Here is a 72,089-nt window from a genome sequence, read left to right on the forward strand (position 1 = left end):
TTAGAAGCTTTGCTTGTGGGAAGAGATGTATTATCGTGGCTGCAGATGACAGCACCATCAACTGGGGACTGGCTCCAACCTAAAGTGAATTGCCCAAGTCTTCCACCACAGCCCAAGAAGTGAAAACCCTGGATGGCGTTTACACAGAGGAGGTTGCCATAGGCTACTCACACTCCTTGATCAATGCCAGGGACCAGAACAAGACAGAAAATGAAAAGAAACAAAAAATCCCTGAGTATAATCCCCCACACTCTCCTGATGCTGGGGGCAGCAAGGCTGCCAGTAGTCTCTCCAGGCCCCTCTAGGCAGTTGACATTGGCAATGTGCCCCAGAACGCAAAGAAGGCAAGAAGAGATTTCTCAGTGAAAGGTAGCCTGAAGTTCCTATTCCTTAGTCTTCCCAGGTTCCCTTTTATAGGCAAATTCACAGTCAACTACCTTTTTACTCCAGCATCTTCAAAGCATTTCTTGCCCATTTTCTCTCTTTTCTCCCTTTCCCTAAGGCAAAAGTTCAATTAAAATATTTGCTTCTAGGATTCCTAAAAAACCAAAACGAAGTAAAAGAAAACAACCTCCTTCTCCCAAGAGCACCCTTTTAAAAATCCCTGCTTTCAAGAACGTCATTATAAAAAAAAAAAAAAAGACTCCCTCTTGCAAAAGCATCCTCCTGCTCCAAGTGGAAACAGATTCCAGAGAGGCTCCTTGCAAGTAAATACATCTATACATACAAGATTTGCTTTCATATCGACTGCAGCAATGACATCTTGCAGGGCTAGCTGTTGTGCTAACAGCCTAACAACTGAATTTTGATGGAGTTTCCTAAGTAGTCAGTTTCATCCAGAACAGGTATTATGTCATATGAAGAATGTACTAAGCCTTTTCCAAAGCGTTAAAACCCAGAACTGACTTACGCCAGAATCCATGGCTGCCAATATCCTGAGAGGTTTAAGGGATCTTGAAAGACAGCTGAACTCAAAATCTATGCTCCTCTCCGCCAGCTAAACGATTTCAACCTGTTATTTTTCGGGTGTCACAATCAATATTGGAAGGAAAACCCAAATTCCTGCGAACTAATTCATGTAACTCATCAACAAAGAGACTTTTGAACAATACCCTCAATTGGTGAGAAGCGCAGGGAAGGGGAATGGCTGAGGTTCCCTACTAAAACAGCGCTTGAATCGCACTCACTGTTTGATTCTGGGCCAGAGCCACCCTTCCCGACCTCTCCATCTTCATCTCCACTAATCAGCACTTGGTCTGTCCTCCATTCACGCACCAGCCACCTGTCAGACACACCTGGCCGCCCGCCTCCTCCCCCTCCACCGCAGCCCCAACCTCAGCTCCACTCCTTGCCCAGCCTCCACCTCCATCATGACAACATCGACCCCCTCTCAGGTACAGCATACTTACCACGAGGACACGGAGGCCGCCATCAACGGCCAGATCAACCTGGAGCTCTACGCCTCCTACGTCTATATGTCCATGTCTTATTACTTCGAAGGTGATGATGCAGCGTTGAAGAACTTTGCCAAGTACTTCCTCCACCAGTTCCAGGAGGAGAGGGAGCACGCTGAGAAGCTGATGAAACTCCAGAACAAGTCCAACGACAGCATCTTCCTGCAAGACATCAAGAAACAATCCCCAGAACAATGGGAAAATGGGCTACATGCAATGGAGTGTGTGTGCTCTGCCTTTGGAAAAAAAATGTTAGTCAGTAGTTACTGGAACTACACAAGCTGGCAAATGACAAGAATGCCCCCATTTATGAGATTTTATTGAAACTCACTACCTGAATGAATAGTTAAAGTCCATCACACAACTGGGAGATCATGTTACCAACCTGGGTGAAATGGGGGCCCCCAATTCTGGCCTGACAGAATATCTTTTTGACAACCACACCCTTGGAGACAGTGACTAGGAGAGCTAAGCCACACCTGGCTTCCCCACCTCTGGGAACTGTGGGCATGACTCCTACTGCCTTTCAGTGCATACATATTTTGGTTATGTGATCATAATCTGTACCAAAAAATTACTACAATTTACATCCCAATAAACTGACCTGATCCTGATGAAAAAAAAAAAAACCGAAAAACAAACCAATACTGCCAGTCAATAGTAATTTCGAACGTTTGAAGATCACCACTATGGTGAAGATCCTCTATGAAGACCTGAGGAATCCCATTGCATTTTCCAAAATCCTCGTTATTAGAAAATATTTTCTTTGCATGGACCTGAAAACTCTACAATTTCGTTCCTAAGGTAAGTGGATTTTGTTTCTGGAAGACCCTGGTCATATGCAAGCATGTCTGGGGAAGGGGTGAATACATTTCCACTTGGACCTTAGCTGAGTTTCTCTGGTTCTGGCTGTCCCTTAGGGGAAGAGGGAAGGCAGTGAATGTGACATAGGCCTGCAAAATATTGGTATGGTAAGGCTAGGTCAGAGGCAGGGAGAAGGGGAAGGAAAAGGGAAGAAAGAGGATAAATACCCTCTGAGGATATTGTGAAAATTCAGAGCTCTTCTTTTGGAAATGAAAGCATGGTAGCTATGGTCCAGCAGGTAAGGGTGCTGAGCACAGAGTCAGGAAAACCTGAGTTCAAATCCTACTTGACATTTACTAGCTGGGCTACCCTGGACAAATCACTTCACTTCAGTTTCCTTGTGTGTAAAACAGGGACAATAATTGCACCTACCTCCCAGGGCTCTTATGAACATCAAGTGAGACAACAAGTAGAGTGAGTTTTCAAACCTTTAAGCCCTATGTAAATGGTGAATTATTTTCTGTACATAAAAAGAAATTTCTTAAATTAATTCCTCTTTTCTAATTAGCTTATTTGTCATACTAACATCATTCAGAAATACTTTACCCTTGCTTTCAGTTCATGAAGAATTCTAAATTAAAATCTTTGGGAGCAAACAGAGTGTACTAGGGAAACCAACTGCTTAAAGAAACCCTGCATTGGTTCCTTTAGAAAGGATGAAATTTGTGCTATATGGCTGGTTTGTGAAGTCCTAGTTTCCTTTAGAGTTTACAGGAAAATTTAGGGGGTCTTTGATAAGAAAACGGTGACTGAACAATGAGTCACCTGCTCTCCAGTCATTTGTTGCTGTCAGCAGAGGCTATTACCTGAAGGCCATTCCAACTAACAAGTGATATCAGATGCAGCCAGTTCTGGACTGGTAAAATGAAGGAAGAATGGGGCTATGTTGTGTGGCTTTCATCAGGCTTTAATCCCTGAGCTGCTCCCTTTCTTAACCTGCCTCCTATCTCTAGGGTTCAAAGGCTTGAAGGAAGGTGGAGAAGAAGGAATCAATGGCTTTTTTAATTAGTCTCAGGGTATATTAACAGGGGTCCTGCTGACCAATGTCCTGTACAGGAGAGCTTCTTAATCCAGAGCCCTGAGTTTTCCAGTCTGGATTAATCTGTCTGCTCCATCCAGTTATGTTTTGATATTTTGTGAACAGGTTCACAAATGAGCAGAGACTGTTGGCTACAGGCCAATCGCTTATACTGGGGCTAGAGGGTATGTATCACTTAGTCCTAACTTTGGTAATACCCATTCTCATCCATTCAACTGCACTGGGATATGACTACTCAGGTAAGCATTTTTTTATCCATGTGACTAGGTGGGGAGTTGAGTGTTACTGATGGGGAATGGGGACATCTCAGTACAGACATGGATAAAACAAAGTTCTTGTTTACCTGTGCTAGGCTCCATGTTGTTACTAAAGACTCATGGGGAAGAGAAAGGAGAAAAGAAAAAAGGAAGAGACCGAAACGAAAAAAGGAGGAGGCACAAAAGAAGAAGATAAGGAAAAGAAGGCAAAAGATAAAGAAAAGGAAGGAGAGAGGAGAAAATGCAAAGAGGAGGAAAGGATGCAAAAGTGGAGGAGAAAAGGGAGAAGAAGAAGAGGAATATGGTGAGGAGAGAAAGATGAGGGAGAGGAGGACATGGAGGAGTAAAAGCAGGAAGACAGGAGGAGAAGGAAGAGGAGGACGAGGAGGACAACGACACTATCTCCAGGGGAAGAAGAAGGCATGGCCAGTCACCTCCCAGCAGGGGGAGGGGTTTGTGGCCTTTGAGAGCCCCCTCCTCTCCTGTTGGGACCAGGAGTTTAGCACTCAAGCAAGAGGACTGATTTGGTTTCTGGAGGTTTCCCCACCTGGCTTGGGACAGCCTTCCTTTTGTCCAGGAAGACCTTAGTCATTCCAGTTGGGAGTGGTTGTGACAGTCGCCTCTGCCCTCTCAGTGTATCTGAGGTGCGTCAGACATCAACGTGGGACACCCTTGGTGGTCATCAGATGGGTGAGTTATTGACCCCACCATGAGCTCCCCTAGAGCTGGGGCCTAGGTCTCAGCTAGACTCACAAACAACTTTCAGTACATGGGGGAGGTGAGCAAGGTTGGTGATGAGAGTAGCAGGAAAGTTAGAAGGGATAAGGGAGATATGTGAGGGGGATATGAGGGAAGTTCTGGAGTCCTAGCTTGGTTGACTTATGGGCATTGAAACCTGATTTGGTGTTAATATCTTCATACCTTGTTTTTCTACTTGAAAGAAATGATCCATTATCACCTCTACAGTGCAATGTTATACAAGTGATTAGAAAAACTAACTCACATACTGTCCCTCCCTTACCCTACTTGTGTTGAATGAAGTTACATTTATAAGTACCTTTGAAATGTTCAAAATTTTTGCAGATATTATTCAATAGTAAACATGGCTTAATCTTTTCAGGAAGAAACTCAAAGGGTCTGGGGGTACATTAGAATAAATTTCAGTAGATTTCAACCCTCAATCAAGTAGAAGATCTTGTGAGCTGCTAAGTGGCACTTCATGGTGAGGTTTTGTCTCTGGGATTTTATTTCACAATTGATAAGAATGTGTGAAAAGGTCTAGTCCATAGTCAAAATGGTGTGAGTAGTTTTTTTCATATGAATATTCTTCATTATAATAGTTGTTGTACTGTGTCTCAACATGCAAGTTGTTCATATAATATTGTTCATTTCATTTAAATATTGGGCTCCCTGTGCTTTGCAGATCCTGTCTTCTGTAAAGAGGGCCAGTGCTGGGGCTGGTCTGCTGATTTGCATTGCAGGTATCCAATCACTAGGAGGAAGATGTGGTTGACCAAGTCATGGCGCAGACATTTGAAGGAGAATGTCAAATGCAAGCTGAGACATATCAGTAAATAAAAATAGTATTAGTTAAACTTTATTAAACATTTGGGGATGTATGCATTCCATCACCTACAATCATTGCTACTAATGAGAATGCTAGGGAGTTATTCTATCCTTTACTGCAATCAGAAGATGGCAAGAAAATACAATGAATCCTTCCAGAAGAAGTAAAAATCCCAGGTCACATGAAAGGTCTGCTAATTGAATCAGAATCACCTTGACAATTCTAGATTTAGGAGCAGCAGCATTCTTTAGAGAGCATGACTGAGGAGTTACTCTAGGTGCAGCAAGTGGTGATGGCAAACAACCTTTCCACCCAACAATCTGTAATATCGTGATCACAGCAACACCATGATCCTGAAGAAGCACATCAGAAAAGACTAGAAAATGAAAAAAATTGAATAAAAGGTTAGAGAAAACTTTAGATGAATGAGTGAAGAAGGCCAGAGACTGGATTTGGGGAAAAGAAATTTAGGAAAATTTGAGGAACAATTGAAGACTGACTTCAGCTGATGGAAGAAGAAGTGGACTCCATTTTATGAGACCTCTAGATGAAGAAGAATCCAGAAAAAAATCTTGGAAGGGAGGAAGAAAACTCAAGAAAATGCAGAAGTTATAGCAAATAAGAAAAGGAAAATGAAACATATTGGTAAGGATAGAAGAAAGAGAAAAATTAGATAAGTCTGCCTATCTGCTGCTTAGACAACTCAGAGAAAAGAGTTTGGTAGGCCTATCAAGTTTTTAAGAGGTCAAAAAGTAAAGTGAATCAAACCCTAAAGGAAATAGAGAACATGGAGTGAAGAGTTGTAAATGAAGTAAATCTGTAAGAAAGAAAACCTATGAAGGATGGGATGAGGGGATACAGTGGATAGGGTACTAGATTTGGAGTCAGTAGGACCTGAGTACAAATCCTGCCCCAGCAAATGATTGGTGACCTGCCCATCATCAAGTCAGTTAAACTTTCTTTATCCCAATTTCCTCATTTGAAAAAGCAAAATAATAGCTCCTACCTTACAGAGATGTAGAAAGGATCGAATGATTTAACATATATAAAGTGCATGTAAATCTTAGTGCTCTATATTAATACTAGCTGTAGTAGTAGTAGTAGTAGTAGTAGTAGTAGTAGTAGTAGTAATAGTAGTAGTAGTAGTAGTAGTGGTAGTGGTGGTGGTAGTAATAGTAGTAGTAGTAGTAGTAGTAGTAATAAGAGTAGTATTAGTAGTAGTGGTAGTAGTAGTAGTAGTAGCAATAGTAGTAGTAGCAGCAGCAGTCAGTAGAAGGTAGAAAGGGAATAAACATGTAAAAGGAATAAGCCTATAAAGTCAGCAAAAAAGTGAACCTTATAACTGGAGTGATGCAGTAATAAAACCAAGAAGGACAGAGTCTCACTCTGTAACAAGGAAGATCAAACACACAACCAGAAGATGACAAAGTCAAAACTCCTACTTCCAAAGCCTGCAAGAAAAATAGGAATTGGTCACAGGTCCTGGACGACCTCAGAAAAGATTTTGAGAATCAAGTAAGAGAAGTAGAGGAAGAATTGGAAAGAGAAATGATCATGATGTAAGAAAATCATGTAAAATGAGTCAATAGCTTGCTAAAAGAAACCCCACCCAAAAACACTGAAGAAAATAACACCTTAAAACACTCAAATGTCAAAAGACTTCTAAAAAACAAATGAATAGAAGACTGCTTGAAAAACCAGTGTTGGCCATGTGGAAAAGGAGGTCCAAAAGCTCCCTGACAAAAATAATTCCTTACAAATGAGAATGGAGCAGATGGAAGCTAATGACTTTATAAAATGTCATGAAATTGTAAAATAAAATCAAAAGAATGAAAAAGTAGAAAACAATGTAAAATATCTCACTCGAAAAACAAACAACCTATAAAATACATCCAGGAGAGACAATTTGAAATTTTTTAGAGTGCCTGAAAGCCATGATGAGAAAAAGAACCTAGACACCATCTTTCAAGACATTATCAAGGAGAACTGCCCTGGTATTCTAGAGCCAGAGGGTAAAATAGATATTGAAAGAATCTTCACATCACATTCTGAACAAGATTCCAAGAGAAAAACTCCTAGGAATGTTTTAGTCAAATTTCAGACTTCCCAGGTCAAGGAAAAAATACTGCAAGCTGTAAGAAAGAAACAATTTGTGTATTGTGGAAATACAAACAGGAAAACAGAAGAGTTAGCAGAGATGATATAATGTGCAACCTGCCAGATCTTGTGTTGTCCTCGTTGTATTTCCACAATACTGGAATAGGATATTCCAGAGGTCAAAGGAACTCTAGGCTTCAAACTCACCTACCCAGCAAAACGGAGTATACTATTTCAAGGGGGAGAATATATATTCAATGAAATAGAGGCCTTTCAGAAAATATATACTATATATTCATGAATTCATATAAATTTATTTCATTAGCAAATTAACTGAGGAGATCAGAGATGTCCTTGATGAATTCCAGTCATGGAACCTAAGTAAATGACATCCCTGGGCACAGATGGAAGTGCTCGGTGAGATTGATGACCCTCTTCTGGTGATATTCACGAGACTGTTTAGCAAAGGAAGGCCTGGAGAAGAACAAGTACTCTCTTGATTTTTTTTAAAAAGAAAAAAAGAATGGAAAAGATCTTGAATGACTTTGAATATTGTGCTAAATCTAATAAGATTAAACATTGTAAGTCTAACACTTGTGTGTGAGAAATAAAGTTTTGAGGTCCTCTATAATCAGCAGTTTCCCTGGAAAAAGATCTGAGAGTATTAGTGAACTTGTAATGTCAGGAGAGTTAAAAATTCTGGAATAAGGAGGTGATCGTCCTGTGGTCAAAGCCCAATTACACTCTAGCGTTCGTTCTGAGCCCCAAATTTCAGAAGGACGTTGATGGGCAGGACAGTATCCAGACATGGTTAATTTCCATAATAAAGAGCTTGGAGCACAGGCCAGCTTGACATTGGTTGAACAAGTGGTTACATTGTTTCTCCTGGCAAGATAGGACCAAGGAGTAACAGAATAACTCTAAGTACTTGAGAGGCCCAACCTATGGAAGAGAAATTAGATCTGTCCTGTTTGACCCCAAGGGCAGATCTGGGAATAATGTATACATTAAGCCTAAATTTGAGGTTGATCTAAAGCAAAATGCTCAAGCACTTAGAGCTCTCCAGAAGTGGAATGGCTGCCACTGGGAGTAGTGGAAGGTCTTATTGAAGGTCTTGAACCAGAGGCTGATAGTTAAGTTGCAATGCTCATCCTTTATCAAGTATGTCATTTGAATTAAGTGGTCACTGGATTTCTTTTCAACTCTGAAATTCTCTGATGCTCGCTTGACAATAACTGCTCATGACAATCAGCCTGTCAACACAATATGTTGAGAAGTTCATTAAGGGAAGCAAGGGTCACTTTCAGGGGTCAACCTGCCTTGGACCAGGGACTTTTGAGTCTGTTACTCTATGTCATTGAACCAAAAGCACATTGTCAGAGAACTGAGGTGGAGAAACTTAGAAGGTTAACTTAAATGCTCAGGTGATTAGTTTTTGATTTTGTATAATTCCTGACAATGGAGCATCACAAAATTGTGTTGTTGAAATACTTGCAGGAGTGAGATGGAAAATTTGAGAATTTTTCTGGAGAATACTGAGGAATCTCTGCTTATTCATCAGTGTTTCTCTGCATGAAGGAGAAGGTGCTTCTGACTGTGTTACGTGTGAAAAGGTTCTTCAGGAGGTGGGACTCAAGGATGAGTGACTGTGGAGGAGACAAATGTATTGCTCCAAAGAGGCGCCATTTCATTATCAATGTGTGCCATCACATGGTAGTGGTGAAAAGCACTCGTTTACTTAAAAGAGAAAAACAGCTGAACTGGCATTCAGGGCCTCTTCCCCACTTATTAGAAACAAATCCTAAATGGATGGCTCTTATAGTAAGTTGAAGGGGACTGCCAAGAAATGACAAACTGACCATACACAAACTGGACACATTTGAAGCCAACTTTACTGGGATGAAATTTGAAGGTTAGCCCTTGGTCTCCTACAGATAAGAACGGGAATCAAAGTGCTTTCAGTTCAGTGTATGTGCCTCTAGGTCTGAGGGTCTTTCTAGCATTAGACCCACTGCTGACCCCTAGTGACATAAGTGCTAATGGCAGATAGGAAACTCCCTGAAGCTTGCAACAGTCTCATGGTGGGGCTTGGTTCTTTTCCTGTATGTAGAAATAATAACAATAGTGATGATAATTATAAGTCCCACTTATGTAGCAATTCACGATGTGCCAGGCACAAGGCTAAGAACTTTATGACCAATTGACAATGACTTCATGTGATTCCCCCAACTGCGGCAGATAACTGCTATTATCATCCCCATTTCACAGTTAAGGTAATTCAGGCAAAAATGACTTGTCCAGGGTCCCAGATGAGACAAAGACAAAAGAGGATGGTCTTAGAAATATGTTAGCGTTAAGTAGGAATGGAGGCATCTAATATTAAAAGTGTTGAATTCATGGGTATATATTCATGTTACAATTGTGGCTTCCTTCAGGAACTTCCAGGGGAGGCAGTATAACAGACTGGTCTCTGGAGCAAGAAAATCTGAGTTCAGATTCTGCCAGTAAAACGCACTAGACAGTTAACTTCACCTTCCAATCCTCTGGGCAATATTCTATGACCATAAATTGCAAGATAATTGCTGATCCGCTGATTGGTAGAAGTTTTCTCACTGGGCATTGCCTAATCAGCTACCATCAAGCAAACCCAGGCTGAAACAAAATGCAGCCTCATGACTTTGAAGCCTCAAATAATGAATAGTCAAATAATGAGTAACATTTTTGTAATATATTCATATACATATACCTTATACTAATATAAGATTTTTCTGACTAAAATAATAGAAATATTAAAGCATTTCAATATATGTATGCATACATACACACATATGGTATTCATTCCTTCAGTACTTGGCAATGAATTTATCTACCTCTAATGAATTCTAGAAAATATTTTTGTGAGTGTGTGTGAGAAATCATCCTTTTCATTTCCTCACACTTTGGATTAAGCACCACTATGTGTTAGACACTGTGCTAATCTCTTAACTGATATTTGCTTGGATCCTCACAACAACTGTAGGAGATAGGTACTATTATTTTCATTTTACTGTGACTTGCCCAGGACACACCAGTAAAGTGCCAGGAGCCAGGTTTGAACTTAAATAATCTTGACTCCAGACCAGGTGCTACCTAGTTCCCCTCATTTAATAGAAAAGTAGTTTTATCAGAAAAGAAGTAAAGATCTCTTTTACAAAGGAAACTAAAGAAGAACAGTGATTTTGGTTGTTTTCTCCCCCTTTTGCCAGAAATGGATAGAGAGAAGTATTTATACTCATCAATTAATATGCGGAAAGGGAAAAAAATCTTTAGTCAGGTAAACTCTTTAAAGATGCATACACAGGAACACAAAGACTGCTTTATACAAGTTAGGAAGAAAACATTATATGTTTCAATAAATATCCCTTCTTGGTTCGTAACTGAGAACTTAATACAGATTTTTAAATAAAAGCAACCTCCGCTCATGTCATTTTAGGATATTTCTTAGGAATGAAATGGGATCATTTCTGATACTCTCTCCTGGGAGAACCCCACCTGACAGAGTGAGCTGAGTTTAGCAACTGAATATTTATGTGAATGAGAGAAAAGAAACATGATATAATACATGACTTTCACTGCTGCTTTTAAAAAGGCTATGTGGGCCTACAGTGTGAGGGGAAGGGGATATTATGATCAAATATCTAACTGAAGAATAACGCATTAGTTGGGAAAATTTTTATCATTACTTCAAAATCTCTTGTGTTGTCCTTGAATTAGGGTTAAGAATTTAAGTCAATGGAGAGAAAATATGCACATACATGTAGGAGACATGCATATTTGTGTATGTATATATGTTAATGTGTGCATATATGTGTAGATATAGATAAGGACATGAATATAGATATACACTTCAGATACAAATTAGATATGCATACGGATATGAATATATGGACATGGATGTAGATACACGTAGAAATATAATACAGATAGATGCAGATACAGATATGGACATAGATATGAACATAGATACAGATAGAGATGTGATATAGTTATGGATATGGAAAAAGGAACATGTACAGAGTAGACAGGGATATAGATAGGGACTCAGATATAAATATGGATATGAATATACATAACCTGATATACCTCCATAGGTAAAGATAGAGATAAGACATAGATATGGACATGAATATAGGTATAGATAAATATAAGTACTGATACAGATTGGCTATAGATATGGAAATAGAAATATATGGAGATTAGACAGGTATATTGATAAGAACACATAATAGATGTGGATATGAATATTCATATGAAGATAGCGATACAAATATAGATTAGATGTAGATAGGGATATGGATATAGATATGGATAGGTGTATAAATAATCTAGGAATTGAAAGAGCTAGGTAATAGGGTAAATCCAGGAAAACACATTAACACCAAGACCTTTCAATGCCCATGTCCCAAGGGAAAAGACCAAAGCTTCTCTCAATCTGTAGGTACTGAAGGTGATGAGTCTAGCCTCGTCTCAACCCTCAGCTGCAGGGGAACATGGAAGGGTAATAACTTGCTCCTCTGCTGAGCACTAAGGGGGGCTTACCTTGCTGTCTGGCTCACCTTTGTTGATCACCTCAGATGCACGGAGGGACTGGGGCTTCTGTCTCCACTACTCCCAAATGGGGTGGCGGGGTGTTCCTGGACAGAAGGAAGGTGGTACAACCACGTCTCAAGCTAGGGTCATCAGGCATGGGGGACCTCTGGGAACTGAGTCAGTTCGGCTGCCTGGGTGTTATTCTCCTGGCCTCAGCAAGAGGAGAGGAGGATTCTCACAGGTCATAAAATCCTCAAATCGAGGAGACCTCTGTTGGGATGGCAAACGCCATGTCACTCTCTTCCCCTGCTTTAACCTCCTCCTCCAAGAATCCTCAGCATCCTTGTAAAAATCCTGCTGTGTCACCACAGATCCACATCACAACAAGGAGAGGTTCATGACTGTGGGGCCGGGGCAGAGGTACGGGGGACCAAGGCTTTTTCACCCTCCCCATCATCTCCTCCCCACTTCTGAAGGTTCTAAGTACAGAGGGCAGCTTTTGATTTTGGGGGTGAGCAACTGGGACCACACTGGTCAGAAGGAAGTGACTAAACAGCAAGCTGCTTACAGCAATCTGAGGCAGAACTTGTGGGGGCCACACAGAAATGACTGTCCAGAATCCAGGTTTGGATGGTGGTCTCTGACCCCTGTTCTGGTCACAGTCTCCTCATCACCACAGAAAGAGAGCTGTGGAGCTAGGATCGATATGAGAAGGGGCAAGAGAATGGAAGTCCCCAAACTCATGGAAGTCCTAAGCAAGGAAGTGATGGTATCTGCTGGCTGTGGGAAGAACCAAATTCTAACTTTGACAGAAACTGGCTCTGGGTTTGCATTTAGAGAGAACAAGATGTGAAAACTTGGCCTTGGCAATCAGACCAATGCCATCCCCAGCCCTGCACTGATAATGTCCAATGACCAGCCAAATACCAACAAGACTTGTGGGGCTGAATTCAGCATGAGAATGGATTGCAAAGGAAACCTCTACCCTTTGGGTGCTCTCAGTATGGTCAGCTAGGACACAATTCCAAAGGGAAATTCATGCCTGACCTCAGAGGACAGAATATGACTATGAGCTGGTCCCTTGTTGAGATGCCATTTTCATTGAAAAGACAAAAAAATGGACAGGTTTTGCTAGTCACCAACTTCGTTTTCTGAGATGTTGCCTATGGCACCAATCACACGCTGTTTTGGATTCTCAGACAGGTGCTTTCTCTTGAGGGTTTTGAGGGGATGCCTGGCTGGGCCATGCAGGACAGAAGGATGAGATGATCCCTCAACTGCTGAAGCTCTTTGATTTCCCAGGTCCTGGAGCCAGGCAAATCTATGCCATCTATACCAGCTACACCTGATCCTTCACCTTCAGTGAAGTTGGTGGCCTGTTTTTTTGGGGGGCTATCAACACTTCTCAGGAGTGCACCATGTATCCCAAAGCTCTTCAGTACCTCTGTGGCTAGATCATTAGAAGCTTAGCTTGTGGGAAGAGTGGTATTCTCCTGGCTGCAGATGAGAGTACTGTCAGCTGGAGCCAGTCTCCAACCTTCAGTGAATTGGGCTACCAGGATCACAAGTCCAAGTCTTACACTGGTGTCTGAGAAGTGAAAACCCTGGACGGCATTTACACAGAGCAGGTTACCACAGGCTACTTCCACCCCTCGGTGAAACTGAGGGACTAGAGGGAGACTGAAAATAAGAAGCCAAAACATCTCCCTGAGTATAGTCCCTGCACCCTCTCCTGATGCCAGGAACAGCAACGTTGCCAGCAGACTCTCCAGGCTCCTCCAGGCAGGGGACATTGCCAATGTGCCTGGAACACAAAGAAGATAGATGAGAAGAGATTACTCAGTGAAAGGTCGCCTGAAGCTCTTATTTGTTAGTGTTTTCGAGGTTCCATTTTATAAGCAAATTCAACGTTTACTACCTTTTTACTATATGATCTCCAAAGTGTTTCTCGCTCCCTTTCTCTCTTTTCTCCCTTCCATTACACCAAATGTTCAATTAAAATATTTTCTCTGAGTTTAGAACTTAGCATTCCTTAAAAAAAAAAAAACCACCAAGAAAAGCACACAAACCAAAAGAAAACCTTCCAAGAGCATCCTTGTAAAAATCCCCACTTCCAGGAACATCACTGTAAAAAACGAATCCCTCTTCCAAAGGTATCCTCCTGCTCCAAATGGAAACAGATTCTAGAGAGACTCTTTGCAACTAAATACACCTATTCATGCAAGTCTTGCTTTCATACTGACTCCAACAATGTTATTTTCCAGGGTTAGCTATTGTGCTAACACCCTAACAACTGAATTTTTATCTGTTTTCCTAAGTACTAAGTTTAATCTAGAACAGGCATTTAATCACAGAATCAATATTAGCCATTTCTAAAGCTTTACACCAAGGATTGGCTTAAGCCTAAATGCATGGCTTCCAATATCCTGTGACGTTCAAGACATGCTGCAAGATTCCTCAATTCAAAATCCATGCTCCTGTTGGCCAGCTAAACGATTTCAAGCTTGTCTTTTTCCAGAGTCACAGAATCATTATTGGAAGGGAAACCCAAAGTTCCTCCTACATAGTTCATATAACTCATCAGCAAAGAGACTCTTCAACCATATTCCCAATGGGCCAGAAGCGAAAGGAAGGGGAGTCGCTGAGGTGTACTTCTTCAAGAGGGCTTGTATGGAACCCGCTGCTCAGATTCCTGGCCAGAGCGGCCCTTAGCCACCTGTCCACCTTCACCTCCACTAACGAACACTTCCTCTGTCCCCCAGTTCACTCAGCAGACGCAGCTCAAGTCACTACCTACCCCGGCCCCACCTCTGCTGCCCCCAGCATCTCCACAGCCTCAGCCCCAACCTCTGCACACTCTCCACCACTGACATGACCACATCGAACCCCTCTCAGGTGCAGCAGAACTACCGCCAGGACTCAGAGGCCGCCATCAACCGCTACAGCAACCTGTAGCTCTATGCTTCCTATGTCTACATGTCCATGTCTTACTACTTTGACCAAGATAATGTAGTGTTGAAGAACTTTGCCAAGTACTTTCCCCACCAGTCCCACGAGGAGAGGGAGCATGCTGAGAAGCTGATGAAACTCCAGAAGCAAGCCTGCAGCCACATCTTCCTGCAAGAAATCAAGAAACCGGCCCTAGAAGACTGGAAGAATGGGTTGAATGCAATAGAGTGTGTTCTGACCTGGGAAAAAAATGTCAATCAGTCGTTACTGGAATTGGACAAGCTGCAAACTGACAAGAATGACCCCTTTTATGTGATTTCATCCAAACTCACTACCTGGACCAACAGGTAAAGCCCATCAAACGAGTGGGTGATCATGTAACCAACGTGTGCAAAATGGGAACATCAAATTCTGGCAAGGAGAAATGTCTTTTTGACAAGCACACTCTTCGAGACAGTGACAGTGAGAGCTAAGCCACACCTGGCTTCCCCCACACCTGGGAACTGTGGGCAAGAGTCCTCCTGTTTTTCAGTGTACGTCTATATTGGTTATCTGACCATAATCTGTACGAAAAGTGGCACTCTTTGCATCCCAAAAAAGAGACTGGGTACTAATGAAAAAAAAAAAATAAAGACAACTCAATACCCCCAATCAATGCTTATCTCAAATCTTTGAAGATCCCCAGGATGGTGAAGAGCACCCAGAATGAACTGACCAATCCCATTGCATTTTGGACAGCCTTCATTATTGGACATTCCTTTCTTTGTGTGGAGCTGAAAACTCTCTACAATTGATTCCCTAAGGTAAGTGGATTTTGTTTCTGGAAGACCCTGTTAATATGCAAGCTTGTCTGGGGAAGGGGTGAATACATTAACACTTGGAGCTTAGTTGAGTTTCTCTGATTTCTGGTTGTCCCTTAGGGGAATAGGGAAGGATGTGAATGGAACAGAGACCTGGAAAATTTTGATATGATAAGGCTAGGTTAGAGCAGGGAGAAGGGTCCGAAAAATGGAGGAAAGAGGATAAATAACATGTGAGGATATTGTCAAAATCCAGAGCTGCTTTTCTGGAACTGAAGGCATGGTAGCAAGGTTGCCCCAAGGGTAAGGGTGCTGAGCCTAGAGCCAGAAAGATCTGAGTTCAAATGCTGCCTCAGACATTTACTAAATGAGTTACCCTAGACAAATCACTTCACTTCAGTTTCTTGGTGTTTAAAACAGAGACAATAACCGCACCTACCTCACAGGGCTCTGATGAACATCAGATGAGATACAGTGTGGTTTGCAAACTTTTAAGTCCTATATCAATGGTAACTTATTTTTGGTAAAGTGAACTTTCATAAATTAAATCCTCTTTTCTTATTTGTTTGTTTGTTGGATTAGCATCATTCAGAAATACTTTGTCCTTGATTCCAGTTTGTGAAGAATGTGAAATTAATATCATTGTGAGCAAACATGAGTGTCCTAGGGAAGCCACCTCTTTAAAGCAAGCCTGCACTGGTTCCTTTAGAAAGGGTGAAATTCAGACTAAATGGCTGGTTTGAGAGGTCCTAGTTTCCTTTGGAGATTACACGAATTTTTAACGAGTCTTTCATAGGAAACTGGTGACTGAACATTGAGTCACCCTGCTCTCCATTCCTTTGCTGCTGTCAACAGAGACTAGTATCCAGAGGCCATCCCTACTAAATAACAATTGATTTCAGATACAGCCAGTTGTGGACAAGGCAGGTGAAGGAAGAATAGGGCCATGTTGTGTGAATTTCATGAGGCTTTAATCACTGAGGTACTCCCTTGCTTAACCTGAGTCCTATCTCTAGAGTTCAAAGACTTGTAGGAAGGTAGAGAACAAAGGATCAATTGTATTCTCATTAGCATCAGAGTATCTGAACAGAAGTCCTGCTGGCCAATGTCCTGTGCAGGTGAGCTTCTTATTATAGAGTCCTGAGTGTTCCAGTCTGGATTACTCTGTCTCCTCCCTCCAATTCTATTTTGACATTTTGTGAATAGGGTCACAAATGACCAGAGACTGTTGGCTAGAGGCTAGTCACTTATACTGGGGATAGGAGGTATATGTCACTTGGTTCTAACTTTGCTCCTAGCCATTATCATCCATTCAAATGCACTTGAATAAGAGTATTCAGATAAGTATTTTTTATCCATGTGCTACTCTTGTATGTGGGTATGATGGATGAAGCCAGGGTTGGTGGGGACTTGAGTGTCATTGATGTGGAATGGGGATATCTCAATAGACATACAGATAAAACACTTACTTAGTCCTTGTTTACCTGTGCTAGGCTCCATGCTATAACTAAAGAATGATGGGGAAGAGAAAGCAAAAACCAAAAAAAAAAGAGGCAGAAAAGAAAAAAAGAGGCACAGAAAGGTGAAGAAAGAAGAAAAAGATAAGGAAAGGAAGGCAAAAGAACAAGAAACAAAAGGAGAAAGCAGGAACCGAAAAAAGAGGAGGACAGGATGCAAAAGTGGAGGAAAAAAGGGGGAAGAGGAATATGGTGAGGAGAGAAAGATGAGGGAGAGAAAGATGGCAAGGAGGAAAAACAGGAAGACAGGAGGAGTGGGAAGAGGAGGAGGAGGAGGATAACCACACCATTTACAGGGGAAGAACAAGGCATGGCCAGTCACCTCTCAGCAGGGAGAGGGCTTTTGTGGCCTTAGAGAGTCCCACTCCCCTCCTGTGAGGACCAGGAGTTTAGCACTCAAGCAGCAGGACTGATTCGGTTTCTGGAGGTTTCCCCACCTGGTTTGGGACAGCCTTCCTTTTGTCCAGGAAGACCTTAGTCATTCCAGTTGGGAGTGGTTGTGACAGTCACCTCCACCCTCTCAGTGTATCTGAGGTGCGTCAGACATCAACGTGGGACACCCTTGGTGGTCATCAGATGGGTGAGTTCTTGACCCCACCATGAGCTCCCCTAGAGCTGGGGCCTAAGTCTCAGCTAGACTCAAATACAACTTCCAGTATGTGGCGGGGTGAGGTGGGGTAGGGTTGGGGATGAGAGTAGGGGGGAAGTTAGAAGGATAGGGGAGACTGTGAGAGGGATGTGAGGGAAGTTCTGGTGCCCTAGCTTGGTTGACTCATGGGTATTAAAACCTGCTTTGGTGTTAATGTATTTAGAGCCTGTTTTTCTATTTTAAATAAATGATCCATTTTTACCTCTACAGTGTAATATTATGCAATAGTTTATAAAAAATTCCTCCTATGGTGTTCCTACCTTACACCACTAGGGTTGATTGAAGTTGCATTTATAGGTCACTTTGACATTTTCAAAATTCTTTAACCATATTATTTAATAATAACATGGCTTAATCTTTTGAGGATGAAATTCAAAGGGCTTGGTGGTTAATTAGAATAAGTTTCAGTAGATGTGAACCCTCTACCAAGTTGAAAAGCTTGTGAACTGAGAAAGGGCCACTTCATGGTGGTTTTGTCTCTGGGATTTTATTTCTCAACTGAGAGGCATGTGTGGAAAGCTCAAGTCCATACCAAAATCTTTTGAATAACTTTTTCCACACTAATATTCTTCATCATTATTCCAGTTGTTCATCTGTTTGTTAATGAGCAAACTGCTATATACTCTATACTACCTCATACTGTTCATTTCATTGAAATATTGGGCTCCCTGTGCTGTCAACATCCTGTCCTCTGTGAACAGGACCAGTGTTGAGGCGGTACAGGTGGTTTGTGTAGCAGGTGTCCAGTTACAAGGAGGAAGATATGGTTGAGCATGTCATGCTGTAGATAATTCTGGGAGAATTTCAAATGCAAGATTTTACACATTAGTAAATAGAAATAGTATTAGTTAAACTTCATTGAACATTTCAGTATGCATGCATTCCATCATCTACAATAATTGCTACTAATGAGAATGCTTGGGAGTTATTCTAACCTTTACTGCAATCAGAAGATGGGAAGAAAATACAATGTCCTCCATCTGAGAGAAGGAAAAATCCCAGGTCATGTGAGAGGTCTGCTAATTGAATCAGGAACACTTTGACAGTTACTGATCTAAGAGCAGCAGCATTTTTTAGAGAGCATGACTCAAGAGTTTCTCCAGATGCAGCAAGTGGTATGGGAAACAATATTTCCAACCAATAAACTGGAATATGGTGACCACAACAACCCCAGGAACCCAGCTTCCAATGGAGCAGGACAGAAAAGACTAGCAAATAAAAAAGATAAAAGGAATAAAAAGAAGACAGGGAAGACTTTAGATAGATGGGTGAAGAAGGCCAGAGACTGAATTTGGGGAGGTTAAATTTAGGAAAATTGGAGGAAAAATTAAAGATTGACTTGAGATGATGGAAGAAGAGGTAGACTCCATCCAATGAGGTCTCCAGCTGGAGAAGCATTCGGGAAAAAGTGTCTAAGGGGAAGAAAAATACTCAGGGAAAGGCAGAAAGTACATCACATAAGAAAAAGAAAGTGAAAGACAATGGTAACAATAGAAGAAAGAGAAAAATTGGATGAGCCTGCTCTCTGCTGCTTGGAGAATTCAGAGAAAATAGTTAGGTGTGACTGACAAGTTTTTAAAAGCTGAAAAAGTAAAGTGAATCAACCCATAAAGGAAATAGAGAACATGGAGGGAAGAGTGGTTAAAGGAGGAAATCTGTAAGGAAAGTAAACCTATAAATGGTAGCATGAGATGATGCAGTTTATGGGGAGATAGATTTGGAGTCAGTATGACTTGAGTACAAAATCCTTCCCCAGACAATTATTGATGTGACCACAATGAAGGCACTTAAACTTTCTTAGTCTCACGTTGCTCATCTGCAGAAATGAAATAGTATGCCCCAACATACAAAGATGTTGAAAAGATCCATGATTTCACATGCAAAAAGTGCTTCCAAATCTTTATGCTCTATATAAATGCTAGCTGATGTAGCAGCAGCAGCAGCAATAGCCGCAGCAGTAGTAGTAATAATAGTAGTAGAAGTAGTAATAGTAGAAGTAGTAGTAGTAATAGTAGTAGAAGTCATAGTAGTAGTAGTAATATTAATAGTAGTAGTACTAGTAATAGTAGTAGTAGTAGTAGTATTAGTAGTAGTAGTAGTAGTAGTAGTAGTAGTAGTAGTAGTAATAAAGGGAATCAGCATGTAAAAAGAATATACCTACAAAGTAAGCAAAAAAGTAAATCTTATAACTGGAGTAATGTAGTAACAAAATCAAAAAGCACAGAATCCTACTTTTGTAACAAAGAAGATCAAAACGTACAACCAGATGAAGACAACAAAGTCAAAACTCCTACGTCCAAAGCCTGCAAGAAAAATATAAATTGGTCACAGGCCCTGCAAGACCTCAAAAAGATTTTGACAATCACGTAAGGGAAGTAGAGGAAAAATTGGGAAGAGTATTGAGAAAAATGGAGGAAAATCATGTAAAATGAGTCAACAGCTTGCCAAAGGAGACCATGCCCCCAATAATACTAAAGAAAATAATACCTAAAAATGCACAAATGGCAAAAGGCATCCAAAAGGAAATGAAGAAAGATTGCCTGAAAAACCAGAATTGATCAAATGGAAAAGGACGTCCTAAATCTCCCTGAAGAAAATAATTCTTGAAAAATTAGAATGGAACAGATGAAAGCTAATAACATTATGAAAAATCAAGAAAATATAAAACAAAACCAAAAGAATGCAAAAATAGTAAATAATGTGAAATATCTCATTGGAAAAACAAACAACCTGTTAAACAGATCTTGGAGAGATAATATAAAAATGATTGGACTACCTGAAATCCATGATCAAAGGAAGAGTCTAGACATCATCTTTCAAGAAATTATCAAGGAGAACTACCCTGATATTCCAGAACCAGAGGGTAAAATGCATATTGAAAGAATCTACCCATCACCTCCTCAAAGAGATCTCAGAAGGAAAACTTGTTGGAATATTGTGGTCAAATTACAGAGGGCCCAGATCAGGGAAAAAACCACTGCAAGCAGTGAGAAAGAAACAATTCGAGTATTGTGGAAATACAATATTAATAACACCAGAGTTAGCAGAGGTACTATAATGTACAAGCTGCTAGACCTCTTATTGACCTGACTGTATTTCCACAATACTGGAACAGAATAGTCCAGAGGTCAAAGGAACTCTAGAATTCAAACCCAGAATCACTTACCCAGCAAAAGTGAGTATAATATTTCAGGGAGAAAAATACATATTCAGTGAAATAGAAGCCTTTCAAGCATTTTTGATGAAAAGACCAAAGCTGAATAGAAAATGTGACATTTAAATACAAGGATCAAGAGAAGCATGAAAACTTAACAGGAAAGAGAAATAATAGGGGATTTCCTAAAGGTGAACTGTTTCCATTCCTGCATGGAAAGATATTTGTAACCCTTGAGAGTTTTCCCAGTATTAGGATAGATGGAGGAAATATTATATTCATACATACATTTATGGAGTGTGAATACATATATGTATGTACACACATATGCACATATGTGTATTTATGCCCGTATGTACATGTACATAGCCATCAGGTCAAGACCCAACTCAGAGCAAATGATTATCAGCCAGAGCAAGATCAATGGAGAACTCGTGCAACAATGTATCCAACACACCCCATACATAGGAGGAAACAGGCCCACTGAGAAGATGTCAGTTTTTCTGGAACATCACAAGAGTAAGCTGCCCCTTCACATGGAACCCAGCCCCACACTTTTCCTACAAGATTATCCTTTAAGTGCAGTCCTTACACATCCCTCCTCTTCTCACTCATGCTGTGTCTATTTATGAGAGAATATAGCCTCGTTATATTGGGGGGGAGGGTGGGGCTATTATGATTTTTCTTACCATGTGATTTAATTTAATGCCTTTCCCTTGAAATAGTTGTGTCCTCAGGGAAGGCACACAACCTGAACATTGCAGTCTTGCACTACCAAACATTCAGGCCTCCCTTTTCTTTTCCTCCTTCCTCCTCATTCCTCCTCCCCCAGACTGTCTTTCCATCCCTTTATCCCAAGAACCCCCTCTTTGGGTCTCCTCTGAGTCCCCTTGAAGCCAGTCACCCATTTTTCTGTAATTTGAATTAAATGGTCACTGGGTTTCCTTTCAACTCTGAAATTCTATGAATCAGCCTTGACAATGAGCCTGTCAACACAACACAATATTTTGAGAAGCTCATTAAGAAAAGAGATGGTTACATTCAGGGATCAACCTGCCTTGTCCAAGGGACCTTTGAATCTGTTATTATATGTCATTGAAGTAAAACCACGTTGAGATAGAAGTGAGGTGGAGAAACTTAGGAGGTTATTTTAAATGCTCAGGTGACTAGGTTTTGATTTTGTTTAATTTCTGAAAATGGAGCATCACAAAAATTGTCTTCTTGGAATGCTTGCAGGAGATGGACAATTTGAGGGATTTTTGGAAAATACCCAGGAAACTCTGCTTAGTTCATCAGGGCTTTTGTGCATGAAGGAGAAGGTGCTTCTGATTTTGTGTTGCATGTGAAAAGGTGCTTCAGGAGTTGGTAGTCAAAGATGAGTGACTGTGGAGGAGATAAATATCTTGCTCCAAAGAGTCGCCATTTCATTATCAAAGTATGCCATCTCACTGTAGTGGTGAAAAGCACTAGTTTAATTAAAATAGAAAAACAGTTGAATTGACATTCGGGGACTCTTCTCCACTTATTAGCAGCAAATGGGAAATAGATGTCTCTTTCGGTAAGTCAGGGAGACCTGCAAAGGAATGACAAAACAAACTGTCCACAAATTGGAGACTTTTCAACCAAAATACAGACCGGAACAGGGCTCTCAAAGTGCTTTAAGTTCAGGGTTTGTGGATTCTAAGTCTGAGGGGGTGTGTGGCATTAGACACTCTGCTGATCCCGAGGGGCATAAGTTCTAATGGCACATAGGAAACTCCCTGAAGTTTGCAACAGTCTAATGGTGGGGCTTGGATCCATTACTCTATGTAGAAATAATACCAATAGTGATGATAAGAATAACTCCCATTTATGTAGCAATTAACCCTGTGCCAGGCACAATGCAAAGCACTTCAGGAACAATTTACAATTACTTCACTTGATTCTCACAAATATGGAATGCAGATGATATTATCATCCCCATTTTACAGTTAAGGGAATTCAGGCAAAAAGCATTTGTCCATGGTCACCAGAGCAGAAAAAGACAAAACAGGATGGTCTTGGAAATATGTTAGTGTTAAGTACGAATGGTGGCAACTAATTTTATAAGTGGTAAATTTATGAATTCATGTTAAAACTTTCAATTCCCTCAGCAGCTTCCAGAGGAGGCAGTATAACAGACTGGTCCTGGGAGCAAGAAAATCTGAGTTCAGATACTGCCAGTAAAACACACTAGACAGTTAACTTCACCTTTCAATCGTCTGGGCAATATTCTGTGACCATAAGTTGGAAGATAATTGCTGATCCACTGATCGGTACAAGTTGTCTCACTGCATTCCTAATCACCTACCCTGAAACAAAGTCAAACTCAAACCAAATGCAGCTTCCTAACTTTGAGAACTCAGATAATAAATACTCTAGTAATGGGTTACATGTATTTTTAGGTAATCATATATGTGTAACTTATTCTAATAAACATTTTTCTGACTAAAATAATAGGAAGAATGAGGCATTTAATATATGTATGTATACATACGCACACGTGCAATTCAGTGGTTCAGTACTGGCAAGGAATTGATCTCCCTCTAATTACTTGGAGTCAATATGCTTGTGTGTGTATATGACAAATCATCAATTTTATTTCCCCACACTTTGGATTAAGCACCACCATGTGCTAGACACTGTGCTAATTTTCTTCACCAGTATTTCTTCACCAATATTTCCTTTGGTCCTCACTACAACTGTAGGAGATAGGTATTATTATTTTCGTTTTACTGTGTCTTGCCCAGGACACACCAGGAAAGTGCCAGAGGCCAGGTTTGAACTTACATAGTCTTGACTCCAGCCCAGCTGCCACCTAGTTCCCCTCATTTAATAGAAAGGGAATTTGAACTGAAAAGAAGGAAAGGTCTCTTTTATAAAGCAAACTAAAAAAGCACAGTGATTTTATTGGCTATTTCCTCCCCCTTTTGCCAGACATGGATGGGAAGAGTATTTCACTCTTTTATTCATCAAGAAATATGGGAAAAGAACAAAAAATCTTTAATGACGAAGCCTCTTGGACTAAAGATGCATACGCAGGAGCCCAAAAACTGCTTTATACAACTTAGTATGATAAAATTATATGTTTTCATAAATATCCCTTCTTGGTTCTTAGTGAGAAGTGAACTCACATTTTTCAATGAAAGAAATCTCCACCCCCACGCCATTTTAGGATTTTTCTTACAAAAGAAAAGGGATCATTGCTGATTATCTCTCATGCCAGGAGCCTCCCACCCCGACAGAGAGAGCTGAGTTATTAATGGAAAATTTACGTGAATGAGAGAAAAGGAACAAGATATAACATAAGCTTTTCACTATTGCTTTTAAATAGGTTGGATGGGCCGAGAGTTTGAGGGGAAGGGGACTTTATGACCAAATATCTAATAGAAGAATAACACATTAACTAGGGAAACTTTTGTCATTGCTTCAAAATCTCTTGTCTTGTCTTGGCATTGGGGTCAAGAATTTAAATCCATGGAGAGAAAATATGCATATGCACATACATGAAGCAGATATGCATATTTGTGTATGTGTATGTGTTTACGTATGCATATAGGTAGATCCATATATAGACACAGATGAGATGCAGATATCAACATGAATATAGATAGAGATTTTAGATTCAGATTATATAAGCAAAGGGTTATGAATATATGCACATGGATATAGATACACATACCGATATGGATATGGATGTAGATACAGACATAGATACATATGAGATATCAGTATGGACATGAATAAAGCTGTAGATAAAGATAGGTACAGGTACAGATACAGATTGGATATATATGTGGAAATAGAATCATATACAGATTAGACAGGGATATAGATAGGTTCAGAGATATAGATATGGATATGAATATAGATACACTGATGTAGATATGAAGATAGATATAGGTACAGATTAGATATAGATATGGACATGAATATAGATATAGATATATAGAGACACAGACTGGATAGATATGGAAACAGAAACATAAGCAGATGAGACTGGTGTACAGATATGGACATGTATATAAATATAGATATAGATTGATATAGGTATAGAAACAGATGAGATAGATATGGAAAGAGAAACATAAACAGATTAGACAGGGATATAGGTAGAGAAACAGATATAAATGTTTATATGAAAATTGATACACTGAAGTAGTTATGGAGATAGATGTAGATGCAGATAAAGATTTGATATAGACAGGGATATGGATACAGATATGAGAAGATATATTAATAATCTAGGAATTGAAAGAGCTGGGTAATAGGGTGAATTCAGGAAAACTCATTAACACCAAAACCTTTCAATGCCCATGTCCCAAGGGAAAACACCAAACCTTCCCTCAGTCTGTAGGTACTGAAGTTTATGAGTCTAGCCCCATCTCAACCCTCAGCTGCAGGGGAACATGGAAGGGTAATAACTTGCTCCTCTGCTCTCCACTAAGGGTCACTCACCTTGCTGTCTGGCTCACCTTTGTTGATCACCTCAGATACACGGAGGGATTGGGGTTTCTCTCATTACTACTTCCAACTAGGGTGGCAGGGTGTTCCTGGACAGAAGGAAGGTGGTACAACCATGTCTCAAGCCAGAGCCTCAGGCATTGGGGACGTCTGGGAACTGAGTCAGTTCAGCTGCCTGGGTGTTATTCTCCTGGCCTCAGCAAGAGGCGGAGAGGATTCTCACAGGCCATAAAGTCCTCAAACCTTTGCTGGGATGGCAAAAGCCATGCCACTGTCTTCCCCTGCTTTACCACCTCCTCCAAGAATCACCAGAATCCTTGTAAAACTCCTTCTTCATCATCACAGAGGCAGAGCACACCAAGGAGAGGATCAGGAGTGTGAGGCAGGGGCAGGGGTGCAGGGGACCCAGGCTCTTTTCCTCTCCACATTATTCCCTGCTCTCATCCAGGCTCTAAGTGCAGAGGACAGATTTTGATTTTGGGAGCAACCAACTGGGACCTCTTCTTTTGGAAGGAAGTGACTGAACAGCAAACTGCTTACAGAAATCTGGGGCAGAACTTGTGGGGACCTTACAGAAACTCCTGTCTGGGGTCGATGTATGGACTGAGGTCTCTGAACCCCTGTGACACTCACAGTCTCTTCCTCACCACAGAAGGAAAGCTATGGAGCTAGGGTTGAAATGAGAAATTGCAGCTTGGACAGGGTGATAACAAAAGAGTGGAAGCCCCCAAATTCATGGAAGTCCTCAGCAAGAAAATGATCCTGTCTGCTGGTTGTGGAAGGAACCACACTCTAGCTTTAATAGAACCTGGCTCTGTGTTTGCATTTGGAGAGAACAAGATGGGGCAACTTGGCCTTGGCAACCGGACGGATGCCATTCCCAACCCTGCACAGATAATATACAATGGCCAGCCAAATACCACAGTGACTTGTGGGGCTGAATTCAGCATGATAATGCAGTGTAAGGGAAAACTCCACTCCTTTGGTGCCCTGAATGTGGTCAGCTGGGACACAATTCTGACAGGAAATTCATTGCATGGCCTCAGAGTTTAGAATATGACTGTGAGCTGGTCCTCTGCTGAGTTGCCATCTGCACTGAAAATACAAATATTGTACAGATTTTCCCATTCCCCAATGTCATTGTCTGGGATGTTTCCTGTGACACCAATCACACTCTGTTTCTAGACTCTCAGAAACCTGTTTTCCCTTGGGGGTTTGGAGAAGATGGCCAGCTGGGTCTCACAGAGCAAAAATATGAGATGGTCACTCATCTGGTGAAGCTCTTTAATTTCTTACGCCAGGGGCCACGTAAATCTATGCCAGCTACATCTGTTCCTTCACCTTCAGTGAAGTTGGTGGCCAGATTTTCTGGGGTGCTACCAACATTTCTCAGGAGACCACCATGTATCCCAAAACAGTTCAGGACCTCTGTGGCTGGACCATTAGAAGCTTTGCTTGTGGGAAGAACTTTATTACCTTAGCTGCCACAAAGCAGGTTGCCACAGGCTATTCACACACCTTGTTGAACACCAGGGACTAGAGCCAGAATGAAAAGGAAAAACAAAACAACCTCCCTGTACATAATCCTGACATCCTCTCCTGATGGCTGCAAGGCTGCCAGCCAGCTCTCCAGGCTCATCTAGGCAGGCGAGATTGTCAATGTGCCCAGGAACACAAAGAAGGCAGATGAGAAGAGACTCCTCAGGGAAAAGATCTCAGAAGCTCCTATGTGTTCGTCTTTCAGGTTCCCTTTTAGAAGCAAATTCAATGTCAACTACCTTTTTACTGTAGGATCTCCAAAGTGTTTCTCTCCATCTTTCTCTGTTTTCTCCCTTCCCCTACCACAAATGTTCCGTTAAAATATGGCTCTTAGTTGACTACTTAGGATTCTCAGAAAAACAAAAACACAAACAACAACAGTAAAAAACCTTCTTCTACCAAGACCACACTTGTAAAAACTCCCACTTCCAAAAACCTCATTGTAAAAAAAAAAAGGACTTCCTCTTCAAAAGGCATTCTCCTCCTCCCAATGGAAAGAGATTCCAGAGAGGGTCCTTGCAACTAAATACTTCTATTCCTGCAAGGTTTGCTTTCATATTGAATGCAACAATGACATTCTGCAGGGCTTGCTATTGTGCTAACAACTTAACAACTGAATTTTTATCTATTTTCCTAAGTAGTAAGTTTTATATAGAGCATATATAATATCATAGTAAGAATACAATAAGCCTTCCTAAAGCGTTAAAACCAAGAAGTGACATGGTAGAATGCATGGAAGCCAATATCCTGTGCGGCTTAAGAGATACAGAAAGACTGTTGAACTCAAATCCACGCTTCTGTAGGCCAGCTAACAGATTTCAACTTTTTATTTTTCGAGAGTCACAACCCATATTGGAAGGAAAACCCAAAGTTCCTCCTAACAAATTCATGTAACTCATCAACTAAGAGATTCTTCAGCAATGCCCCCAATCAGCTGGAAGGAGAATCACTCTGGTTTCCCACTATAATAGTGCTTCAATGTAAACAGCTGCTTGATTCCTGGCCAGAACCGCCCTTATCTCCTATCCATCTTCATCTCCACTAATCAACAGTTTATCCATCCTCCCATTCGCCCACCAGCCAGTTGCACAGTTGCCCCTGCCCCGTGCTCCTCTCCCTCCACCATGCCAGCCTCAGCCCCAGCCCCTGTACAGCCTCCACCTGCATCATGACAACATCAACCCCCTCTCAGGTACAGCAGACTTCTCACCAGGACTCAGAGGCCGCCATCAACCACCAGATCAAAGAGCTCTAGGCCTCCTGAGACTACCTGTCCAGGTCTTACTACTTTGATCCAGATGACGTACCATTGAAAATCTTTGCCAAGTATTTCCTCCACCAGTCCCACTGGGAGTGGGAGCATGCTGAGAAGCTGATGAAACTCCAGGACAAGTGCGGCGACCACATCTTCCTGCAAGACATCAAGAAACCCGACCAAGAAGACTGAGAGAGCGGGCTGAATGCAATGGAATGTGCTCTGCCCTTGGAAAAAAATGTCAGTCAGTCATTACTGGAACTGCACAAGATGTCAAAGGAAAAGAATGACCCCCATTTACATGACTTTATGGAAACCCCATTACCTGGACAAACAGTTAAAGTCCATCACACAACTCAGTGATCATGTAACCAACCTTCAGAAAATGCACCCCACCCCTGCCAATTCTGGCATGGAGGAATATGTTTTTGACAAGCACACCCTTTGAGACAATGACAATGACAGCTAAGTCACACCTGGCTTCCCCCATATCTGGGAACTGTGGGCTACACTCCTACTGTCTTTCAGTGCATGCCTATTTTGGTTATCTGACCATAATCTGTACCAAAAAACTACCACCATTTACATTCCAATAAAGTGACCTGGTTCTTATGAAAGAAAAAACAAAAAGTACCAATACCCCCATTCAATAGCAATCTCAAAAGTTTTAAGATTACAACTATGGTGAAGATCAGCCATGAAGACCTGAGGAATCCCGCTGCATTTTGGACAGCCCTCATGCTTAGAAAGTGTTTTCTCTGCATGAAGCTGAATTCTCTACAACTTATTCCCTAAGGTAAGTGGATTTTGTTTCTGGAAGACCCTGTTTATATAGAAGCATGCCTGGAACAAGGGTGAATACATTAACTCATGGAGCTTAGTTGAGTTTTTCTGGTTTCTGGTTGTCCCTTATAGGAGGAGGGAAGGCTGTGAATGGGACACAGAGCTGGAAAATTTTTATGTGATAAGACTGGATCAGAGGCAGGGAGAAGGGTCAGAAAAATGGAGGAAAGAGGATAAATAAGATCTGAGGATATTGGGAAAATCCAGAGCTTCTCTATTGGAAATGAAGGCATGGTAGGAAGGTAGCCCAGACAGTAAGGGTGTGGACCTGGACTCAGGAAGACCTGAATTCAAATCCTACCTCACATATTTGCTAGCTAGGTTACCCTGGACAAATCACTTTACTTTAGTTTTCTTATGTGAAAAACAGGGACAATAATTGCACCTACCTCCCAGGGCTCTTATGATCATCAAGTGAGATAACCTGTACTTTCCTTTGCAAACCTTTAAGTCCTATATAAATTGTAACTTATTATTTTCTGTACTTACAATGAATTTTCATAAATTAATTCCTCTTCTCTAAATGCGTATTTGTGTTATTAACATCATTCAGAAATACTTTGTCCTTGCTTCGAGTTCATAAGAATTCTAAATTAACATCTTTGTGAGCAAACATGAGTGTACTAGGGAAGCCACCTGTTTAAAGAAGCCCTGCATTGGTTCCTTTAGAAAGGAGGAAATTTGCACTAAATGGCTGGTTTGACAAGTTCTAGCTTCCTTTAGAGCTTACAGGAACTTTTAGGGTGTCTTTGACAGGAAACTGGTGACTGAACATTGTGTTGTCCCACTCTCCACTCCTTTCTTTCTCTCAACAGAGATTGGCACCTGAATGCCATCCCTATTAAATAACAGCTGCTGTCAAATACAGCCTATTGTGGATGAGGCAAGTGAAGGAAGAATGGGGCCATGATTTGTGGCTTTCATCAGGCTTTAATCACTGAGCTGCTCCCTTCCTTAACCTGAGTCCCATCTCTAGGGTTGAAAGCCTTGAAAGAAGGTGGAGAAGAAGGAATCAATGGGTTTTCTAATTACACTCAGGGTATCTGAACAGGGTTCCTGCTGGCCAATGTCCTGTGCAGGTGAGCTTCTTAAATACAGAGCCCTGAGTGTTCCAATCTGGATTACTCTCTCTGCTCCCTCCAGTTATATTTGGACATCTTGTGAATATTTTTACAAGATAGCAGAAACTGTTAGCTAGAGTCTAATCACTTATACTGGGGCTAGAGGGTATTTATCACTGATTATTAACTTTGTTCATACCCATTATCATCCATTCAAGTGCACTGGAATAGTACTACTCAGATAAGAATTTTTTATCCATGCAGGTATTTGGGGGGAGTTGAGTGTCATTGATGGGGAATGGGGACATCTCAATAGAGAGAAGGGTAAAACACTTCCTACTTTCTTGCTTTCCTGTGCTAGGCTCGATGCTATTACTAAAGACTGATGGGGAAGAGAAAGCAGAAAAGAAAAAAGAAGAGGCAGAAAAGAGAAAAGAAGAGGCACAAAAAGGTCAAGAAAGAAGAAGAAAAGGAAAAGAAGGAAAGACACAAATTAAGGGAAGGAGAGAGTAGCAAATGCAAAGAGGAGGAGAGGATGCAAATGTGGAGGTGAAATGGGAGAAGAGGAAGAGGAATATGGTGAGGAGAGAAAGTTGAGGGAGAGGAGGACATGGAGGAGTAAAAGCAGGAAGACAGAAGGAGAAGGAAGAGGAGGAGGAGGAGGACAACCACACCATCTACAGGGGAAGAACAAGGCATGGCCAGTCACCTCTCAGCAGGTAGAAGGGTCTTGTGGCCTTAGAGACTCCCCCTCCTTTCGTGTTGGGACCAGGAATTTAGCACTCAAGCAGCAAGAGTGATGTGGTTTCTGGAGGTTTCCCCACCTGGCTTGGGACAGCCTTCCTTTTGTCCAGAAAGACCTTAGTCATTCCAGTTGGGAGTAGTTGTGACAGTCGCCTCAGCCCTCTCAGTGTATCTGAGGTGCGTCAGACATCAACGTGGGACACCTTTGGTGGTCATCAGATGGGTGAGTTATTAACCCCACCATGATCTCCCCTTGAGCTGGGGCCTAGGTCTCAGCTAGACTCAGATACAACCTTCAGTACGTGGTGGGGCAAGGTGGGGTAGGGTTGGTGATGAGAGTAGGGGGGAAGTTAGAAGGGCTAGGGGAGACTGTGAGAGGGATGTGAGGGAAGTTCTGGTGCCCTAGCTTGGTTGACCCTTGGCCACTGAAACCTGCTTTGGTGTTAATGTATTTATACCCTGTTTTTTTTTATTTTAACTAAATGATCCATTTTCACCTCTACAGTATAATGTTATGTAATTGAATATAAAATATTACTCACATGCTGTCCCTCACTTACCCTACTTGGGGTGAATGAAGTTATATTTATATGCAGCTCCGAATTTTTTAAAATATTTTACAAATATTATTAGATAGTACATATGACAATCTTTTTAGGAAGAAATTCAAAGGGTCTGGGGGTTCAATAGAATAACTTTGAGTAGATGTGAATACTCAGCGAAGTTCAAAAACTTGTGAGCTGCTAAGAGGCCACTTCATGGTGAGGTTATGTCTCTGGGATTTTATTTCACAATTGATAGGAATGTGTGGAAATCTCTAGTCTGTAATTAAAAAGTTGTGAAAAAATTTTTCCACACTAATATTCTTCTTCATATTAATGGTTGTTCTGTAGTTTGTCAACATGCAAATTGCTCATATGGTATTGTTCATTTCATTTGAACATTAGTCTCCCTGTGCTTTGGAGATTCTGTCATCTGTAAAGAGGGCCAGTGCTGGGACTGGACAGCGGGTTTGTGTAGCAGGTGTCTACTCAGTAGGAGGAAGACATGGGTGAGCAAGTCATGGTATAGACATTTTTAGGAGAATGTCAAATGCAAAATGAGATAAATGAGTAAATAAAAATAGTTTTAGTTAAACTTTCTTAAACATTTGGGGACAAATGCATTCCATCACCTACAATAATTGCTACTAAGGAGAATGCTAGGGAAATAGTCTACTCTTTATTGCAATCAGCAGATGGCAAGGAAATACAATGACATTCTCGTGAGAGAAGAAAAAATCCCAGATCACATGAGAGGTCTGCTAATTGAATTAGTATCACCTTGAAAGTTCTTGATTTAGGAGCAGCAGCATTCTTTAGAGAGCATGACTCAGGAGTGACTCCAGGTGCAGCAAGTGGTGATGGCAAACAACCTTTCCACCCAACAATCTCTCATATCATGACCACAACATCCCCAGGAACCCAGCTTCAAAAGGAGAAGGACAGAAAAGATTAGAAAAAGAAAAAATAAATTGAATAAAAAGAAGACAGAGAACACTATAGATGGATGGGTGAAGAAGGCCAGAGATTGGAATTGGGGAGAAGAAAGTATGAAAATTTGAGGCACAATTGAAGATTGACTTGAATTCATGGAAGAAGAGTTGGATTCCATCTAATGAGGACTGCAGATGAAGAAGGATCAAGGAAAAAGTCTCAAAAGGGAGGAAGAATACTCGAGGAAATGCAGAAGGTATAGTAAATAAGAAAAGGAAAGTGAAACACACTGGTAAGGATAGAAGGAACAGAAAAATTGGACGTCTGCCTATCTGCTGCTTAGAGCAGTCAGAGAAAATAGGTAAGTGTGACTATCAAGTTTTTAAGAGGTTAAAATATAAAGTGAATCAACCCGTGAAGGAAAGAGAGACCATGGAGGGAAGAGTTGGAAAGGAATAAATCTGTAAGGAAAGTAACGCTATAAATGATGGGATGAGTTGATGCAGTGGATAAGGTACTACATTTATCCCAATATCCTCATCTGACAAACCAGAATAATAGCTCCCAACATACAGAGGTGTAGAAAGAATCAAGTGATTTAACATGTATAAAGTTCTTACAAATCTTAATGCTTTATATAAATGTTAGCTGTAGTAGAACTAGTAGTAGTAGTAGTAGTAGTAGTAGTAGTAGTAGTAGTAGTAGTAGTAGTAGTAGCAGTAATAGTAGTAGTAGTAGTAGGAATAGTAGTAGTGGTAGGAATAGTAATATAAGTAGTAGTAGTAGTAGCAGTAGTAGTGGTTGTAGTAGGAATCGTAGTAGAGGTAGGAATAGTAATATAAGTAGTAGTAGTAGTAGTAGTAATAGTCGTAGTAGTAGTAGTAGTAGTAGTAGCAGTAGTACTAGTAGTAGTAGTAGTAGCAGTAGCAGTAATATTAGTAGTAAAAAAGGGAATAAGCTTGTAAAAGGAATATACCTATAAAGTAAGCAAAAAAGTAAATCTTACCAATGGAGTAATGCAGTAAAAAAATAAAAAGTGCAAGTACGCTCCACAAAACCAAGGCATATTCACTCATAGAGACATAGCATGAATGGGAAGATGACATATTGGAAGGGGTCCCACCTAAAGGGCAAACGTGTGGAGAACACAGATCATTGTTGAGGTCTTCAGCCTATTATGGAGTTGTGGTAAGAAATCTTGGTGTGACAGGACCACACATGATCATAGATCCATAGGAAGCCATCGAAGACCAAGAAGATGGAAATCTGTGCAACTTGAGAGTCCACAAGATTGTCCAGGATCCCAGGCAGGTCCCCACATTGACAATAAACACCTTGGAACCACATGTTGCCTACGTACAACGTAGCAGACGTCTTTGCGAAGAGAATCAAAGCAGGAATTGAGAGTGGACCAAGAGAGCTGTCAAGACAAGAGGAGCCCTCATCAGCTGAAGAGAAACGGTCATGGCAAGGGGAAGGATCAGAAGGGAAAGTCTCAGATGAAGATGAAACTAGGGATTGCTGCCCATTACCCAGAGCAGATGAGATAAAACTGGACAAAGGTAGAAAAAAGACAGAGCTGCCCAGTTATTACTCTTTCATTTTTCTCTGCTTGAGAAACCTTTGAAGAAGAAGGGACAGAATCAAGATGGCTCATTAGCAAATTGGTACCAATTAGGAAACATATACTCTATATTCATAAATTTATACAAATTTATTTCATTAGCAAATTAAGTAAAGATGTCAGACATATCCTTGATGAATTAGAATCGTGGAGCCTAAGAAAAGTACATCCCTGGGAACTGATACAGTTGCTAGGTAAGATTGCTGAACCAGTCACTGATATTTGTAAGACTGTTTAGCAAAGGAAGGCTTTCAGAAGAATAAATACTGTCCTGATATTTTTTTAAAAGGAAAAGAAAGAATGGAAGGGATCTTAATTGGCTTTGAATATTGTGCTTATTATAATAAGATTAATTTCAATATTGTAAATCTGACACTTGCATTTCAGAAATAAAATTCTGAGGTACTATATATTGAGCACTTTGCCTGGGAAAAGATCTGAGAGGATTAGTGAATTTGTAATGTAAAGAGAGGTAAAGCTTTTGGAATAAGGAGGTGGTCATCCCTTGGTCAAATCCAAAGAATAGTCTGGTGTTCTTTGCTGAAGCCCACATTTTCAGAAGGATGTTGATGGGCAGGACAGTATCCAGTTATGGTTAATTTTCATAATAAATAGCTTGTAACACATGATACCTTGAGATTGGCTGAACAAGTGGTTAAAGTGTTTATCCTGGCAAGATTGGAGCAGGAAGTAATAGAATAATTCTCTTTAAGTACATGAAAGGCCCAAAATATGCAAGAGAAATTAGATTTGTTTTGTTTGACCCCCAAGGGCAGACCTGAAATCAATGTATACATTAAGCCTAAATTTGAGTTTGAGCTAAAGAAAAATGCTGAAGGAATTGGAGCTATCCAAAAGTGGAATGACTGCCATTGTTGGTAGTGGAAGGTCTTGTTGGAAGTCTTTAACCAGAGGTTGACAGTTAAGTGACAATCATCATATGTTATCAAGTATGTAGTTTGAATTAAGTGGTGACTGGGTTTCTTTTAATTTGGAAATTCTCTGATTCTCCCTTGACAATAACTGCTCATGATAACGAGGCTGTCAACAAAATATTTTGAGAAATTCATTAAGGGAAGCGATGGACACGTTCAGGGGTGAACCTGCCTTGACCAAGGGACCTTTCAGTCTGTGATTATATGTCATTGAAATAAAATCACATTGGCAGAGAACTGAGGTGGAGAAATTTAGGAAGTTAATTCAAATGGTCAAGTGACCAGTTTTTGATCTTCTATAATTCCTGAAAATGGAACATCACAAAGTTGTGTTGTTGGAATACTTGCAGGAGTGAGTTGTACAATTTGAGGGTTTCCTTGGAGAATACTCAGGAACCTCTGCTTAGTTCATCAGTGCTTTTTTGTATGAGGGAGAAGGTGCTTCTGTCTTTGTGTTGCATGTGAAAAGGCTGGTTCACGAGTTGGGACTCAAAGATGAGTGACTGTGGAGGAGATAAACGTATTGCTCCAAAGAGGCGCCATGTCATTATCAATGTTTGCCATCACATGGTAGTGGTGAAAAACACTCGTTTACTTAAAATAGAAAAACAGTTGAATTGGCATTCAGGGACTCTTCCCCATTTATTATCAGCAAATGCTAAATAGATGCCTCTTATGTCCTGGTAAGAGTAAGTTAGAGGGGACTGCAAAGCAATAAGAAAACTAACCATACACAAATGGAACACATTTCAAGCAAACATTAGTGGGACAAAATCTGAGGGTTAGCCCTTGGTCTCCTCCAGTCAGGAATAGGGCTCTCAAAGTGCTTTCAGTTCAAGGGGTGTGGCTCTAGGTCTGAGGGTGTCTGGCATTAGACCCACTGCTGACGCCTAGTGGTATAAGTGCAAGTAGCACATAGGAAACTCCCTGAAGCTTGCAACAGTGTAATGGTGGGGCTTGGTTCTTTTCCTGTATGTAGAAATAATAATAGTGATGATAAGAATAACTCCCATTTACGTAGCAATTAACTCTGTGCCAGGCACAATGCTAAGCCCTTGATGAGCAGTTTACAATTACTTCATGTGATTCCCACAACTGGGAGAGGGAGCTGCTATTATCATCCCCATTTTACAGTTGAGGCAATAAAGGAAAAATGACTTGTCCAGGGTCACCTGATCAGACAAAGACAAAACAGGATGTTGTTGGAAATATGTTAGTGTTAAGTGGGGATGGTAGCACCTAATTTTATAGGTGGTGAATTCGGGAACATATATTCATGTTACAATTGTGGTTTCCTTCAGGAACTTCCAGGGGAGGCAGGATAACAGACTGGACTCTGGAACAAGAAAGTCTGAGTTCAGATTCTGCCAATAAAACACACTAGACAGTTAACTTCACCTTTCAATCCTCTGGGCAATATTCTGTCACTATAAACTTCAAGATAATTGCTGATCCTCTGATTGGTAGAAGTTTTCTCCCTGGGCATTGCCTAATCAGCTACCATCAAACAAAGCCAGGCTCAAGCAACATGGAGCCTTATAATTTTGAGGCCTCAGATAATGAGTACTCAAATAATGAGTAACATATATTTTGTTTTATGTATTCGTATACATATGCTTTATTCTACCAGAAGATTTTTTCTGACTAAAATAATAGAAATCATAAGACATTTAAATATATGACGGTGTACATACATACACATATGAAATTCATTGGTTCAGTCCTTGGCAATGACTTTATCTACCTCTAATTTCTTCTAGTAAATATGTCTGTGTGTGTGTGTGTGTGTGTGTGTGTGTGTGTGTGAGAAACCATCAATTTCATTTCCGCACACTTTGGATTAAGCACCACTACGAGCAAGACACTGTGCTAATCTCTTAACCAATATTTCCTTTGATCGTCACAACAACTGTAGGATATGGGTATTACTACTTTCATTTTACTGTCTTGCCCAGGACACACCAGTAAACTGCCAGGGGCCAGGTTTGAACTTAGGTAGCCTTGACTCCAGCCCAGCAGCCACCTCATTGCCCTCATTTCATAGAAAAGTAGATTTAGCAGAAAACAAGGAAACATACATTTTACAGAGGATACAAAAAGGAATAGTGATTTTTGGTGTTGTTTTCTCCCATTTCTCCCTGAAATGGATGGGGAGAAGTATTTCACTCCTATATTCATCAATAAATATGGGAAAATGAGAAAGCAAAGGTATTTAATGAGGAAACTTCTTTAACTAAAGAGTCATACACAGGAGCACAAAGACTGCTTTATGTAAGTTAGGATGAAAAAATTATACGTTTTAATAAATATCCCTTCTTGGTTCTTACTGAGAATTTAAAACAGATTTTTAAAAGAAAGCAACCACCCCTCACGTCATTTTAGAAATTTTCTTAGGAAAGAACTGAGATCATTTCTGATTATCTCTCCTGCCAGAAATCTTGAACTCCCCCCCACAGAGTGAGCTGAGTTTAGCAACTGAATATTTATGCAAATGAGAGAAAAAAACATGGTAAAATATATTTTTTTCATTACTGCTTTTAAAAAGCCTAGGTGAATCTACAGTGTGAGGGGAAGGGGATATTATGATCAAATATGTAATGGAAGAAAAACACATTAACCAAGGAAACTTTTGTCATTACTTCACAATCTCTTGTCTTGTCCTTGAACAGGTGTTAAGAATTTAAATCCATGGAAAGAAAATATGTACATACACATACCTGTGGCAGACTTACATACTGGTGCATGTGTATGTTTATGTATGGATATAGGTAGATACAGTCGTAAATAGAGATTAGATATAGATATGGACATGAATATAGATATACATTTGAGATACAAGTTACATATGAATAGGGATATAAAGATATGCACATGGATATAGATACACATACAGATATGATATAGATAGATACAGATAGAGATATGGATATAGATACAAACAAATATAGATATAGATGTGATATTGACGTGAACATGAATATAAATATACGTGAAGATAGGTATAGGTACAGATATAGATTGAATATATATATATATGGAAATAGGAATGTACACAGGTTAGACAGGGAAATAGATAGGGACTCAGATATAAATATGGATATGAATATTGCTACCCTGATATAGATATGTAGATACAGATAGAGATTAGCTATAGATATGGACAAGAATGTAGATATAGATAAATATAGGTAAAGATACAGATTGGACAGAGATATGGAAATAGAAACATGGAGATTAGAATGAGATATATAGATAGGGACATAGACATAGATATGGATATGAATATATGTGCATAGATATAGATATGAATATAGAGATGTAGATAGGGATATGGATATAGATGTTGATAGGTATATAAATAATCTAGGAATGGAAAGAGCTAGCTAATAGGGTAAGTTCAGGAAAACTCATTAACACCAAAATCTTTCAGTGCCCATGTCCCAAGGGAAAACACCATACCTTCTCTCAATCTGTAGGTACTGAAGGTTATGAGTCTAGCCCTGTCTCAACCCTCAGCTGCAGGGGAACATGGAAGGGTAGTAACTTGCTCCTCTGCTCTCCACTAAAGGTCGCTCACCTTGCTGTCTGGCTCACCTTTGTTGATCACCTCAGATACACGGAGGGTTTGGAGCTTCTGTCTCCACTGCTCCCAACTTGGGTGGTGGGGTGTTCCTGGACAGAAGGAAGGTGGTACAACTATGTCTCAAGCCAGGGCCTCAGGCACTGGGGACCTCTAGGAACTGAGTCAGTTCAGCTGCCTGGGTGTTATTCTCCTGGCCTCAGCAAGAGGGGAGGAGGATTCTCACAAGCCATAAAATCTTTAAATCCAGGAGGCCTCTGCTGGGATGTCAAACGCCATGTCACTGTCTTCCCCTGCTTCAACCTCCTCCTCCAAGAATCTCCAGCATCCTTGTAAAACTCCTTCTTGGTCATCACAGAGGTGGAGCACACAAAGGAGAGGATCATGACTGGGGGCCAGGAGTGAGAGACACAGGCTTTTTCCCTCTCTCCATTAACTCCCCCACCCCCAAACTAGGCTTTAAATGCAGAGGGCAGCTTTGGATATTGGGGTTGACCAACTGGGTCCTCATTGGTCAGGAGGAAGTGACTAAACAGCAAACTTCTTACAGCAATCTAAGGCAAAACTTATGGGGGCCACACAGAAATGGCTGTCTGTACAGGATCCAGGTTTGGACAATGGTCTCTGACCCCTGTGCTGGTCACAGTCAACTCATCGACACAGAAGGAAAGCTGTGGAGCTGGAATCGAAATGAGAAGTGGCAGATGGGACATGGTGATACCAAGAGAGTGGAAGCCCCCACATTCATGGAAGTGCTCAGCAAGGAAGTGATGGAGTCCACTGACTGTGGTAGGAAACACACTCTGGCTTTGACAGAAACTGACTTCATGTTTCCATTTGGAGAGAACAAGATGGGGCAACTTCGCCTTGGCAACCAAAACAATGCCATTCTCAGGCCTGCCCAGATAATGTACAATGGCCAGCCAAATACCAAAGTGACTTGTGAGGCTGAATTCAGCATGATAACAGACTGCAAAGAAAACTTCTGCTCCTTTGGGTGCCCTGAATGTGGTCAGCTGGGACACAATTCTGAAGGGAAATTCATTGCTACAGGCTTTCCAGGCTCCTCCAGGCAGTAGACATTGCCAGTGTGCCTTGGAACACAAACAAGACAGATGAGAAGAGATTACTCAGTGAAACGTTGCCCGATGCTCTTATGTGTTGGTCTTCCCAAGGTTGCATTTTATACGCAAATTCAACATTGACTACGTTTTTACTGTATGATCTCCAAAGCTTTACTGACTCCCTTTCTCTCTTTTCTCCCTTCTCCCAACCCAAATGTCCAGCTAAAATATTGCTTCTTAGTTGACGACTTAGCATTCCTAAAAAAAGAAAAACAAAAAACACAAAAAACCTTCCAAGAGCATCATTGTAAAAATCCCCACTTCCAAGAATGTCACTGTAAAAAAAGAATCCCTCTTTCAAACGCATCCTCCTGTTCCACATGTAAACAGATTCCTGAGAGGCTCTTTGCAACTAAATACACCTACTCATGCAAGTTTTGCTTTCATATTGACTCCAACAGTGACATTTTCCAGGGCTGGCTATTATGCTAACAGCCTAATAATTGAATTTTTATCTAGTTTCCAAAGTACTAACCTTTGTCTAGAACGGGCATTTAATCATAGAAACAACAGGAGCCTTTTCTAAAGCTTTAAAACAAAGAATTGATCTACAGCTAAATACATGGCCGCCAATATCCTGTGATGTTGAAGGGATGCTGAAAGAATCCTGAACTCACAATCATGTTCTTCTTTGCCACCTGAACGATTTCAGCCTTTTATTTTTCCCAGTCACAGAATCAATATTGGAAGGAAAACCCCAAGTTCCTCTGAAATAATTCATATAACTCATCAACAAAGAGACTCTTCAACAATACCCCCAATGGACCAGAAGAGCAAGGACAGGGAGTCTCTGAGGTTTCCTCCTTCCACAGTGCTTATACAGAACCCACTCCTCGATTGCTCCTCAGAGGTGCCCTTACCTACCTGTCCACCTCCACCTCCACTAACCAATGCTTTGTCCCTCCTCCCTTTGATGCAGCAGAAGCAGCTCAGCCACCCCCACCTCCTGGCCCCTGGCCTCAGCTGCCATTGCGCCGCTACTGCTTCCCCAACTACAGCCCCAGCCACTGCACAGCCTCCACTGCTGCCATGACCATGTCGGCCCCCTCTCAGGTGCAGCAGAACTACCACCAGGACTTGGAAGCTGCCATCAACTGATAGATCAAATGGGAAATCTACGCCTCCTATGTCTAAATCTCCATGTCTTACTACTTACACCAAGATGATGTAGCATTGAAGAAATTTGTGAAGTACTTCCTCTACCAGTCTCAAGAGGAAAGGGAGCATGCTGAGAAGCTGATGAAACTCCAGAACCAGCTTGGTAGCCCATCTTGCTGCAACACATCAAGAAGTCACACCAAGGTGACTGAAAGGGTGGGCTGAATGCAGTGGTATGTGCTTTGCGCTTGGAAAAAAATGTCAATCAGTCATTACTGGAATTGCACAAGCTGACAAATGACAAGAATGACCCCATGTATGTGATTTCATCGAAACCCACTATGGGACGTACAGGTAAAGTCCATCAAACAACTGGGTGATCAAGTGGCCAACCTGGGCAAAATGGGGGCCCCAGATTCTAGCACAGAGGAATATCTTTTGGACAAGCACACCCTTGGGCACAGTGACAATGAGATCTAAGCCAGCCTGGCTTCCCACACACCTGGGAAATGTGGGCATGACTCTTACTGTCTTTCAGTGCATGCATATTTTGGTTATCTGGCCGTAATTCCTACCAAAAAACTACCACCATATACATCTAAATAAAGTGACTAGGCAATAATAAAAAAAAAAGAAAAACAAGCAAAAAAAATGAAAAACAACCCTAATATCCCCAATCAATGCTTATCTCAGACCTTTCAATATCACCAAAATGATGAAGATCACCCAGGATGACCTGAAGAATCCCATTGCATTTTGGACAGCACTCATTACTAGAAAGCCTTCTCTTTGCTTGGAGCTGAAAACTCTACAATTTATTCCCTAAGGTAAGTGGATTTTGATTCTGAAGACCCTGTTCATATTGCAATCATTTCTGGGAAGGGGTTAATACATGAACACTTGGAGCTTAGTTGAGTTTCTCTGGTTTCTGGTTGTCCCTTAGGGGAATAGGGAAGGCTGTGAATGGGACATAGACCTGGCAAATTTTCATATGATAAGGCTATGTTAAAGCAAGGAGTAGGGTATTTTTCAGTAGATAGAGTGTTGAGCCTGGGATCGGAAGACCTGAGTACAAATTCAGCCTCGGACCCTACCAGCTCTATCACCCTGAAAAATTCACTTAATCTTCATTTTCCTTAATCCACTGGGGTTTGGAAATGGCAAACCACTCCATTATTTTTGCCAAGAAAATTCCATGGACTGTATGGTCCACATGCCCATAGTCAGATACAAGTGAGCAGCACCCAGAAGAGTTATAGCAGAGAACACAAAGAGCTGAGAAAATGTGGGCCCGGGCTCAAGTCTGAGATCTTACACTTACTAGCTGGGTGACCTTTCTGGGCCTTGAGTCTCTAATATTGAAAACTGACAGGTTGAATAAGAGAGCTTAAGAACTCTTACACATTTTACAACTCTAAAATTTCTTTAAATTCTTAACTGAGCAATTGAATACTACATTCCTGCTATGGAATTCTCTTGGTTTTAAGTAGATCTAACAAGGGTAGGTGTCCTGTTTTCTCTTTAGTAGAATATTTCCCTTCCCACCTATGTCTGCAGATTCCCTTGATTCCTTTACCTAAGCTCCCTAGCAGAGGACAGCATTGTCAGGGCATCAGGAATCCTATGCTTTCACCTGCTGAACTCACAATAGTTTGTCCTTGGTGATAAGACAGGTGTCATGTCTAAAGAATTTCTTTTCTTTTCAGCCTCAAAAGAGCCAGGGAACAAGTCATTATCAGGTCTGCATCTCTACTGAATATATGAAAATCTTATCTCTGAAGATTTTTCCACATTTTATGTCTGTTGAGGTATTATCGGTACATTGTGTCAGAGTGAAATATTTCCAGGTTCCTGCAATGGTTTATTATTAAAATGAAAATTCCTAGAAGACAGAAGAGACTTTGGGTGAGAGAGTAGATTACACTTGAAAGAATTTAACATGATGTTGTGGTGGAATGGACTTCAGGGGTTATGGAAGTCAACGCTTATTTGAAAAATGAAGAAATTTTCTCCAAAAAACCAAAAATTTTAATATTTGCAAATGTTTTCCTTCTAACAATCATGTTGAGCTGCTAATGACATTGTCTTCATGCTACAGATGAGAAAATTAAACCTGGGTATTTGAGCCCAAATCCAAGTTCTGCAAACCAATTACTAGGGAAGGATGACTCCAAACCTCAAATACCTTTCTGAATGTCATATGGTACTTTAATAGCTGGAATCTAGAATTCAAGGACAAGCTTCTGATATGCAATCAAGTGTTGTCTCCACTGACCTACCAGACTTCCACTGACAAAGGCTTCCTGGCTGCATTTAGTTTTCATAAATAATATTTGTTTAATTGAACTGAATTGAACTGAGTTCAGCAAATATTTTTCATCATGTCTTCCTTCATTCAACAGGCAGCTGATTCATTTCTATTCTGTGGATGAAAGCTATGCTTGCATTTGTTCTGATCAGTATGTTGATGGATAACATTTGTAGATCTGACCAAGGCCTTTGACACTGTTACTGGTGAGGGATTAAGGAAAGTTAAGTCAAAATTTGATTGCCCAAAGAAGTTCATTAATATTGTATGTCAATTTTGTGATGGCATGTTTGCTCTGGTTCTGGACAATGGACAAAGCTCTCGTGACTTCCTAGTCACCAGTGGAGTGAAACAGGGCTGTCTGCTTCTTCCCATGCTTATTAGCATGATGTTTTCCGCCATGTTGACTAATGCTTTCAATGAGGATTAGCACGACCTCAAGGTCTACTACCGTACTGATGGCAAATTCTTCAATTTGAAAAGACTAAAAGCGAAGACCAAAGTGGAGGGAGTTTTGGAGCATTATTTTCTGTTTTCAGATGATTGTGGACTCAGTGCTGCCTCTGAAGATGAGATGCAACAAAGCATGGATCAATTCTCTGTTGCTTGTGCTAATTTTGGCCTATTAATTAATACCAAAGAAACACAGGTGTTCCATCAGGCACCACCACACTATCTGTACATGAAAGCATCAGTTACAACAAATGGAGGAGTTTTGAAAGCTGTGAATAAGTTCGCTTCTCTTGGTACTGTACTTTCCAAGGATGAACACATTGACAATGAGGTTGATGCACACATTTCTAGAGTTCGCTCAGTGTTCGGGAGGCTCTGAAGAAAAGTTTGGGAGAGAAGAGGTATCAGACTGACTACCACGCTGAAAGTCTACAGAGCCATTGTGATGACCTCATTGTTGTGTGCTTCTGAAACAAGGAAAGTCTACCAGTGCCATGCCAAGAAACTGAATCATTTCCATTGGAATTATCTTAGGAAGATTCTGAGGATCACATGGCAGGATAAGGTAGGAGATACTGGAGTCCTTGCTAGAACTGAATTACCAAGTATTCAAACTATGCTTGAGAGGGTGCAACTCTGATGGGGTGGCCTAGATGTTTGAATGCCAAATGTTAGCTTGCCAAAATGATTATTATATGGAGATTTCACATGGGACAGGAGATCACATGGTGGCCACAGGGAATGATATCAGTACACTCTCAAAAACTGTGGATTTATCTATGCAACATTGGAGACACTGGCACAGGACGGCTCAGCATGGTAGGCCCACATCAGAAAGGGTGCCGTACGCTTTGAGCAAAGCAGGATTGAGGCAGCACAAAGCAAATGCAGGAAACAGAAATTTGGAATATTCACCTCAAATATTCACATGGACTCTCTGAGTCCCACCTGTAGCAGAGCATTGTCAGTTCATATTGGTGTATTCAGCCACAGTCAGACACACTAAAATTCCATTTCATCTTGGAAATTGCATCCAAAAAAACAAAAAAAACCAAAAAACCAAAGTCATAAAAACTAAAAAAGAAAAAACCTTCTTCCAAGAGCATCCTTTTAAAATTCCCCACTTTGAAGAATGTCACTATAAAAAAAGAATCCCTCTTCTAAAGGGATCCTCCTGCTCCACATGGAAAAAGATTCTAGAGAGGCTCTTTGCAGCTAAATACACCTACTCATGCAAGTTTTCCTTTCATATTGACTCCAACAGTGACATTTTCCAGGGCTAGCTATTGTGCTAACAGCCTAACGACTGAATTTTCATCTAGTTTCCTACGTACTAAGTTTTGTCTAGAACAGGTATTTAATCATTGAAACAACATGAGACTTTTCTAAAGCTTTAAAACCAAGAATTGACCTACAGCTAAATATATGGCCTCCAATATCCTGTGATGTTGAAGGGATGCTGAAAGAACCATGAACTCACAATCCATGCTCCTCTTGGCCAGGTAAATGATTTCAAACTTTTATTTTTCCAGAGTTGCAGAATCAATATTGGAAGGAAAACCCCAGGTTCCCTTGAAATAATTCATATAACTCATCAACAAAGAGACTCTTCAACAATACTCCCAATGGACCAGAAGAGTAGGGAAAGGGAGTCTCTGAGGTTTCCTACTTCCACAGTGCTTATACAGAACCCACTCCTCCATTTTTCCCCACAGGTGCCCTTACCTACCTGTTCACCTACACCTCCAATAACCAACACTTCCTCCCTCCTCCCTTTGATTCAGCAGAAGCAGCTCACCTGCCCCGAGCTCCTGGATCCTGGCTTCAGCTGCCATAGCTGCCTCTACAACTTCCCCAACTTCAGCCCCATCCACTGCACAGCCTCCACTGCTGCCATGACAACAATCGGCCTCCTCTCAGGTGCAGCAGAACTACCACCAGGACTTGCAAGCTGCCATCAACTGCTAGATCAAATGGGAACTCTATGCCTCCCATGTCTATCTCTCCATGTCTTACTACTTACACCAAGATGATGTATCATTGAAGAACTTTGTGAAGTACTTCCTCTACCAGTCTCAGGAGGAAAGGGAGCATGCTGAGAAGCTGATGAAACTCCAGAACCAGCTTGGCAGCCCCATCTTCCTGCAACACATCAAGAAGTCACACCAAGGTGACTGAAAGAGTAGGCTGAATGCAGTGGAATGTCCTCTGTACTTGGAAAAAAATGTCAGTCAGTCATTACTGGAATTGTACAAGTTAACAAATGACAAGAATGACCCCATTTATGTGATTTCATCTAAACCCACTATTTGGACGAACAGGTAATGTCCATCACACAACTGGGTGATCACGTAGCCAACCTGGGCAAAATGACAGCCCCAGATTCTATCACAGAGGAATATCTTTTTGACAAGCACATCCTTGGGGACAGTGACAATGAGAGCTCAGCCAACTTGGCTTCCCCCACATCTGGGAACTGTGTGCATGACCCTTCCTATCTTTCAGTGCACGTATATTTTGGTTATATAGCCATAAGTTGTACCAAAAAATTACCACATTTACATCTCAATGAAGTGACTAGTTACTCATCCAAAAAAAAAAAAAACCAAATATCAAGCCAATATCCCTAATCGATGCTTATCTGAAACCTTTAAAGATCACCACAATAATGATCACCCAGGATGACCTCAGGAATCTCATTGCATTTTGGACAGCCCTCATTATTAGAAAGTCTTCTCTTTGCATGGAGCTGAAAACTCTACAATTTATTCCCTGAGGTAAGGGGATTTTCTTTCTGAAGACCCTGTTCTTATGCAATCATGTCTGGGGAAGGGGTGAATAGATGAACACTTGGAGCTTAGTTGATTTTCTCTAGTTTCTGGTTGTCCCTTAGGGGAATAGGGAAGGCCATGAATGGGATATATACCTGGTCAATTATCCTATGATAAGGCTGTATCAAATCAGGGAGTAGGGCATCTATCAGTACATAGAGAGTTGAGTCTGGGATCAGAAGACCTGAGTACAAATTCAACCTCAGGCCCTACCAACTCTATCACCCTGGGCAATTCACTTAACCTCCAGTTTCCTTAATCTACTGGGGTTTGGAAATGGCAAACCACTCCATTATTTTTGCCAAGAAAACCCCAAAGACTGTATGGTCCACATGGCCACAGTCAGACACAAGTGAACAATAGCAAGAAGAGGTAGAGCAGAGAACACAAGGAGCTGAGAAAGTGTGGGCCCAGGCTCACGTCTGAGATCTTACACTTACCCTCTAGGTGACCTTTCTGGGCCTTGAGTCTTTAATATTCAAAATTGACAGGTTGAATAAGAGATCTTAAGGATTCTTTCACATTTTACAAGTCTAAAATTTCTTACACTTCTTAACTGAGCAATTAAATACTACAGTTCTGCTGTGGAATTCTCTTGGTTTTAAATAGATCTAACAATGGTAGGTGTCCTGTTTTCTCTTTAGTAGAATATTTCCCATGCCACCTGTGTCTGTAGATTCCCTTGATACCCTTACTTAAGCTACCTACCAGAGGACAGCATTTTCAGGGCATTAGGAATACTATGCTTTCACCTGCTGAACTCACAATAGTTTGTGCTTGGTGACAAGACAAGTATCATGACTTAAGAATTTCTTTTCTTTTCAGCCTCAAAAGAATCAGGGGACATGTCATTATCAGCTCTGAATCTCTGCTGAATATATAAAAATCTTGTCTCTGAAGATTTATCCACATTTTATATCTATTGAGATATTGTTGGTACGTTGTGTCAGAGTGAAATATTTCCAGGTTCCTGCAGAGGTCAATTATGAAAATAAAAATTCCTGGAAGCCAGAAGAGACCTTGGGTGAGAGAACAGATTACACTTGAAAGAAATTTAACACCATAGTGTGGTGGTATGGACATTAAGGGTTATCTCAGTCAACTCTTATTTGAAAAATGAAGAAATTTTCTACAAAAAAAACATAAATTTTAATATTTGCAAACTTTGTCCTCCTAACAATCATGTTGAGCTTCCAATGTCATTGTCTTCATGCTGCAGAAGATGAGAAAATTAAACCTGGGTATTTGAGCCCAAATCTAAATTCTACAAACCAGCTCCTAGGGAAGAATGACTCCAACCCTCAAAGTGGAGAAATGTCTTTCTGAATGTCACATGGTACTTTAACAGCTGGGATCCAGAATTCAAGGACAGGCTTCAGCTATGCAATCAAATGTTCTCTCCACTGACCTACACAGACTTCCATTGACAAAGGCATCCTGGCTACATTGAGGTTGCATGATTGATATTTCTTAAATTGAACTGAATTGAACTGAGTTGAGCAAATACTCTTCATCATGTCTTGTTTCATTCAACAGGCAGCTGATTCATTTCTATTCTGTTGATGAAAATTATGCTTCCATTTGTTCTGATGAGTATGTTGATGGATACCATTTGTAGATATGACCAATGCCTTTGACACTGTTACTGGCGAGGGATTAAGGAAAGTTATGTCAAAATTTGATTGCCCAAAGAAGTTCATCAATATTTTATATCAATTTCACCATGGCATGTTTTCCTTGCTTCTGGACAATGGGCAAAGCTCTCAGGACTTCCCACTCACCGGTGGAGTGAAACAGGGCTGTATACTTGTTCCCATGCTTATTAGCATGATGTTTTCAACCATGTTGACTAATGTTTTCAATGAGGATGAGCATAACCTCAAGGTCTACAACTGTACTGATGACAAGTTCTTCAATTTGAAAAGGCTACAAGCCAAGAACAAAGTGGAAGGAGTGTTGGAGCATAATTTTCAGTTTGCAGATGATTGTGTACTCGATGCAGCCTCTGAAGGTGAGATGCAACAAAACACGGATCAATTCTCTGTTGCTTGTGCTAATTTTGGCCTAATAATTGATACCAAAAAACACAGGTGCTCGATCAGCCACCTCCACACTATTTGTAAGTGAAACCATTGGTTACAACAATTGGAGAAGTTTTGAAAGCTGTGAGTAAGTTCACTTATCTTGGTAGTGTACTTTCCAGGGATGAACACATTGACAATGAGGTGGATGCGCACATTGACAGAGCTAGCTCAGTGTTTGGAAGGCTCTGAAGAAAAGTTTGGGAAAGAAGAGGTATCAGACTGATGACCAAACTTAAACTCTACAAAGGCATTGTGATGACCTCATTGTTGTGTCCTTGTGAAACAAGGAAAGTCTACCAGTGCCTTGTCAAGAAACTGAATCGCTTCCATTGGAACTATCTTAGGAAGATTCTGAGGATCACCTGGTAGGATAGGTTAGGAGACACTTAAGTCCTTGCTAGAATTCAATTACCAAGTATTCAAACTATGCTTGAGAAGGTGCAACTCTGATGGGCTGGCCAAGATGTTTGAATGCATAACGTTGACTTGCCAAAAAGACTTTTTTATGGAGAATTTGCAAGGGGCAGGAGATCGCATGGTGGCCTGAAGGAATGATGCCAGGACACTCTCAAGAACTTTGGATTTGACTGTGCAACATTGGAGACACTGGAAGAGGACGACTCAGCATGGCATGCCCACATCAGAAAGGGTGCTGTGCACTTTGAGCAAAGCAGGCTAGAGACAGCACAAAGCAAACACAGGATGCGGAAATTTGGAATATTTACCCCAAATATTCACATGGACTCTCTGTGCCCCACCTGTGGTAGAGCATTCTGAGCTCATATTGGTGTGATCAGCACAGTCAGACACATTGAAATTCCACTTTATCTTGGAAATTCCATCCAGAAACAAAAACGAACAAAAACCCCCCAAAAACAAAGAAACATAAATAAAACAAATAAACAAAAACCTTCCAAGAGATCCTTGCAAAAATCCCCACTTCCAAGAATGTCACTCTAAGACAAGAATCCCTCCAAAAGCATCCTCCTGCTCCACACGGAAACAAATTCCGGAGAAGCTCTTTGCAACTAAATACACCTACTCCTGCAAGTTTTGCTTTCATATGAACTCCGACAATGACATTTTCCAAGGCGAGCTCTTGTGCTAACAGCCTAACAACTGAATTTTTATCTAGCTGCCTAAGTACTAAGTTTTGTCTAGAACAGGTATTTAATCATACAAACAACACTGGCCTTTTCTAAAGCTTTAAAACCAAGAATTGACCTACAGCTAAAGACATGGCCACCAATATCCTGTGATGTTGAAGGGATGCTGAAAGAATCCCAAACTCACAATCCATGCTCCTCTTTGCCAGCTAAATGATTTCAACCTTTTATTTTTCCGTAGTCACAGAAGCAATATTGGAAGGAAAACCCCAAGTTCCTCTGAAATACTTCATACAACTCATCAACAAAGAAACTCTTCAACAATACTCCCAACCGACCAGAAGAGCAGGGAAAGGGAGTCTCTGAGGTTTCCTATATCAACAGTGCTTATACAGAACCCGCTGCTCCATTTCTATCCAGAGCTGCCATTACCCACTTGTCCACCTACACCTCCACTGACCAACACTTAGTCCATCCTCCCTTCCATGCAGCAGAAGCAGCTCAGCCACCCCCAGCCCCTGGTCCCTGGCTTCAGCTGCCTTTGCTACCTCCACCACCTGCTCAACTTCAGCCCCAGCCACTACACAGCCTCCACCCCTGCCATGACCACATTGGCCCATTCTCAGATGAGGCAGAACTACCACCAGGATTTGGAGGCCACCATCAAACACTATATCAAACAGGAGCTCTACTATTCCTATGTCTAACTCTCCATGTCTTACTACTTTGACCAAGATGATGTAGCGCTGAAGAACTTTGCAAAGTATTTCCTCTACCAGTCCCAGTAGGGGAAACTCCAGAACCAGCTTGGCAGCCCCATCTTTCTGCAAGACATCAAGAAGCCACACCAAGGTGACTGGGAGAGTGGGCTGAAAGTAATGGAGTGTGCTCTGCACTTGGAAAAAAATCTCAGTCAGTCATTACTGAAATTGCACAAGCTAACAACTGACAAGAATGACCCTCATTCATGTGATTTCATTGCAATCCACTACTTGGGAGAACAGGTAAAGTCCATCACACAACTGGGTGATCCCGTAAACAACCCGGGCAAAATGGGGGCCCCAGATTCTGGCATGGAGGAATGTCTTTTTGACAAGCACAGCCCTGGAGACAGTGACAATGAGAGCTAAGTCATACCTGGCTTCCCCCAGACCTGGGAACTGTGGGCATGACTCTTACTGTATTTCAGTTCATGCATGTGTTGGTTATCTGGCCAGAATTTGTACCAAAAAACTACCACCATTTACATCTCAATAAGGTGACTAGTTACTAATGGAACAAGAAAAAAAAAAAAGAAAAAGAAAAAGAAAAACAAGCCAATATCCCCAATCAATGCTTATCACAAATCTTTAAAAATCACCACAATGATAAAGATCACCCAAGATGACCTGGAGAATCTCACTGCATTTTGGACAGCCCTCATTATTAGAAAGACTTCTCTTTGCATGGAGCTGAAAACTCTCCAATTTATTCCTTAAGGTAAGTGGATTTTGTTTCTGGAGCACCCTGTTCATATGCAATCATGTTTGGGGAAGGAGTGAATACATTAACATTTGGAGCTTAATTGATTTCTCTGGTTTCTGCTTGTCCCCTAGGGGGACAGGGAAGGCTGTGAATGGGATATAGACCTGGTCAATTTTCATATGATAAGGCTAAATTAAAGCAGGGAGTAGGGGATCTATCAGGAGATAGAGTGTTGAGCCTGGGATCAGAAGACCTGAGTACAAATTCAGCCTCAGATCCTACCACCTCTATCAACCTGGGCAATTCATTTAACCACCATTTGCCTTAATTCACTGGGGTTAGGAAACAACAAACCACTCCATTGCCTTTGCCAAGAAAACCTCATGGACTGTATGTTCCACATGGCCACAGTCAGACACAAGTGAAAAATACCAAGAAGAGGTATAGCAAAAATTACAAAGAGGTGAGAAGGAGTGGGCTCAGGCTCAAGTTTGGGATCTTACAGTTACTGCCTGGGTGAACTTTCTCGGCCTTGAGCCTTTAATATTCAAAATTGGCAGGTTGAATAAGAGATCTTAAGGACTCTTTCACATTTTACAAGTCTAAAATTTCTTTCACTTCTTAACTGAGCAATTAAATATTACATTCCTGCTATAGAACTCTCGTGGCTTTAAGTAGATCTACAATGGTAGGTGTCACGTTTTCCCTTTAGTAGAATATTTCCCATGCCACCTGTGTCTGCAGATTCCCTTGATTCCCTTATTGAATCTCCCTAGCAGAGGAGAGCATTGTCAGAGCATTAGGAATCCTGTGCTTACACCTGCTAAAATCACAATAGTTTGTCCTTGGTGATAAGGCAGGTATCATATCTTAAGAATTTCTTTTCTTTTCAGACTCTAAAGAGCCAGGGGACATGTCATTATCAAGTCTGAATCTCTGCTGAATACATGAAAATCTTGTCTCTGAAGATTTATCCACATTTTGTATCTATTGAGATATAATCGGTACATTGTGTCAGAGTGAAATATTTCCAGGTTCTTGCAATGGTTGAAAAAATAAAAAATACTAGAAGCCAGAAGAGACCTTGGGTGAGAGAAGAGACTACACATGAAAGAAATTTAACACCACAGTGTGGTGGAATGGACTTTAGTGGTTACCTAAGCCAACCTTATTTCAAAAATGCAGAAATTTTCTCCAAAAAACCATAAATTTTAATATTTGAAAATTTGTCCTCTCAACAATCATGTTGAGCTGCTAATGCTGTCGTCTTCATGCTACAGATAAGAAAATTAAAGCTTGGTATGTGAACCCAAATCCAAGTTCTGCAAACTGGCTCCTAGGGAAGGATGACTCCAATCCTCAAAGTGGAGAAATGTCTTTCTGAATGTCACATGGTGCTTTAATAGCAGGGATCCAGAATTCAAGCACAGGCTTCTGATATGCAATCAGATGTTCTCTCCATTGACCTACACAAACTTTCATTGACAAAGGCTTCCTGGCTTCATTTAGTTTGCATAGTTAATATTTGTTTAATTGAACTAAATTGAACTGAGTTCAGCAAATATTCTTCATCATGTCTTGCTTCATTCAAAAGGCGCCTGATGCATTTCTATTCTGTGGATGAAAACTATGCTTGCATTTGTTATGATGAGTATGTTGATGGATACCATTTGTAAATCTGAACAAGGCCTTTGACACTGTTACTGGTGAGGCTTATGGAAAGTTATGTCAAAATTTGATTGCCCAAAGAAGTTCATCAATATTGTATGTCAATTTCACGATGGCACATTTGCCCTGGTTCTGGACAATGGACAAAGCTCTCGTGACTTCCCAGTCACTATTGGAGTGAAACAGGGCTGTGTGTTTGTGCCAATGATTATTAACAGGATGTTGTCAGCCATATTGACTAATGCTTTCAGTGAGGATGAGCATGGCATCAAGGTCAACTACCATACTGATGGTAAGTTCTTCAATTTGAAAAGGCTGCAAGACAAGACCAACGTGGAGGGAGTGTTGATGCATGATTTTCTGTTTTCAGATGATTGTGCACACAATGCAGCCTTTGAAGCTGAGATGCAACAAAGCATGGATCAATTCTCTGTTGCCTGTGCTAATTTTGGCCTAATAATTCATACCAAGGAAACACAGGTGCTCCATCAGCCACCACCACACTATCTGTACATGGAACTATAAGTTATAACAAATGGAGAATTTTTGAAAGCTGTGAATAAGTTCACTTATCTTGGTAGTGTACTTTCAGGGATGAACACATTGACAATGAGGTTGATGCACACACTGACAGAGCTTGCTCAGTGTTTGGAAGGCTCTGAAGAAAAATTTGGGAGAGAAGAGGTATCAGACGCACTACCAAATTGAAAGTCTGCAGAGCTATTGCGCTGACCTCATTGTGGCGTGCTTGTGAAACATGAACAGTTTACCAATACTATGCCAAGAAACTGAATTGCTTCCATTGTAACTGTCTTAGGAAGATTCTGAGGATCACCTGGCAGAATAAGGTAGCAGACATTGAAGACCTTCCTTGAGCTGAGCTGCCAAATATTCAAACTATGCTTCCGAGGGTGCAACTGTGAAGAGCTGGCCAAGATGTGTGAATGCAAAATGTTAGCTTCCCAAAAATACTATATTATGGAGAATTCTCATGGGGCAGGAGATCAAATGGTGGCCAGAAGAAATGATACCAGAACACTCTCCAGAACTTTAGATTTGACTGTGCAACATTGGAAACACTGGAAGAGGACCACTCAGCATGGCATGCCCACATCAGAAAGTGTGCTGTGCACTTTGAGCAAAGGAGGTAGAGACAGCACAAACCAAACACAGGATTCAAAAATTTGGAATGTTTACCCCAAATATTCACATGGACTCTCTGTGCCCCACCTGTGGTAGAGCATTTGGAGCTCATATTGGTGTGATCAGCCACAGTCAGACACACTGAAATTTCACTTTATCTGGAAAATTACATCCAGAAACAAAAAAAAACGAAAACAAATACCCAAAAACAAAGACACATAAACAAACAAACAAAAACCTTCCAAGAGATCCTTGTAAAAATCCCCACTTCCAAGAAAGTCACTCTAAATAAGAATCCCTCCTCCAAAAGCATCCTCCTGCTCCACACGGAAACACATTCCAGAGAAGCTCTTTGCAACTAAATACACCTACTCATGCAAGTTTTCTGTCATATGAACTCCAACAGTGACATTTTCCAGGTCTAGCTATTGTGCTAACAGCCTAACAATTGAATTTAATCTACTTTCCTAAGTGCTAAGTTTTATCTAGAACAGGCATTTAATCATAGCAACAACACTGGCCTTTTCTAAAGCTTTAAAATCAAGAATTGACCTACACCTACATACATGGCTGCCAATACATGTGATGTTGAAGGGATGCTGAAAGAACCCTGAACTCACAATCATGCTCCTTTTGAACAGCTAAACGATTTCAACCTTTTATTTTTGCCAAGTCACAGAATCAATATTGGAAGGAAAACCCAAAGTTTCTTTGAAATAATTCATATAATTCATCAACAAAGAGACTCTTCAACAATACACCCAATCGACCAGAAGAGCAGGGAAAGGGAGTCTCTGAGGTTTCCTCCTTCCACAGTGCTTATACAGAACCCACTCCTCGATTTCTTCCCAGAGCTGCCCTTACGTACCTGTCCACCTACACCTCCACTAACCAACACTTCGTTCCCTCCTCCCTTTGATGCAGCAGAAGCAGCTCAGCCACCCCCACCTCCTGGCCCCTGGCCTCAGCTGCCATCGCTGCCTCTACCACTTCCCCAACTTCAACCCCACCCACTGCACAGCCTCCACTGCTGCCATGACCACATCAGCCCCCTATCAGGTGCAGCAGAACTACCACCAGGACTTGGAAGCTGCCATCAACTGCTAGATCAAAAGGGAACTCTATGCCTCCCATGTCTAACTCTCCATGTCTTACTACTTACACCAAGAGGAAGTAGCATTGAAGAACTTTGGGAACTACTTCCCCTACCAGTCTCAGGAGGAAAGACAGCATGCTGAGAAGCTGATGAAACTCCGGAACCAGCTTGGCAGCCCCATCTTCCTGCAAGATATGAAGAAGCCACACCAAGGTGACTGAAAGAGTGGGTTGAATGCAGTGGAATACGCTCTGCACTTGGAAAAAAATGTCAATCACTCATTACTGGAATTGCACAAGCTGACAAATGACAAGAATGACCCCATTTATGTGATTTCATCTAAACCCACTATTTGGACGAACAGGTAAAGTCCATCAGACAACTGGGTGATCACATAGCCAACCTTTGCAAAATGGGCACCCCAGATTCTAGCACAGAGGATTATCTTTTTGACAAGCACACCCTTGGGCACAGTGACAATGAGAGCTAAGCCAACTTGGCTTCCCCACATCTGGGAACTGTGTGCATGACCATTCCTATCTTTCAGTGCACGTATATTTTGGTTATCTGGCCATAAGTTTTACCCAAAAATTACCACCATTTACATCTCAATAAAGCGACTAGTTACACATCCAAAAAAAAAATGAATATAAAGCCAATATCCCCAATCGATGATTATCTTAAACCTTTGAAGATCACCACCATGATGAAGATCACCTAGGATGACCTGAGGAATCTCATTGCATTTTGGACAGCCCTCATTATTAGAAAATCTTCTCTTTGTATGGAGCTGAAAACTCTAAAATTTATTCCCAAGGTAAGGGGATTTTCTTTCTGAAGACCCTGTTCTTATGCAATCATGTGTGGGGAAGATTTGAATACATGAACACTTGGACCTTATTTGATTTTCTCTGGTTTCTAGTTGTCCCTTAGGGGAATTGGGAAGGCTGTGAATGGGATATAGACCTGGTCAATTTTCATATGATAAGGCTATGTCAAAGCAGGGAGTAGTGTATCTATCAGTACATAGAGTGTTGAGCCTGGGATCGGAAGACCTGAGTACAAATTCAGCCCCAGACCCTACCAGCTCTATCACCCTGGGCAATTCACTTAACCTCCATTTTCCTCAATCCACTGGGGTTTGGAAATGGCAAACCAATCCATTATCTTTGCCAAGAAAACCCCATGGATTGTGTGGTCCACATGGCCACAGCCAGACACAAGTGAACAATACCAAGAAGACGTATAGCAGAAACCACAAAGAGCTGAGAAGGAGTGAGCCTTGGCTCAAGTCTGGGACCTTACACTTACTAGCTGGCTGACCTTTCTGGGCCTTGAGTCTTTAATATTCAAAATTGGCAGGTTGAATAAGATATCTTACAGACTCTTTCACATTTTACAAGTCTAAAATTTCTTATAACTCTTAACTAAGCAATTGAATACTCGAGTTCTGGAATGGAATTCTCTTGGCTTTAAGTAGATCTGCAATATTAGGGGTCACATTTTTTCTTTAGCAGAATATTTCCCATGCCACCTGTGTCTGCAGATTCCCTTGATTCCCTTATTGAATCTCCCTAGCAGAGGAGAGCATTGTCAGAACATTAGGAATCCTATGCTTACACCTGCTAAAATCATAATAGTTTGTCCTTGGTGAGAAGACAGGTGTCATGTCTTAAGAATTTGTTTTCTTTTCAGCCTCAGAAGAGGCAGGGAGCACATCATTATCGGATCTGAATTTCTGCTGAATATATGAAAATCTTGTCTCTGAAGATTTATCCACATTTTATGTCTATTGAGGTATTATCGGTACATTGTTTCATAGTGAAATATTTCCAGGTCCCTGAAATGGTTGATTATAAAAATAAAAAAGACTAGAAGCTAGGAGAGACCTTGGGTGAGAAAAGAGATTACACCTGAAAGACATTTAACACCATATTGAGGTGGAATGGACTTTAGGGGTTATCTAAGTCAACCCTTATTTGAAAAATGAAGACATTTTCTCCAAAAAGCCATCAATTTTAATATTTGCAAACTTTTTCCTGCCAGCTATCATGTTGAGCTTCTAATATCATTGTCTTTCATGCTATATATGAGAAAATTAAACCTCAATATTTGAGCCCAAACCCAAGTTGCGCAATCTAGCTCCTAGGGAAGGATGTCTCCAACCCCCAAAGTAGAGAAATACCCTTCTGAGTGTCACATGAGACTTGCCCAGGATCACACAGAGTAACTGGCAGAGCAGGTATTTGAATGAGTCTCTTTAGGTCCCAAGTCCAGTCTTCTTTCTGCTTTAATACTTTTTTGGGGCCTTAGTTTAATCATCTGTAAACTGGAAGTCATAATTTCTGCCTTACATTTTTCACAAGGCAGTTATGAATAAGCCATTTTTATAAACTGTAGAGAGATATATAGCATGTGAACTTTGCTTTTATAGCTTTTAATATTCCTGTGCTGTAGCATCTAATCCCTCTCAATTTTCCCCCTTTCCTAATGCTCGTCTATAACTTCCAAATACCCAGATTCCTGCTTAAGGACTCATCTGAGTGGAAAACATGGAGGACAGAAGCAAAGCTAAAACCTTGAAGGCTATTCAGAAGCCTCATGCTGAAGGGTTATACTTGCTTTGCTTCACCTAAGAAGACAGAACTTAAAACAACTGAAAGAAATTGCAAACAGGCAGATTGAGGAGAAATATTAGGGAAATTTGAGTGGAAATTTAAGTGAAATGAGTCACCTCCTCAGGTTATAACAATTTCCCTGTCAATGGAAGCATTTAAGTAGAAATGGGATGACCACTTACTGGGGAATCTATAGAGGAAACAGGATAGGCTGCTCAGGGGTAGAGTGGTGTAGGCTACCTCTGTGATGACATTCAATGTAAGGGTCTATTGTTCCAAGAATGGAGAGCCCCTGTCCCTAAGTCACTGGTCATATGGCAGAGGAGATACTCAACCAATCAACATTCCTTCCGTACCTATCATGCACTTTAAACAGTGCTCAACTCTGAGCATAAAAAGGAAAAAATAGAAAGAGTCCTGCCATCAAGGAGCACACATAGACAAATAAGAATTTACAATACAAAGCATCATATGCCATGGGTCAAATGAGTGGCAAAGACAGTGTTTCCAGCAGGGTAGCAATTTAGCAAAGCCTAGCAGAATTGTTTTCAGGTGATCAAAGAGAGGAGAGATCCCTTTCAGCTGAGATCATCAGAGAAGTCTTCATGGAAGAAGTAAAATTGGAGTTGGACCTGGTATAAAAGTATCATGTTTGTTTCAGTTGAATGACAAGGGTAGAAGCCAGGTAGCAAAAGGTGAAAAGTAAGGATCGGACTTGGAAAGTTTCATTGGGGAAAATCTTCGTGGATGAGATTTGAATTGACTTTTGAAAAATGGATAGGATTCAGAAATGCAATGATTTGGGGGAACTGGAAAAGAAAGTTTTGCAAGTGAAAAAAATGCAGAGTGGAGAAAGTACAAGACAAAGCTCAGTGAATAAATTTGGCTAAACCAAAGGCTATATGTAAGAGAGAAAGAAGCCTGGAATGGTTCAGAGATGAGAACTGATAATCAGGATCTGATCAAAGAACTCACATATGAAGGGCAGCTTAGGCTACCAGGGGAAATACTTACAATACGATGAATAATTATAGTTTGCATTCCTGTAACTCTTTCAAGAGAGGACAGATAGAGAGATAAACGATACATACATACATCCTGTGCCAAGTGCTAGTGATACAAATACAATTAAAAAGAAAGCGTGTGCCTTCAAGGGGCTTCCATTCCAGCCTGTGAAGAGAATATATAAAAGCAAGCTGGGAAGTGGAGGAGGAGAAAGTACATGCTGGTTGGTGGGGAAGGCTTTATAGTTACAATGTACGTTGGCACTTATCATTTTCATCTGCGCCTAGTAGTAACTGTGAATCTCTATCTGATATACAGGGAAGCCTTGAGACATGACTATGTCCAAATAGGGCAAATGCCAGTCCTATCCCACCTTGAAATTCAATAAATTCAGTTAATTATTTATTCAGTACCTATTGTGTAAAGATAACTATACTTGGTTCTAGCACACATACAAATTGGGAAAGACCAGTATGTTGAGTAAGGGAGGTGTTCATTCTGTCTTCCTCCACACGAGTCATAATACAGCTGGTTGATTGTGCCTAGTTCTCTGCATCGCATAACACAAAGACCTCAGATCAGTTGGGTCATGTCCAGAGAAATGTGACTAGGATGGTAAGGGAACTGAAAGCCTTACTACATGACTGGCTAAAGGAATTGGAGATGTTTAGACTGCAGAAAAGAAGACCAAATTAGATGAAGAAACAGGGATCTTCAAATCTATTAAGGGCTGTCATGCAGAAGAGAAATCAAAGTTTTCTTTTACTTGCCCCTAGAAGGCAAAACTAGGACTACTGAGTAGAATTCATAAGGAAGAATACATTGGAAAAACATAAAAGTTTCCTAAATGTGAGTGTCATGCTTAAGTGGACTAAGCTGCTTTGTGAGTTAGTGTGGGAGTTCTCCATGAGTGGGAGCTTTCAAGCACAGACTGTCTGCTCACCTGTTAAAGTAGCTATAGATGAGAGCTTTGCTTTAGGCAGGGGCTAGACAAGACTATCTCCAAAGTGTCTTCCAACTCCTCAGGGAGTTTGTAATCCAGCAGGGGATTCCATTTCCACACATTATATAATACAAAATTATGCTTAAAGAAGCATTCTAATTAACAAATTTCTTTGTAAGAGTTGATGAAGTAGAAAGAGTGCTCAACTTCAAATCTGAGAAGATCCGAGTTTGAATCCAGGTACTGCCAGTTACTTTCTAGCAACAGGCAAGTCATGTAGCTGTCTGAGATTCAGTTTCCTTATCTTTAAAATGGGGGTGATAATATCATACTCCCTGTGTCCCAAGGCTATTGTAAAGAAAGGCTTGGTAAAAGATAAAGTTTTACTATATACTCAAGAATTATTCTTGGTGACAAGGATCTAACATTTTGACCTGTCCATGGTTTTCCCTTTGCTTCCTTAGGTAGAGGGCAGAATCTGTGTGAGAAGCTTCTGTGCTCCTGTGATCAGTGTATGGCTGCTGAGTGTATGGCTGCTGCAGACTTCAATGAGAGTCACAGGTTCTGGAGTAGATCCAGGTGCCAGGAGAATGGAACACTGTGTGAAGACAGTCACCATGAATGGCCTTTGCCTCCCACTGGTTTAGAAACCAGGAGCTTAAGCTCTGAAGAAAACAGCAATGAAGAGTCTGTTCCTTCCCTCACAGGGAGTTTCAGAAGAAAGAAGAGATTCTTGGGAAAGCCATTTGACAATGCTGTTTCCAGGCCAGCCCACGGACAATTATTTGTTTCTTTCATCAGTGAAAAACACCATAAACAGGTCATCTAGATCTATATTATTCCAAATTTAAACTCTCTAAAGCCTAGGATGGCTCACCTGTTGAATCATAATAATGACTCTTCTACATTTCCCCCCACAGGTGTGATGGGAAAATTGATTGAGAAAGTAAAGAAGATGCTTTGAAAGTTAGAATTCCTACACACACATGAGACCTCATTATTACCAGACTTCTTAGAATCCAAGATCAGAGGGGTCTGGATGTACCTCTTTGTCTGATTTGTACTGAATGTATTGTATCATGGAAATTAAATAAAAATTCAAATTCATTTCCCCACTTTAGATGACGATGCACCAGTGGTGCTGGGGGTATATATGGGAGAATGGCTGAGGGAATCACTACCTGAACACTTAGTGTTTGAATACTATTCCTAGGAAAGCTGAGCAATGATAAACCTAAAGTTAGCAGTTCAGGTAAAGGAAGTTCTAGTTAAGTTAGGTATCACTTACTTTCAGGCAAGTAGGTAGCACAATGAATAGAGTGTTGGGTCTGAAGTCAGGATCTCATCTTCCTGAGTTCAAATCTGGCCTTAGACACTTATTGTGTGACCCTGACTAAGTCACTTAACCCAGTTTGCCTCAGGTTCCTCATGTGTAAAATGAACTGGAGAAGGAAATGGCACAGCATTCTCACATCTTTGCCAAGAAAACTCTAAATATGGTCATGAAGTGTCAGACACAAATGAAAAACAACTGAACAATAAAAAAAAAACAACCCACTTCTACATTAGCACCCATGTGACTGGGTAACTAGTAATTCCCCAGTCATAGAGATAGAAATGTAATGTGGTGCAATGAGAGGAACTGAGCTGGGAGGCAGAAGACTTACCTCATGGTGCAGTCACTGAGCAAATTGCTTTCCCTTCCTGGTCCCTCATTGCTTCTTCTGGAAAATGAGGGAATTCGACTCTTTTCTAGCTCTAACAATATATAACAAATTCTACTCAATTTGACTTAAATTCACCACCTGCTCTTGAGAGCTTTCTTTTATGGGATTGTATGTGAGGAGCACAGTTCAGTCAGTGCAACAAAAGACACGTCTTAAACAAAGTACATTCTCAACAACACTTTGAAAAGAAATCTGACACTACATATGACTGTTTTTTTGTTTTAGAGACGATTCAGGCTTTCAGAGACTTTGTGTAATTAAAAATATGCTTTTATTTCACAACTTAAAGCCTACAAACTTTAGGTAAGAAAATTTTTAACCTCATATATCTCAGAGTGGAAAAAATATTTATATAATCAGAAAATACAATACTCAGAATTAGAAGAAACTTCAGAGTTCATGTAGTCGAACTCATCCCTACTTTATTCATGGGTCTCTGTATGTTTGGTGTTCATCCAAAATTCGCTCCAACATTCTTCATGATGGAGATCTTGTTACTTCTTAAAGCAACCTTGTTGGACCCTTGTCTTATGATGAACAAAAACGTGCACCTTCCCCTTCAGTGACCCCACTAATTCTCCATTCTAAGCCAAGGCATGCCATGAAGTATAACTTTAAATAACTTCCGGTACAACCCACTCTAAGGCAACCATTCTGAACACTATTATTTTACCGTGCTGTCTCCTCTCCCAAAATACCTCCCCCACCTCAAGAAGTGCAGGACTCAAATACTACATAGAATTCTATTTCATTAGATAAATGCTTTGTCAGTCTACTACATTACAAAAACCCATTGTCCCTTTTCCCTCTAAAGGAGAATAGTTTTTAAATTAGTCCTTTATATTTAATGGAAACATTCTTTCCCAAGAATAGGTTTTGAAAGATATCGAAGGGATGTGTATACAGCATAAGCTTTTCAGGCATCTGATAGTGGTCAGAGAATGACCAAGGCTGGAAAGGATAGGGGAGGCTTGAGGTGTTGAAGATCTATGAGTTGATAATTTATGAAATTATGAAATGGGTGCAAGCATGTCCAGCGTTTTGGGTACTTGCCAGAAAACACCATAAATTGACAGTGAGACAGGATGTGGCAATCACACTTTCGTTAAACAGAATATGGGGGCAAAAAGTCTGTAAAGAAAGAGTCAAATGGTGAAGAGTGATACAGAGACAGATCTCATAGAAATGGAGTGGTGAAGGAAGGCAGATGGTGTGGAGTAAAGGATAGGGAAAGGGAGAGGAAGAGAATATGACTCAAGTAAACATGGACTAGAGGTGGCCAGCATGAACCTGATTCAAATAGAAGAGTACTGGGGTTGGGGACGAGACAAGAGTCTCTCTATGACACTTTGGAGATAGTCCATTGACATATCCACATCATCTCAAAGTCATCAGCTGATCTGGAACTATGGAGGCTGGATTTTGTCTGGAATTCCCATATCACGGGATCACAACCTTGACATCACCACCTAGATGGTTTCCCCTGATCCAGGACATATTACGAAGATATGAATTTTGGTTCACATATGATACAATGTGCAAATCATGCTCCTTTGACCTTTGAGACAGTTTGTACATGGCTTTCAGGCTCCTCTTTGCAATCTCACTTCCTGCTATTGTCCCTTTATAAATTTTGGTTCACATATGATACAATGTGCAAATCATGCTCCTTTGACCTTTGAGACAGTTTGTACATGGCTTTCAGGCTCCTCTTTGCAATCTCACTTCCTGCTATTGTCCCTTTATACCAATTACCTATAAATTTACTGAGCAGACTGATTAGAAAGAGGGGACCAGAATAAAGTACAATTTTAACACAATCTATTTCGTCCACTGCCTAATTTTATCAAAACTCTGCTCGGCTTAAACACATTTCTAGCTGGAGCTTAAGTCATTAGGAATTCAATATTCCCTAGGTGTACATGGCTGAATATCAGTCCTTTAAACAAATACTTTCTATAATTCTATACATAGGTATCTTGGAACAAACAACTTGGTTGCCCTGCCAATGCTCCAATGAAATGGTAATTCTCTCTCTTCCCATCTATTTCCAGGCTTCCAGGTCTTTCTTAGAGTCCCAACCAAAATGCCATGTTCTGCAAGAAGCCTACCTCAATACTGCTTCATGTTAGTGACTTCCCTTTGTTCATTTTCTAACATTTATCTTGATTATATTTTCTTTGCCCATACTTCTTTGCTTGTTGCTTGGCTACACGAATGTAAAAAGGGCACAGAAGGTCACTTACCTTCAGATGAGTATGACATAACTTAGAAAGTGATGGTTTGGGTGGGGAAAGAAGAGAAAGGAGGATGGAGGGTAAGGGGATCAAAAGGGACAGGGTAGGCTCCTGCTTCAGGGGTGGTGGAAATAATAGGATCATACCTTAAGAACTAGAAAATTGATTGGTAGAGAAACACTTCAGTTTTCCTCTTTTGGATATGAAGAAACTGGGGCCCAGAGAAGAAAGTGTCTGAGGTCATGAAGTTAGCATGTGTTTCTTCTAACCCCATGTCTGGTGCTCTTTCACTTGGTAGAGATTTCAGACAAATCAAGTCAACAAGCACTTTTATATATGTTAATGTGAAGGTTGTAAGTTCAATTCCGTGTGGACGGTCTCGGGCGGGTAAAGGTGGGAGCTTCTAAATCTTAGAGTTCTTACGAGGCCCCCCAGGAAAACAGCAGGGAATCGACAAGGTCAGACTGAGCTAGCTCGGCTAGCTCGGGTATTTCCGCCTCTTCCCGGGAGATACGTGATGGGTGGAGCCTCCCTGCTCTTGAGGCTGTCCCGGATTGGACACACCTGTTGTCTCCTAACAGGCTCGATATTGATATGTAAACTACACGACAGAGGGCTTAAGTAGGTCCAGGAAAGCCCGAAAAAGCTCTTGGGCGGAGGGCCACGTGTGAGCTTACTAGGCTCCCCATTTTCCTCTCTCTTCTCTCCCCTCCCCCTCTCTCCTCACTTATACTTCTACTTCCAATCTCTTATTGTAAGATCTTTGCCTCCTTGGGAGGTCCTTCTCTCTCTCCCTCCTAAGGAAGAAGCCCCTGCACTTGTAACCGAGACCCTGAAATAAAGCTCAACCCTTGTTCGACTCTGGAACGTCCTTTCTCTCATATGCGCACCCGGCGTGGCCAGCCAAAGACCTCGGGAGGTGAGGTAAGAAAGACTCGGGTAGCCCACAGGCCTCTAGGCCTGGCAGTTGGCGTCTCCAAACAGAGGACAGACACAGATTCCTGGGTGCTTTGGGAACACCCGGAAGGGGCTGTGAAAGAGGCGAGTCCCGAATCCTAGATTCGGAAGGAGAGAGAGTGAGAGTAGCTTCCCACACCCATGGGAAAAGGGCAGGGATGGGGAATCAATTGCCAGTAATAAAGCCAGAGGAACAGGAGGTCTGGGCTGAGATACTTTACAGGGAATGCAGGGAGGCGGGGGTCACTATAAAGTTAAACGACCTCCGAGAATTTTGTAAAAGGATTTGGAAAGTTTCTCCTTGGCTCAAGCAGACAGGAATATCAAGAGAAAGATGGGGAGCGGTCGGAGAACAAATGACCGCTTATGAGCAACAATGCCCCGGGGAGCTGGAGGATTTAGATTTCCTGATATACGGTGTAATTAAGAGCCTTTTGGAAGGGCCGGAGAGATTATCGGTCCAATATTTTTTCACAGTGTGAGGGGCTATTGACCACCATTAATAACAGAACACATCCTTTTTATGTTTTACATGTGCGCTCACATACTAATGGCACAGGACCAATTTTTGAAGGGAATCAAATAGCTGACAATTCACTATTCCTTGTAGGGCACACTGTGGAACCACAGGAAGGGCCCAAAAGGCTCATGATAGGTTCCACCTAGCCACAGAAGCCCTCTGCAAATTATATGGGATAACTCAGGAACAGGCCAGAAACATTGTTAAGAGCTGTCTCCAATGTATCCCATTCCACCCATCTCTAGACCAGGGTGTCAATCCTCGTGGCTTGGCACCCAATGAAATTTGGCAAATGGATGTCACCCATCTTAAGGGCCAGTGCATACATGTGACAGTTGACACATGGTCCGGATTCCTTATGGTGACTTTACAGCCAGGTGAATCAAGTGCTAAAGTAATTCAACATCTTTGGCACTGTTTTTCTGTTTCAGGTTTACCCTTAGAAATAAAGACAGATAACGGTCCTGCCTATACTTCTCAAACCCTTACACACTTCCTCCGCGATCTAGGGATTCGACATGTTACAGGAATCCCCTACAATCCACAAGGCCAGGCCATAGTGGAAAGGGCCAATCTCACCTTAAAGGCGATTCTCGCTAAACAAAAAAGGGGGAGATTAAGAGGTCGCCTAACACAATCAGAGCTTGATACAGCTGTGTATACACACAATTTTTTGCATATCTCAAAAAACTCACATACTACTCCAGCTATGAGACATTTTGTGACTATTCCAAGACAACCCCGCAAGGAAAGTAATACCCAGGCTGGAAATAAGGACACATGGGCCATGGTAAAGGATATGGCCTCAGGGAAATGGAAAGGTCCGTATAAGATACTAATATGGGGTCCAGGGTATGTTTGTGTCTCCACAGGAAAAGGGAATGCGTGGATTCCCATTAGAAGGATCCGTAGGTGGGAACCGATGTCGGAGACGGTGGAGACGCAGGAGGCAGAGACCCCGGAGAGCCCGGAGACCCCAGAGAAGGATCATGCACCACCTGAGCCTGCTGCTGACAGCTTTAACCTTGCTGCCCAGAGAGGAAGCAGCACTCATCACAACCACTGACATTGCTGCTGACAGCTTCCCATCTAGGCATCTCTTTCCACCGGCTGAAGGAGGATTTTGATATCACAAACCCAGGACATTGGGGGGGAAGGGGTGATCAACTTTTCGCCTGAATACCACAGGCTTGGCCATTCAGGCTTGGCCGTTGAGATCCATTTGCATGACTGAGGGGGTGGTGATGTGTAAGGCGCCAGCACTAGCTGCTTCTCTTAGAAAATGCTTTGGAATTAGTGATTGCCCTTTCTCTTGCTGTAACTCAGCCATTTAGTTTCATCTTTGTTTTGTCTGATGCCTCCCTTTGTCAGTTGTGCTAGCTGCAGATTTCTGTGTAAATGAAGTCTTGTTGTGAGGTGCTCATATGCTAAAGGCCTTCCTAACCCACTTAAGCCTCCAACTGCTGTTTACTCTAGAGCCAGGTGCGCTCCGCGCATAACAAAGAAGGGGAGATGTGAAGGTTGTAAGTTCAATTCCGTGTGGACGGTCTCGGGCGGGTAAAGGTGGGAGCTTCTAAATCTTAGAGTTCTTACGAGGCCCCCCAGGAAAACAGCAGGGAATCGACAAGGTCAGACTGAGCTAGCTCGGCTAGCTCGGGTATTTCCGCCTCTTCCCGGGAGATATGTGATGGGTGGAGCCTCCCTGCTCTTGAGGCTGTCCCGGATTGGACACACCTGTTGTCTCCTAACAGGCTCGATATTGATATGTAAACTACGTGACAGAGGGCTTAAGTAGGTCCAGGAAAGCCCGAAAAATCCTCTTGGGCGGAGGGCCACGTGTGAGCTTATTAGGCTCCCCATTTTCCTCTCTCTTCTCTCCCCTCCCCCTCTCTCCACGCTTGTACTTCTACTTCCAATCTCTTATTGTAAGATCTTTGCCTCCTTGGGAGATTCTCTTTCCCTCCTAAGGAAGAATTCCCCTGAATTCTAGACCCTGAAATAAAGCTCAACCCTTGTTCGACTCTGGAACGTCCTTTCTCTCATACAAGCATCCGGTTTGGCCAACCGAAGACCTCGGGAGGTGAGGTAAGAAGATTCGGGTAGCCCTCAGGCCTCTAGGCCTCGCAGTTAAGTCTTCATGATATAAAAAAAGGCAAAAATTGGACCTTATAATCTCCCCATCTATGCAAATACTGAGAAAACTCACAAGAATAACAAATATTGTCTTTTCATGTAGGAATGTAAACCATTCAATGTTAGAAACTCCTTTATGTTTTCTCTTTCCTGTTTACCTTTTCATGCTTCTCCTGATTCTTGTGTTGGAAAGTCAAATTTTCTATTCAGTTCTGGTCTTTTCATCAAGAATGCTTGGAAGTGAAGCCAAGACAGCAGATTAGAAATATGCACATACACTAACTCTTCCCCCGCAGTACATAAGATACCTGTAAGGAATGACTCTCAACAAATTCTAGAGAAGCAGAAGCCACAGAACAACAAAGTGGAGAAGGTTTCCAGCAAAGGGTGACCTGAAAGGCCTACAGGAAAGGTCTCTCACAATGGACTTACTAAAGTTGAACTGTTTACATTCCTGCATGAAAAGACAATATTTGTAACTCTTGAAACTTTTTTCAGTATCTGGGTAGTTGGTGGGATTATCCACACACATCCAAACATACACTCACAACCACAAACACACACACATAGAGAGAAAGAGGGTCCTACATGTTTTCTCTTTCCTGTTTATCTTTTCATGCTTCTCTTCATTCTTGAGTTTGAAAGTCAAATGTTCTATTCGGTTCTGGTCTTTTCATCAAGAATGCTTAAAAGTCCTCTACATGATTGAATGACCATTTTTCCCCTGAAGTATTATACTCAGTTTTGGTGGGTAAGTGAATCTTGGTTTTAATCCCAGTTCCTTTGAGTTCTGGAATATCATATTCCAAGCCCTTTGCTCCCTTAATGTAGAAGCTGCCAGATCCTGCATTTTGCTAGTTTTCTTTCTGCAATACTCAAATTGCTTGTAATATTTTCTCCTTGACATGGGAACTCTGGAATTTGGCTACAGTATCCTTGGAAATTTGTTTTTTCAGATATCTTTCAGGAGGTGATGTGTGGATTCTTTCAATATTTATTTTGCCCTCTGCTTCTAGAATATCAGGGCAGTTTTCTTTGATAATTCCATGGAAGATAATGTCTTTGCTCTTCTTTTTTTTTGATCATGGTTCTCAGGTAGTCCTATAATTTTTAAGTTGTCTCTCCTGGAATTATTTTCCAGGTCACTTGTTTTTCCAATGAGAGATTATACATTATCTTCTATATTTTTATTCTTTTGTTTTGTTTTGTGATTTCTTTGTTTATCATAAAGTCGTTAGCTTCCACATGTTCAATCCTAATTTTTAAAGAAGTATTTTCTTCAGTGACCTTTTGAACCTCTTTTGCTATTTGGCTAATTTTGCTTTGTAAAGTATTCTTCTCCTCGTTGGCTTTTTGGAAGTCTTTCACCCATTGAGTTAGACTATTTTTAAAGGTGTTATTTTCTGTAGCATTTTTTTGGATCTCCTTAACAAGCTATTGACTTCCTTTTTTTGATTTTCTTGAAGCATTCTCATTTCTCTTCCCAAATTTTCCTCCACCTCTCTTACTTGATTTTCAAAATCATTTGTGAGCTCTTCCATGGCCTGAGACCTTTGCATATTTATTTTGGGGGTTTTGGATGCATAAGCCTTGACTTCCTCTGATGTTATGCTTTGTTCTTCCTCATCTGAAAGATGGAAGAAAATATATGTTCGCCACAAAAGTAACCTTCTATATATTGTGTTACCTTTTCTCCCTTTTTTTTGTTGAATTTTCCCAGCCGGTTTCCTGACCTCTGTTAAGAGAAGGGTATATTCTGGGCACCTGTATATTCTCAGTTCCTCCTGTGGCACAATCAAGGGAAAGGTGTTTACTCCTCTCCTGACCTGAACTCTGGTCTGGGAGCAACCAAAAATTTTTTGCCAAGAATCTGCAATTGAATTTCCTCTCCAGTGCTTCCACCAGGTCCACCACCAGTGCTCCTCTTCACCCCTGGTGGAGCTCAGGGCTGAAGATCAAATTAGTGACTCAATCCCCCAGGGGCTTTAGGCTGAGATCTCCCAGGGTTGCCACTCAGGGCTGAGATTCAATCAGCCCTTCAATTCCCACAGGGGCTTTGGGTGGAGGGCTGTCTGTACCAAATTCAGGTGCTGTGCTGCTCACAGTCTCCTCATCACAACAGAAGGAAAGCTGTGCAGCTGGGGTGGAAATGAGAAGGGGCAGCTGGGACATGGTGATACCAAGAGAGTGGAAGCCTCCAAACTCAACAAAGTCCTCAGCAAGGAAGTGATCCTTTCTGCTGCCTGTGAGAGGAACCACATTCCAGCTTTGACAGAAACTGGCTCTGTGTTTGCTTTTGGAGAGAATAAGATGGAGCAGCCAAACCGATGCCATAGCCAATACCAAAGTGACTTGTGGGGCTGAATTCAGTATGATAATGGACTGCAAAGGAAACCTCTATTCCTTTGGGTACCCTCAATATTGTCAGCTGGTACACAATACAAACAGGAAGTTCACTACCAGGCCTCAGATGATAGAATATGACTGTGAGTTGTTCCATTTAGGTAGCCATTTTCACTGAAAAGAAAACAATGGACAGATTTTGCAAATCCCCAATGTCATTGTCTGAGACATAACCTGTGGCACCAATCACACGCTAGTTCTAGACTTTCAGAAACATGTTTTCTCTTGGGAGGTTGGAGAGGATGTCCCTCTGGGCTACGCAGAGCAGAAAGTCCCTTGCCTGGTGAAGTTCTTTGATTTTACCCCTATGGGGCTACACAAATCTACATTGGCTACACTTGCTCCTTTGCTGTCAGTGAAATTTGTGGCCTGTATTTCTGGGATGCTACCAGCACTTCTCAGAAGTCTGCCATGTATCCAAAAGCTGTGTAGGAACTCTGCGGTTGGACAATTAGAAGCTTAGCATGTGGGAAGAGTGGTATTATCTTGCCTGCCAAAGAGAACACCATCAACTGGGGCCCCATTCCAACCTTCAATGAACTGGGCTCTGGTGACCACAAGTCCAAGTCTTCCAGCACAGCCCAAGAAGTGAAAAGCCTGGATGGCATTTACACAGAGCAGGTTGCATTGCCTACTTGCACTCCTTGGTGATCCTGAGGGACCACTGAAAAAGAAAACAGAAAAAACTTCACTGACTATAATTCCAGCATCCTATCCTAATGCCAGAGGCAGCAAGGCTGCCAGCGGGTCTGTCTTCAGGCACTTCCAGGCAGCTGACATTGCCAATGCTCACTGGCACACAAAGAAGACAGATTCAGGAAAAGGTGGCCCTAAGCTGCTATTTCTTAGTCTTCTTGAGGTTCCAATTTATCAGCAAATTCAATGCTTACTACCGATTTACCGTAGGATCGCCAAAGGTTTTGTCTCTCCCTTTCTCTCTTTTCTGCCTTCTCCTACCACAAATGTTTAATTAAAATATTTCCTCTTAGTTGATGAGTTAGCATTCCTAAAAAACAAACATAAAAAACCCCTCCTTCAAAGAGCATCCATATAAAAATTCCCTCTTCCAAGAATGATATTTTTAACAAAGTCTCCCTCTTTCAAAAGCATCCTCTTTACCCAAATGAGAAAAGATTCCAGAGAGGTTCTTTGCAACTAAATACACTTATTCATGCAAGTTTTCCTTTCCTATTGAATCTAGCAGTGACAATTTACAGGGCTAACTCTTGTGTTAATAACCTAACCACTGAACTTTTATTTATTTTCCTTAGTACGTTTTATCTAGAACTGACATTTCATCATAGAAAGAATATCAGCCTTTTTTAAAGCTTTGAAACCCAGAACCGACTTATGGCAGAATACATGACTGCCAATATCCTGTCACTTTTAAGAGATGCTGAAAGACTTCTCAGCTCAAAAGCCATACTTCTCAGCCAGCTAAAAGATTTCAACCTTCTATCTTTCCAGAGTCACAGAATCAATATTGGAAGGAAAACCCAACATTCTTCCCAGCTAATTCATAGAATTTATCAACAAAGAGACTCTTCAACAATTCCCCAATCAATGATTATCACAAACCTTTGAAGATCACCAGTACGGGGAAAATCAGACATGATGATGTCAGGAATTCCATGGCATTTTGGAGAGCGCTCATTAATAGAGAGTCTTTTCTTTGCATGAAGCTGAAAACTTTACAATTTATTGCATAGGAAAAGTGGGTTTTGTTTCCGGAAGACACTCTTTATATCCAAGCACGTCTGGGGAAGGAGGGAGTACATTAATACTTGGAGCTTAGTTGAGTTTCTCTGGTTTCTGGTTGTCCCCTAGGGATACATGGAAGGCTGTGAATGAGACATAGACCTGATAAATTTTGATGTCATAAGGCTAGGTCAGAGGCAGGGAAAAGGGGAAGAAAAAGGGAGAAAGGAGGATAAACAACTGTTGGGGGTGTAAGCTCAGTTCCATGTGGACAGTCTCGGGCGGGTAAAGGTGAGAGCTTCTAAAACTTAGAGTTCTCATGAGGCCCCCCAGGAAACAGCAGGGAATTGAGGAGTGAGATCTCGTGTATTTCCGCCTCTTCCCGTGAGAACGTGATGGAAGAGAGCATCCCCGCCCTCGAGACTGGCCCGGATCTGGGCACACCTATTGTTATCTCACAGGCACGGTATTCAGGTGCAAACGATACGGCAGGAGAGCCTAAGTAGGGTCAGGAAAGCCTGAAGGCGCTCTTAGCGCTGAGGGGCCCTTACAGGACAGAAGGCCCCTTTTCCTCTCTTCGCTCTTCCCTCCCCCCTCTCTCCCCACTTCCACTTCTGCTTTCATTCTCTTACTGTAAGATCTTTGCCTCCTTGGGAGATTTCTCTCTGTCTCCTAAGGAAGAGTTCCCCCTGCACATGTAACCAGGACCCTGAATAAAGCCTAACCCTTGTTCGACTCCGGAAAGTCTCTTGTCTCATACGTTTATCCAGTTTGGCCAGCCGAAGACCTGCGATAGGTAAGGTAAGACTCGGGTAGCCCTCAGGCCTCTAGGCCTGGCAAACAACATCTCAGGATATTGTGAAAATCCAGTTACCTTTGGGAAATGACTGAATGGTAGCTAGTTGGCCCAGGCAGTAAGGTTGCTGAGCCCAAAGTCGGGGACACCAGAGTCCACATCCTACCTCAAACATTTACTAGTTGGGTTACCCTGGACAAATCATATAACTTCAATTTCTTTG

General features: G+C 41.3%; 1 long non-coding RNA gene and 5 pseudogenes across 1 annotated transcript; 5 read left to right on the top strand and 1 right to left on the bottom strand.

The window, feature by feature from the left end:
- The first annotated feature begins 2,171 nt into the window (after positions 1 to 2,171).
- On the top strand, positions 2,172 to 24,958 carry LOC140500469 (ferritin heavy chain-like; annotated as a pseudogene).
- On the bottom strand, positions 22,371 to 45,527 carry LOC140500477 (uncharacterized). The gene is made up of 2 exons (XR_011965755.1): positions 45,461 to 45,527; positions 22,371 to 22,489 (listed from the first exon to the last, which is right to left on the bottom strand). It is a non-coding gene; the product is annotated as an uncharacterized lncRNA (long non-coding RNA).
- On the top strand, positions 24,668 to 27,001 carry LOC140498708 (protein RCC2 pseudogene; annotated as a pseudogene).
- LOC140498709 (ferritin heavy chain-like) lies at positions 28,106 to 28,661 on the top strand (annotated as a pseudogene).
- On the top strand, positions 33,661 to 60,502 carry LOC140498710 (protein RCC2 pseudogene; annotated as a pseudogene).
- An 8,844-nt stretch (positions 60,503 to 69,346) lies between these two features.
- LOC140502309 (protein RCC2 pseudogene) lies at positions 69,347 to 70,092 on the top strand (annotated as a pseudogene).
- The last annotated feature ends 1,997 nt before the right edge of the window (positions 70,093 to 72,089 follow it).

This window comes from Notamacropus eugenii, chromosome 4, assembly GCF_028372415.1.
Source record: "Notamacropus eugenii isolate mMacEug1 chromosome 4, mMacEug1.pri_v2, whole genome shotgun sequence".
NCBI classification, from domain to species: domain Eukaryota; kingdom Metazoa; phylum Chordata; class Mammalia; order Diprotodontia; family Macropodidae; genus Notamacropus; species Notamacropus eugenii.